At 41.5% G+C, this 72,089-nt stretch overlaps 2 protein-coding genes across 4 annotated transcripts; both read right to left on the reverse strand.

The window, feature by feature from the left end:
• Positions 1 to 890: 890 nt before the first annotated feature.
• RAB8A (RAB8A, member RAS oncogene family) lies at positions 891 to 20,311 on the reverse strand. Its single transcript, XM_050934027.1, has 8 exons — positions 20,151 to 20,311; positions 18,784 to 18,844; positions 15,532 to 15,592; positions 8,731 to 8,808; positions 6,986 to 7,075; positions 4,593 to 4,658; positions 3,811 to 3,861; positions 891 to 2,540 (listed from the first exon to the last, which is right to left on the reverse strand). Exons 1-8 carry the CDS (start codon positions 20,299 to 20,301, stop codon positions 2,448 to 2,450), a joined length of 651 nt encoding a protein of 216 aa, XP_050789984.1. The 5' UTR covers positions 20,302 to 20,311; the 3' UTR covers positions 891 to 2,447.
• Positions 20,312 to 23,693: 3,382 nt separating this feature from the next.
• Positions 23,694 to 58,780, reverse strand: TPM4 (tropomyosin 4). 3 transcript variants are annotated; one of them, XR_007771385.1, is made up of 10 exons: positions 56,831 to 58,780; positions 47,036 to 47,161; positions 41,933 to 42,066; positions 38,597 to 38,714; positions 37,529 to 37,599; positions 36,654 to 36,729; positions 34,575 to 34,637; positions 34,414 to 34,483; positions 24,198 to 24,514; positions 23,696 to 23,905 (listed from the first exon to the last, which is right to left on the reverse strand). XR_007771385.1 is itself a non-coding variant. In XM_050934023.1 (9 exons), the coding sequence occupies exons 1-9, from the start codon at positions 56,942 to 56,944 to the stop codon at positions 24,483 to 24,485; spliced, it is 804 nt and encodes a 267-aa protein (XP_050789980.1). In that variant the 5' UTR covers positions 56,945 to 58,780; the 3' UTR covers positions 23,694 to 24,482. The 3 variants fall into 3 exon arrangements, 2 of the variants coding, with proteins under 2 accessions (XP_050789980.1, XP_050789979.1); XM_050934023.1 differs by having other exon boundaries at positions 23,694 to 24,514; XM_050934022.1 differs by lacking the exons at positions 23,696 to 23,905; positions 24,198 to 24,514 and adding an exon at positions 30,681 to 30,763.
• Between the last annotated feature and the right edge of the window lie 13,309 nt (positions 58,781 to 72,089).

Raw genomic sequence — 72,089 nt, forward strand, 5'->3', positions numbered from 1 at the left:
AGATCTAGAAAAATGAAAAGTGAAGATCACAACTCCATCCTTCAACCTCTGTTTGGAAGTAAATACTCCTTTCCTCCCTCCCAAATCAAGCCTGCTAACTCTGTAGCATGGAATGCCATGTAATTGTAGGCCGCATAGTGTATCAAACTGCCCACTATTTTACAGTCACGAACCAAAGGATAACATGGACTGCAACACCCAGCTACCACAGGGTATAAGGATGGAGGTTGAACATTCCTCATTCGCTGCTTTAAAACGGAAACTAAACATTTTAACATATTTAAAAGTGTGTTAGAGAATCTTGTTGGTCAACACTGTTCCACCATCTCACCCTTAAACCACCCCAACTGCTCATGACTACCTAGAACGTTTTAAAAATGCTTCTTTATCCTACCATTGCATGTCCATCCTAAACCTCTGTATTATCTGTACGCAAAAATACAAAGGATCCTTTTAGTTTGCGTAGGTAGCCATGATGAACTGAATTACTTTACTCTAGAGAAGTCTATCATTCAGCATGCTTGTCAAGTCTTCATACTATAAAATCCTTACTTGATTCTTGTTGGAAAATGCATATTACATGCAGATGGCTTAATGAACAAAATTAGCTCAGTTTCACAATTCAACACTGGACAAAAGCATAGAAAAAAGCTATTTAAAAAAGTAACATGGTAAGTGTGCAAGAGAGTAAAGCTTTAGTTTCCGTTTAGTATTCAGTTTGAGCCAAGAGACTGAGCTCATATTTGCCTGCAGGAGAATTAGTTACTAAAGTACTTTATAATAATGTATTTGACCTTTAACTCTAGTGACAGTAGTGAAAGCTACGGCAAGAAAAGAGGTTGGAACATATTCACGCAGACTTCAAGGAAACAGAGGTAGGGAGTAAAAACTCAATTTTAAAATGAGCTTTAATTTATTTTTCCCTTAAGTGCAGTTGTCAATGTAAACAAAACATGTTAACAATTCCAGTGAGTTGCAGGACATTGCTGATACGTTCATTCTCTTCAAATATGCTCTTGTACCATTATGCCAGTTACCAGACAGAAAGAGCAGCTTCTAAATAGCTTACACTTGTTGGCTTCTTTTCCAATCTAGTTAACTAAAATCAGTTTTACAACCATTAACCTGAAAACTGCATAAAAAGAGCTTAAAATTGCTTGGCTGTTAAGTTTTATATATTGGAATGTGTTGTGCCTTTGTGTATAAAGTGTACATACACAGAAGTATATTTTCTTTAAAGGTCACTACAATTTTCCTGTACCTCATCATTTGCACTGCCATACATAGTTAAAAGAGTTCACTGCCACTTTAAATCTTAAGCAATCATGGCATGGGAGCAAGAGGAATCTCAGCCAAAAAAAAGAAAGCCAGTTTTCAGAAAGTGTCAATATATGGAGTGTGCATTTTCATACAGGAGCAATGCAATACATTTTTGTTTTCACAAGTTAGAAATAACCACTAAGTCATGAAAGGTTTGTTTGAAGTCATTCTCAACAATGAAATAAAAAAACGTATGTGGCCCATCATAGTGTTATTCAGTTACGTCATTACTTTTGAATAAGGTGGTCTATATAATTTGAACCATGGCCTATAACGATAGATAACAGATTAGAAACACAGATCATTTGCACAAGAGTATAGAATAAAATTATCTCCGACACAATTTAAAAGATGCCTTGATAATTGACAAATATATTATGGATGGTCCTCCCTAACGTGGAAAATAAAAAGTTTCTTCCTCCAAAACTTCTCATATCATGGATTTATTATATTTACAGCACACTTTGATTCTCTAAAAAAATAGATATTTTCTTTCTGATGAGGCATTGTGTTTCATTTCATTTTTACTGGTTGGTTGTCTAGAACGGTGGAACTGAACTAGCGACGTGCAGACAAAAAAGTGATTTTTTCCTGTGCTAGCCAAAAGGATAGATATGCAGAAAGCTTCTACCCACCATTTGAAAGCTATAAGTAACTGTTTAAAATAAGTGCATTTTGTTGTTTTGAAGTGATTGTGCTCTATGTATCTATAGACATTTAGATGCGTGTATCATCTACACATACCATTAGTTTATTAATGTTGGCATTTCAGTGTAAAGTCATTTAAACTTAATTTTTCTACTTTAGACACATTAGATATAAACCCCCACCCAGAGAGTGAAGCTTGTCAGTAAAGGTGCTATTGGAGGTAACTTTTGATCTGTATCCCTTCTTCAGACAATGCATATGCCAAGCAGAAGGTGTGACAGAAAAATATTTAAAAAATTTCATCTCCAAAATTGAAGAGTCAGACAGTTATTAAAATAAACAATTTCTTAATCTTATTCTGATGGCCACAGTGTGACACAACATATTGAAAGTGTTAAATCCACACACAGAGGAAATCTCACTCAGAACAGGCACAGTCCAGTTTGATTGAGCAGATGCTCAGGTTAAGGCAGTGTCCCTCACAGAAGGACACATCGGAAAAAGCTGCTTTTCTTTTGCTGGTCTGGTGTGATTTTGACTCCCTGGTTGCTGTCTTGTGGGCTATTGCCTTCCTAAAGATGCAAAGAATTTAAAAGATTATTTATTTATATTTAACTAGCGTGACTGCAAGTTTACTTTACATTTGAGCTGGATTCAAAATGCTCTATAGCAGGTCAAAAAACAAAAACACCCAGCACTTCCCTCAAAATCAAAAAATGAATTCTGCTAAACCAGGCTCAGCCAAACATGGACTGTGCATATTCTTTATGCACCTACTGGATTCAAATGCCTATTGAGGTGAAAGCATCCACAACTTTTATATTGGTCTCGTTAAGATATCTGAGTCATCAGCAAGACCCAGATACAACGGTTACATCTGCACCCACTTCTATGTCACATGGTGGTTGTTATAAAAAACCCAAACCTATATAGGAATTTGCTTCAGTAAAAGTCAAACAGTGCTTCTTTGTTAAGCTTGTTTAATAAATAGGACCAAAATTCATGCAGTCTCATCTGCTGCCTGAAGGAAATTTTTAGAAATGCACCAGGTAAAACATGATTTGGTGATAAAAATCCCAGAAACTAGTCCCATAACTAGAACTGGTTACATGATAATATTTTGGAGAACACTGGGTCCAGTATAGAACAACCTGATCGGCCTCCACCCATTTCTAATTTCTATGATTCAATCAGAATGTAAGGATTTGTCTACACTTACTAGGGGATCAACATGTGGCAATCGATGCATCGGCGGTTGATTTAGTGGGTTGAGTGGAGACCTGCTATATCGACTGCAGATCACTCTCCTGTCGACTCCTGTACTCCACCTGAGAAGCACAAGGTGAGTCGACAGGAGAGCGTCTTCCGTCGACATAGCATAGTGTGGACGCCACGGTAAGTAGATCTATGTATGTCAACTTCAGCTACATTATTTACGTAGCTGAAGTTGCATAACTTAGATCGATCTCCCCCCATAGTGTAAACAAGGCCGCAGAGTGAGGAATTTCATTGATGAATTTCTTTGCTATAGCTCCCGCCACAATTTCAGTAAAGCAATATAGGATTTATTAGCAACTTTAGAGCATCTCTATTTAAAAACCTCTCTCAGTTATGACTTTATGTTATAGGAATTAGCCATCTGTTTGTATTCAAAAAGCACCCAGAGATTTGATTGGAGGACTGACAGAAAATGTCTGCCACCCCAATGTGCCTAAGTGGAATAGGCCACAAAAAACAAATATTCTAGTCAATTTAATACTGTAGTGGGATTAAAAAAAAACCAAAAACAAAAAACAACAATAATACACTACAAGCGGCTTGGACTCAGTAACAGTTACTCACCAATTTCTTGTCCATTTTTGCTTTGATATCTCTCGCAAGGGTGAAAAAGGCCTAAAGAAAAGAGCATATTTAAAACTTGTGTTTTATTAGCTACCTTTACATGTGGAAGTTTGTTTAATAAAAGCTGCTTTCGTAACTCCAAAACCAAGAAGTACTCGGGCATGTCAACCTTTCAGTCAGGAATATTTTTGTGACCTACCATTTGGAAACCTTTAACAGTTTAAAAACGAACTCTTAATTTCAGAGAGAAAGTCTCTCTCTCCAGGACCACCGATATTGATCCACAGAACTTTGGTTTGATGTGCAAGAGTCACTGAAAGTTACTATAAACTGACTTAGTGCAGATTACGACATGAAAGAATATACCAGCTCAAGTCAATCCATCAGTAGCTGAAGAATCTGCAGCAGGATGCCAGAGATACCCAATCGTGGCACTTTTGGAGGGCAGTGAGAGATTTCACACACATTCACACTGGCCCAGCACAGAGGGGTTCATACCAAAACCACTCATCAGGATGGACAGAAGAAATGTTCTTAATAAGCTGAGAATCATAGTAAATACAGATAAAATTGTACAAAATTATTTTAACTTAATTTACATAGTGGAACGTGCTCTTTGCAAAATACTTCCATGAGACCCTCTAAGTTAGCTAAAAACCCATTGCCAATAACTGATAGGATTTAACAGCATGTAGTTAAAATAGATAGATGCTCCTATTGCTTTTATGTACAAATCTAAATAAAATAGCCTGCACTAGGAGAAAAAACATTTCAATACTCACATTCTCTATGTTAATATTCGCTTTTGCACTGGTCTCCATGAATTTAATTCCAAAACCAATAGCTAGCTGGAAAAAAAAATTCTTATATTAGATATAAGCCCTGAATATGAATTCATTCTCACTGTGCAGGACCTGCCATGGTACTGAACAGAGAACTTTGCAAAGTGGCAGTATTAAATTGAAATTCAGATACTACAGAATCTTTTAAAAGTAAAAAAAAAAAAAAAAAAAAAAATTTATATATATATATATATATATATTTATTTCTCTTTACCCAAATTGTTTTTTTTAGTATCCTAGTTATATTACACTGATCTAACTTGCAGTCTTGTTTAAAAAGAAAGTTAAAAGCATTGTATTTAAAGGTAGAAATATGCATATTTTTTCAAAGCACTCATGAGAATCCCGACAAGATACCTACACAAAGACGACAGGTGAGATTTGATATTTTTGCATAAGAAACACAAATTAGAACAAAAAAACCAGCAAAGATAGGTGATGATGAGAATAAAGTTTCTTACACATTATAAAACTAAGTGCCTGCAAGCTGTTCTGCTCTGGTGGCTCCCTGTACCTTTATGGACCTCTACTGCCATTTATGAGGAATTAGCAGGATTGTCTCTTCCAGCTTTAGGTTTCAATGTGCCCCATTCCACTTGCCTTCAGGGAAAAGCAGGACTTCCAGAGTATGTAAATTTTCCTCCTTTTGTTCAAAAAGTTTGTCATTACACAGCTAAAAACTTTTGTCCCAATGGTTGGGGAATAAGACTTCATTATATAGGATTATCTCCTCCCTCTCATATATTTGAAAATATGGAAGGGTGGAGGGGAATTTCAAAAAGGAAGAGAATTTGTGTTATGTTCTTACAGTATAATTTAAAAATACATTAAGTGGGTCAAAAAGGTGTCTAGAAAACACCTTTTCTAGACAAAAAGGTGTCTAGAAAACATGAAAAGGTGTCTAGAAAACAAGCATTTTCGTATTTAAAAGTCTAATTAAAAATAAATGAATTTAAGCAATAAGACTTTTAGGATACAAAGCCTAATGTGCCACACTGGGAACATTTTAGAGAAAGGATGACAACTCTTGCTTTTGAGGAAAAAAATGACTAATTTTCAATCTACATGCAATGCTGCACACGTTGACAGAATTATTCTATGTTCACATTTACTACCTGTACTCCTAAATGAAACACACACCAGCTGATAAGTTTCCTGAAGCATTCCAGAATTGTTAAAATTTTAACTCTTGCAATAAAGATCAATGATACACAATACAATGCTGTTCTCACTGTGAGAATTTGGGGGATATGTCTATATCAAATTAATGAATTCAGTTTTCTGAATGTCATTTAGCATTGTAAACAGTGGATTAGAGTATCCATTTCATAGCAGAGGCAGGACAGGGAGTGGACAAACTGTCTGAAAACCTGTGACAGAGCAATCAAAGGCCTTCAACATTGAACGACTCTTGCCCACTGGAATGGGTTTTCTACTAAGAGGGCAAGTGACTTTGGACCCTGGAATTTCCCCAGAGGAAACACATGGGCAACAAGAGGGACTTAGAGTATGTGTAGACAGTAATTGCTGGGTGTAACTGCAGCTTGAGCAGACATGGAACCAAGCTAGCTAGCTTGGGTCCTCGAACAGTCAAGCTGTGGCAGCACAAGCTTCAGAGCAGGCTAAGATTTCAGGTGGGTTTCTATAATCTGCACTCATGTTTGTATAGCCACAGCATTTCGGTTTTGAGATCTGAGCTAGTGAGATTGAAGTTAGTTCAGGTATGTCTTTCTGAACTGCAATCACACCCAGTGATTGTAACGGAGACATACCCCAAGCCTGTTTTAAAAGGGGTCCTTCTAAACAGGTGACTCCATTACACTGCCAGTTACAAGATGACTAGGCCAAGAAGGCTGGACATGCTGCCTGGTTTAAGGACTAATACCAAACCCAAAACTCACAGGGGCAGTGAGGTCAGACTAGGGGGATTGCATTCAGAAGTTTGTTGTTTTCCATAGATCTGTAACTCATGTGTAAGTGCTTGTGATTAAGAAACTCCTGTGCTAAATCTATGTTCCTTGCTTTACTGCCATTTTCTCTCTGAAGGACTCAAGAAACCAGAGCTCCCACAGGGAGGTGAACTCTGGGAGGAATATATATAAAAAACTGGGGGCTGAGGAAGTCTGTAGCACCAGTTCCAGCATCTAAGGTGGCCCGACTGTGGCTCTCACTGCCCAAGAAGGATGTCAGACACTAGGTCTCCAACTGAGACTGTGCCTGAGAGAGCCAGAGCTCAGAACTGGTCATTGTCCATGCCAAAGAGGTTTAGAAGAACATGGGATTCAATCACAACAGACTAGTGTCTATCCACAGAGCAGAATTGGGGCACTCACCTTCTCCCCTTGCTCTCTAGAAACTTGTCTTTTATCATTCACATCACATTTGTTTCCAAGAATCATCTTTTCGACATCTGGGGATGCGTGCTAAGATGAAAATGGGCACAAAGAAAAAATTATTTGCAGAACATTTGTTGGCTTTGTGTTCAAGACGTTTCCTTTTAATACGTATTCTCTCTTACAAGAGACCATTATACTCTGCACTGAGTTCTGACAGCATGCCAGGAACATACAACTTACCTCATATTGTTCACTTCACTTGATCCCCCAAAAGCTACAGACTTATAGTGTAACTAAGACAGTGAATTCACAATAATTACAGGAAAAGTTAGTTTCTCATACCATAAAATCCACTGCTGCCATTTCTGAACTGCAATGTTTATTAATATGTGCACTCCCTCTCCACACACACACGTAAAGAACTGGTACGATGCATTTGATGAACAGCAAAAATGTCACTGCACGTCAGATGCCCAGAGTGCCACTTATACCTATCCTCTCCCCTTCCAAAAAAAGGAAATTGGCTTTTTAATTAGAAGCAGGTAAGATACATAACTTTCAGTTCACCGTTAGTCTTAGAGAAAGTTATCCAGACTATTGCTTCACACTCATCTGAAGTAATTATGGTGCTTTCTATATCTTGTCTTGTGTACCTATATGACAGGGTGTATCAACCCCACACTGGCAATGCAGGGGTTAACAAATAGCTTTTGGCCCAAGAGGCCATGCCACCTCACCCTTTCTAGGCATGCTCCCAGTGAAGGAAAAAAATAAAGGAAGCTGTTCAGCTGACTAGGAAACTTTTATTTTTTTATGACAATGGGAGTCAAGTGAAGACAGGTTTAATGGTAATTGTAGGACAAAGTAATGTGATAACTGAGCTGTACAAGTTATACAACATTTTTTACTTCATATCATGAAATACACACATTTAAGTCTCTATCACAATCACTTCTCTCTATCCTTCTGTGTTTTTTCTAGGTCCATAAAGTTGAGAGACCAGGGCTTTGGAGCGGAGCCCAGAGCTGGAGAGCAGAGCAGCTCTGGAGCAGTGGAGCTGCAGGTTTTTGCCTGGAGCTGAGATAGGGCCGGAGCACAGCTCCAAAGCCCTGTCAGAGACCTAGGATTTTGTTATTTTACATAGCTTTGGGTGATCCTAGAGAAAAGCTTCATAACCGCACATTGTAAGATTAACAAATAATTTCTGAATTCTGACTAAGTACTGAGTTAACTCTAGCAGTACTCAATAAATGCAAAATGCTACCAACAAGATGAACTAGGTCTTGTGCTGAAAGCATTGACAACTTCGATGCTGAACATTTTCCAGGAATTTACAGCTCCAGCTAGGACAATACCTCATGCCTGCAATATACTGGTGCCACTCAATGCCCAGAAAGTGCTCTGTTTAGAAATAATTAGAATGCTGTCAGGGTAGAATGAGTCAACTGCTGGATTTCTTAATTGCAGGAAAGACTCCAGTTCATGTAGTCTGCTCTTATATGCGGGCTTATTGAATTACTACTGACTAATAAATTCCAGAAGATATCATCAATTTGGAGCTTCAGATGAACACCCTCTCTCCAAATCACTCCACAATAAATAAATAAAAATATTTTAACATACACAACTTAGTGACAAATTTCACAGCTCTGAACCATTTTGATTTTAACTACTTTTCTAAAGTTTACATAGTGACAGTATATTTAATATGAAAGATTTCTGTAAATAAAATGGGAAGTTACCTCTTCAATATTCCTGACCCAATTCCGAATGTTTTCAAAAGATTTCTCATTGGTTATGTCATATACCAACATGATGCCCTGAAGATTAAAAAAACCCAAACAAAAACAAAAAAAAGACATGGCAACTTAATTTCAACTAACAATTGTTTCTGTAAAGATTACAGACATGTCCAAGACAGAAAGAAAAATAAATTCTGAAAGGCTAGAATTAAAAAAAATATATATATACACCAACAAGCCCCTGCCTCCCCCCTACCCAAAACAAACAAACGGACACACTGTGACAAAGTTCCTCCTCTGCCTTGGTGGGTCCTGCGCTTATTGTCAGATTTGCTCACCTCAGTGATCTTCCCCACAGTCTGGGTCAACTCCTCCTGTGTCTGATCAGGAGTTGGGAGGTTTGGGGGGAACCTGGGCCCACCCTCTACTCCGGGTTCCAGCCCAGGGCCCTGTGGATTTCAGCTATCTATAGTGCCTCCTGTAACAGCTGCATGACAGCTACAACTCCCTGGGCTACTTCCCCATGGCCTCCTCCAAACACCTTCTTTATCCTCACCACAGGACCTTCCTCCTGGTGTCTGATAGCGCTTGTACTCCTTAGTCCTCCAGCAGCACAGCCTCTGACTGTCAGCTCCTTGCGCCTCTTGCTCCCAGCTCCTCACACGCGCTTCCTCTCCTCTGGCTCCCCCTCGCCTGACTGGAGTGAGCTCCTTTTTAAACCCAGGTGCCCTGATTAGCCTGCCTTGATTGGCTGCAGGTGATCTAATCAGTCTGTCTGCCTTAATTGGTTCTAGCAGGTTCCCGATTACTGTGAAAGCTGGCTGACCCTCCTTAATAGATTACAAGCAGCCAGTAGGCAGGAGGGGTGAGTACTGCTCATGGACACAGTAGCCTGAACTTTTTCACTATCTCTTTTCCTCTGCCTCAAAGCAGGAAGATTCTGCTCCAAACCAGTCAGTACTACCCAGATAAGGGGAACATGAGATTTTACACTTACCAATCAAGTATTAACACGCAAGGGTCTTTGTCTGAATGTGTATAAAAGGTTTGTGAAATTTGTGTAAGACAGAGTCTTTTGTACCAAGGTACAGGCTCTCCTTTTTCTGCAGAATAAGGCATTTTTCCTTATCCCTGTCAGGCTGTTAATTGGCTCTCAGCTAGGCAGACCCAATATTTCGGTAACAGTTTCTGGCGACTCAGATGGGACTCTCCTAGCTCGGACATTGGACTCCGGACGGCTGCGGCGAACTAGGAGCGGCGCCATTGGGTGCTTAACCCCTCTTCCTCACTTCTCCGCAGCCCCTGGGGTTCGTGATCCGATAAAGTGAGCCCTAATAGGATAAGGAAATACTATCTGCTTCTGGTTAGAGGCGGGCCTGTTATCTGGTTCTGTTCTGTTTAACCGGTTACTGTTGTTTTTCTGCTCTGTATATATTTGGGCGTTAGGAGTGCGGGTGGAACAGAACCTCTCGTTCGTAATTCCTTGGAGTGGAAGCCATGCGTGCGAGGAAGCTCTGAGGTTGAAATGAGATCCTTCTGTCCTGTCCTCTGTAGCGGTCAGTGTAATAGAAGTAGAAAAACCTGGATTAGACTGTAATTCCCTCTGTTCTCTGTGTAATTCTCTTTTCTGTTTGAGTGTCAGCAGACAGATTGGTGGGTCTCTGGGTAAACCCTCTAAAGGGGTTTGGATTATATGTTAAGTAAATGGCCTTTACCTGGTGTTCAGAAAGGAATGTCAAGAGGAAATTGAATAGTTAAACGCCAATGGACTATGCGTTTTTGCCCAGGAGGCAAGCCTCAAGAGGGAGGACTCGGGTAGTCTTGTGAGTAAGAATGTTTAAGGGAAGAGACCAGGAAGGGTGGGGGCTAGTTGAGAAGCCCATCCTCCTAGCTAAACTGGTAATGGAACAAGTTGGTGCCCATGGAAGGGGCGGTTCAGTGAGAAAAGCAGGATCGGGCCTAGGCGGGCAGGCAACAGACAGAGAGATTTGAAAACAGATTGGAAATTCTGAGGGTATAGTGGAAGGAAGGAGTAAGTAAGTGTAAGCACGGGGATTTCAAATACTCAGGACAATATCTTGAAATGGTGATTTGAGTTGATAAAAGTGGCTGTTGGGAGACAAGCAAGTAATTTAAGGAAGAGTGAGAAGTTAACTCTGTAGTTGCTGGAGGGAACAGCAGTTGAACTTTGTAAAATGCTAAAGAGGGAAGTTCTTGCTGTCTTTGAAATGTTTGTAAATAAATTCAAGCAAAGAAATTATTAGATTGCAATCATTTGGCTATGAACAATTTAGCTGAATTAGCTAAAGAAATATATACAGTGCTATGTAATTTAAATTTTATTAGGCTCTAAGGGGCACTATAAGTAGTGATGTTTTCTTTCAGTGTTTGAAAGCAGGAGTTAAAAGTAAAAAGCAATCAAAATTCTGGTAAAGTTAATTGTGTCCCTTTTAAGGTAAGAATCTTTAAGCTGTGGATAGCTTTGGATCCAAAAGCGAGCCAGAAAGCATCTGTATTAATACGAATTATCTAACTGATAAGGTAGAAGCCACTGAAACCTGGGCTGCCTATGAAACTAATACAAGAAAATATGGGGTAATTCCTCTGTTTTGCCTGAAATCAACAAGAAAATATGGGGTAATTCCTCTGTTTTGCCTGAAATCAACAAGGGTATTTGTATATTTAAGTAATGATTGACTGCCCAGAAGGGGCAGACCTCTGTTTTTTGTCTTTCAGATAATCAGAGAAAACTGATGCCAGCTGAACAGCATTCAACATATCATGCATTTACTGGCACAATAGAAATTATGTTTTGTGTTCTATGTTCTGTCTGGTGGTGTGTGTCTCGTGGCTGGAATTGTTGTGTTTAGTGTTTTCATGGGATGGTCTGGTTTGAAATCAGGCAGAGGGGTTGGATTGGAATGCAGATACTTGTTTTATTCAATTTGGAATATAAAGTGTTTGGATAAATCAGGAAAATGTGATATACTAAAGTCTAACACATTTGCTTAAGTAAAAAAAAAACTTCATTGGCCAAATCTTTTAATTAAAAATTGTTATTAAAATTTGCATACCAACAGTTTTTGGGAGCAAGGACATGAAAGGTTAACCCACTCCCCATATTGTACATGGGATCCTTCTGGCTACCTCAGATTTCTAGCCAGAGGGCTGGGGATGGTGGGAAGCTATTGGACTAAAGGTTGTACTGAATGAACTCCTCAAAGTGGGTGTGCTTGTCCTGGCTTGTTGCTCCAAAGCTCTGTAATAAAGTAATTTTAGTGGAAGGGTATATGTGGCATACATTAAATAATAAGACTAATGTACTGTATAATGGCAATGTTTATGTGTTCGTTGTTGGGAAAAGGTGTATGAGTGAAGAGTGAAAGTTTCCTTTGTAGGTTAAAAGAAGCCAAAAAGGGAGAAGGAAAAAAGAACAGAATGAGTTAACTGGAAAGAAAAAAAATAATAGCTCGCAGACTGAAGATAAGACACTGGCTCCATTCAAGGACACTGCTCACAGCTAAGATTGGCTAATAACCAAGAAAAGGGGGGGAGAGGGCTTGAATGTGCCCAAGCAGCTATGAGATCTGCAAAACACTGCCAGGCACTAATGAAATGTGTTAGGTTTCTTTTCTCACAGGTAAAGAAGCGCTACCCAAAGACCCTAGCAGCCCTGCCACTCCTTGGAATCAGGAGACTGGATCAATGTAAAGGTCCCCCAACGAAAGACTGCTCTGGCTGCACGCTGGAAAGTCCTGCTAACTACCAACACCATTGTGAAGTGCCAAAGACTGACTGCTTGGACCCATGATTCTCACTGCAAAAAGATCCCTCCACATTGGGAGAATTCTCCTACTGATGATTAGCCTATTTCTCCTTCTAGCTCCACTGTGCCTTCTGGACAGCAGGGAAAAAGTACAAGGTGAAGTGCTAGTAACCTCTCCCTTGTCCATTGACAGATCTACTGTGCCTTTAAATTTTTCTAGAAGAATCAAAACCATTGCAGGGTAATGTGCTGGTAACCTCTTCCCTGTAGGATGCTGAACCACGACTGTTTCGGGGAAGAAGAAGAAACACTCACTCCACTAAAATTGCGAAGTCCAGGGATTCCTGACTAGAAAGGACATTAAAACCTGACCCTGGTGAAGAAACAAAGAATTATACACTGGTAGAAAAAAAACTGTGGGACCCATGCTTGGGATTGTGATATTAATTGGATTTTGGGGTTTGTTCTACAGGCTGTGCCCTGTGTTCTGGATAAATCCTTCAGCATGTATTGCTCTCCCTAATTGTATTTAAAATGACAGGTACCACAGGCACCTTGTTGCCCCTGTCATCTCCCCTGTTACTCTGTAATACACCCCCTCCTAGGCTATTAATGTCAATGCCTCTTGAAAGTACCTGAGATTAGTTAAAGGTATACAACCAACAGATGTAATATAGTACTACACCAAAAAGATATGTATTAGGATATCAATGGACTGTGATTAATACAACGCTAGGGGCTGCCATTAGATTAGCACAACAGAGGGCCTGAGTTATTTCCTCTGGAAGAAGAGGGACCTGACCGGATCCCTATGGGATGGGGCCAATAGCACAGCAGCCATTTGGAATATTATTAAAAGCCAAGAACATGATAAGAAATCGGGCCAACTAGAAAATGCAACTAGCCTTATTTCTGGAGCTCAGCTAACCCAAGTACAGGCTAGAGTTGGTGAGTTACATGTTATTTCCACCCTTAGTTCTATGACCCAGAAGTTACTAACAAAGATGGTATTGAATATCACTGAGGCTGGGAAGGCATTGCAGTGGAATCTAGTATGTTTAGAAATTCAGGATTTCCTGAATGACCAGTTGATGGCCATTCGGAGTGATCTTGAGCACCAGACTTGGCCCACTGCCCTTACAGACACATCAGGAGTACCATCTGATCTGTGGTCATGGAGACATATTTGGACACTTTCTGAGTGGAAGTGTGGACATTCACAGTGCTCCTTCCAAGCATTTGGACCAGTTAAGGGGGTGTGCGCTTCCACATACCGAATCCTGACGGGTCCACGGAGAGGATGCATGTGGGACTGGATTATTCACCAAGACATCTGGGAAATTAGACCACCTGGTATACCTAACTGATTTATAGTCAGTGCCCCAATCCCTTAGTTGTCAGACAAACAGGATTCCATTCTTTTGTCCATGCAATCATTCCTGAGTTGGGGGTAGCTGAACTAGAGAGAGCAGTTGTAAACAGTTCTGCAGGGCTTAAGAAAGCAGCTAATGCATTAATAGACGCTTTTCAAAAGTTACAAAAAGAGACTGATGAAGTAGCAAAAGTGGCTTTGCAAAATAGACATGTGCTAGATGCTATAAATGCTGATATAGAGGGGGCTTGTGCTTGCATCGGGAAAAAATGCTGTTTTTATATTAATCATTCTGGCTTAATTGAACAGGATTTATAGGCTATTAAGAACGCTGCTGTTATTTTTCATGCTGTATCTCTTGATCAGACCTTTAATTTTAAGGACCTTCTCCCAGACCTTGGGTCATGGTTTACTGGCCATTTCCGTACAATTGTTAAATGGATTATTTTCTGTCTGTTCTTCCCATGTATTGTTTGAATAGTAATACAATGCGCAAGATGTCTGTATAATGCTGTAACCAAAGGTTCTGCTGTCCGTAAGACAACTCAGTACCTGTCTCTTCAGCTTGATTGTAAATTACGTAACGGGCCTGGCAATCTGGGCTTGCCAGGCCTGAAGGGGGGGATTGTGAAAGCGGGCTGACCCCCCTTAATAGATCACAAGCGGTCAGTAGGTGGGAGGGGTGAGAACTGCTCATGGACACAGTAGCCTGAACTTTTTCACTACCTCTTTTCCTCCGCCTCAAAGCAGGAAGATCCTGCTCCAAACCAGTCAGTACTACTCAGATAAGGGGAACATGAGATTTTACACTTACCAATCAAGTATTAACACGCAAGGGTCTTTGTCTGAATGTGTATAAAAGGTTTGTGAAATTTGTGTAAGACAGAGTCTTTTGTACCAAGGTACAGTCTCTCCTTTTTCTGCAGAATAAAGCATTTTTCCTTATCCCTGTCAGGCTGTTAATTGGCTCTCAGCTAGGCAGACCCGATATTTTGGTAACATTATTCTAGTGCAGCCCTTGCTCTGGTCACTCAGGGAACAGAAAACTACTCACCCAGTGACCAGTATATTTGCCCTCTACCAGACTCCTGTACCCCACTGGCCTGGGTCTGTCACAACACACACACTTGCATAGAGAAGCAACTGCTGAAAGGAAACAAAAAACCAAACATCTTTCTATTACATAGCTTGGGTTAAATTTATTACATATCATTAGAGTACAAGAATCTTTGAGATGTACTGCAACCTATGTCCTAGCAAGCCACACTTTATCTGCCACCAACATGCACATGCAGGTCACACTGGAATAGGGTGACCACATGTCCCGATTTTATAGGGACAGTCCTGATTTTGAGGTCTTTTTCTTATATAGGCTCCTATTACTCCCCACCCCCGTCCCAATTTTTCACACTTGCTGTCTGGTCACCCTACACCGGAAGTGTGACTTTGTGGGACTCCCACAACAGTGGTTGCTGTTGCAGCATAATTTGGACATAGAGATGGGAGCACTGGTCTTATCAAATACTTCACCAAGCGGAGTTCAAGTTCTGAAGCTCATTACAGTTATAAATGCTTATGCTTCATAGTAAAACTTGAATGGTTTCACTTTCTGCAAATTATAAATAGATTTAAAAGAAAAAAAATTCAGCTACATCATGCCTACCATCGCTCCTCTGTAATATGCCGTTGTGATTGTTCTAAACCGTTCCTGCCCAGCTGTGTCCCTAAAATAATTAAGCAAATCCAATTAGCACATGCAAACCACTTGAACACATTCTGAAATTAAGGTCACTAGAGAGAAAGTAAACTTTACAGGGACATTCTTTAAACACACCAAATCTACAGCTTTATCTTCACAGATTCCAAGCCCAGCAGGAACCATTATGATCTAGTCTGACCTCCTGAATAACACAGGCCAGGAAACTTTCACAAAATAATTCCTTGAGCACATCTTTTGGAAAAATATCCAATCTTGATTTAAAAATTATCAGTGATGGAGACTCCACTACAATCCTTGGTAAATTGTTCCAATGGTTAATTAATTAATGTATAGCTTATTTCCAGTCTGATTTTGTCTAGTTTCAGCTTCCAGCCACTGGATTGTGTTATATCTTTCTCTGCAATATTGAAGAGCCAATTATTAAACATTTTTTCCCCCATGTAGATACTTTTAGACTGTAATCAAGTCACTCCTTAACCTTCTTTTTGTTAAGCTAAATAGACCGATCACTAAAAAGGCAAGTTTTCTAATCTTTTAATCACTCTCATGGCTGGTCTCTGAACTCTCAATTTATTAACATCCTTCTTGAATTGTTGGCACCAGAACTGAACACAGTATTCCAGCAGCAGTTGCACCAGTGCCAAAGACAGAGATAAAATAACCTCTCTACTCCTACTTGAGATTCCTGGATTAATTAAATGATCTTGGATTGGAGAAAGGTCTCAAGTGGGGTTCCACAAGGATCTCTTCGGGGTCTGATGCTGTTTAACATCTTTATTAATGATCTTAATGTAGGGACAGAGAGCATACTGATCAAGTTTGTGGATGACACAAAGCTAGGGGGAGTTGGCAATACTTTGGAGGATAGAGCAAAAATTTAGAGGGATCTTAATAAACTGGGGAACTGGGTTATAGACAATAAAATGAAATTAAAAAAACAAATGCAAGGTGCTACACTTCGGGAAGAAAAAAACCACACAAATATAGAATGGGGGGAAACTGGCTTGACTGCAGCACGGCTGCGAAGGATCTGGGAGTTGTGATGGATTACAACCTCAATGTGAGTCAGCAATGTGACGCTACTGCAGAAAGAGCAAATACAATTTTAGGTTGCAGTAACAGAGGCATAGCATACAAGTCACAGGAGGTGATAGTACAGCTCTACATGGTATTGGTTAGGTTTCACCTTGAGTACTGTGTCCAATTTTGGTCATCAATGTATAGAAAGGAGGTAGAGAAACTGGAAAGCATCCAGAGGCAAGCAACAAAGTTGATTAAAGGGATGAAATGCAGGCCATATGAGCAAAGACTGAATGACCTGGGTATGTTTAGTTTGGAAGAGATTAAGGTGGGGGATCTGATAGCTGTCTTCAGATACCTGAAAGGCTGTCATAAAAGGATGGAAAAATTGTTCTCTTTTATCACAGAGGCCAGGACAAGAGGCAATGGGTTCAAATCCTAGCATAGCACAGTGGTCCCCAATGTGGTGCCCGCACGTGCCATGGCACCCGCCTATTGACAAGGGAGCGTTTCCGCCGGACAACCTGCCGCTAAAGAGTGCAGCCGTCGGACAACCAGCTGCCGAAATGCCACCGAGAGGCAGCAACGCCAAGAAGCATCACTGTCAAAATGCCACTGCTTCTTGGCAGCATTTCAGCGGCGATGCTTCTCGATGACGCTGGTTCTTGGCGGCTGGTCATCCACACTCTTCTGGGAACATGAATATGCTATTGCAACAGAAAGGTTGGGGACCACTGGCATAACAGATTTAGATTAAATTGCACGAAAAACTTCCTAACTGTAAGAACAATAAGACAATGGAACAAACTGCTTCAGGAGGTTGTGGAAGCTTCTTCACGGGAGGTTTTCCAAAGGAGGCTGGATAGCCTTCTGTCTTGGATGATTTAGACCCAACAAATCATGCATCTTGGCAGGGGGTTGGACTAGATGACCCTTGCGGTCCCTTCTGATCTCTATGATTCCTCTGCATATCCATCCTAAGATCGCATTAGCTCTTTTGGCCACAGCATCACACAAGCTCCTAGTGTTCAGATGATTATTCACCAAAACCCCCGAAACTTTTTCAGAGTCAGTGCTTCCCTGGATAGAGTCTGGCCTATATTTTTTGTTCCTAGATGTACATATTTACATGTAGCCATATTAAAATGCCTGGTAAACTGAATGCAAGCAAATAATATGCATCTCTGAATTATTATTTATCACTCCCCCACTTTTTGTGTTACCTAAAATCTTTCAGTGTTTATGTTTTTCTTTGGGTCACTAATAAAAAATGTTAAATAGCATAGGGCCAAGAACTGATCCATAAGAACAGCCATGCTGGGTCAGATCAATGGTCCATCTAACCCCGTATCCTGTCCTGACAGTGGCCAATGCCAGGTGCTTCCGAGAGAATGAACAGAACAGGTAATCATCAAGTGATCCATCCTCTGTTGCCCATTCCCAGCTTCTGGCAAACAGAAGCTGGGGACACTTCAGCGCATGGTTTTGCATCCCTGCCCATTCTGGCTAACAGCCACTGATGCACTTATCCTCTATGAACTTATCTATTTCTTTTTTGAACCCTGTTAATCCTGGTCTTCACAACATTCTCTGGCAAACAGTTCCACAGATTGACTGTGTAGTGTGAAGAAATACTTCCTTTTGTTTGTTTTAAACCTGCTGCCATTAATTTCATTTGCTGACCCCTAGTTCTAAAGTGTTATCCATGCAAGACTCCACTGTTTCCAGTGGAAACACATACTCGCTCAATGATTTACCCATTTACAATTACATTTTCAAAACCTATCACTTAGCTAGTTTTTAAATCCATTTAATGGATGCCATGTTAAATTTCATATTGTTCTAGTTTGATTTTTTTTTTTTAAATCAAAATCTCATGTGGTATTAAATCAAAACAGCTTTACAGATGTCTATTGAATCAACTTTATTACCTTCATCTACCAAACTTGTAATCTCATAGAAAAAAACATATCAACTTAGTTTGACAGGATCTCTTTTCCATAAACCCCATCTTCAATAAACTCTGCTACTATAATCTCCCCAAGAGCAGAATTAGGGCAAAAATCCTATTCATAATATCACCACTCAGTATGCAAATTGTGAAGCAAAGAGAGATACTTGGCATGAGCTAAACATTTCATCTTAATTCATATAGCTTTAAAAAAAAATGCTTACCATATCTGCAGTTTAATTCTCTTGCCATCTAGCTCTATGGTTCTAATCTTAAAGTCAATACCTGGGGAAAAAACTTACATTAATTAAGATTTCCAGTAAAGACCAAGTTAACACTTTTTCCCCTTTAACTTTCCAAAACAAAGGCACCCATTCCATTTAGTTAATAGATTAGGTGCAAAGTGAATTCTGAATGTCCATAAAAAGAACAAGAGTACTTGTGGCACCTTAGAGACTAACAAATTTATTTGAACATAAGCTTTCGTGGGCTACAGCCCACTTCATCGGACACATAGAATGGAACATATAGCGAGGAGATATATATATACATACAGTTCTTAACAACATTTAGCTCATTCTGAACAAAGACATTCACAAGGCGTCTGTTGAAATCAGACCTGTTGTAAACCAGCAGGGAAACTGTAACATTGTTACACCAAATAAATAAAAACCCTTTAAGTACAGTCACATCCAAAGCCTAACCTACTGTAGCTACAGCTGAACCAGAATGTACAGTTCAATATAACTTCAGAAAAGCTGTATCAAGGTCAACAGAACATTATGGCACACAGGGTTGCTTGAAGTTTTGTCTAATTACAATCTATTAGACTTCTCTTTTCTCAATTCTAATAGACTATTGGAGAGAATTTGTTTTAGCAGTGGCATAGTCTTTTCTTACTAAGGCAACATGTCAAAAACTGGCATCTATAATAATAAAAATTAACACTTTAAAATAGTCTTATTTTAGTATGACTAAAAATAAGTCAGATTTCAGGGCAACACTGTTTGTTAATTCCATATGTAATTCTACAGATGTAACATTATTCCCCACCCCCCATTTACTAGTGTATGAAACCTCAACTGCTATGCAAAAAGAAAATACAAGTACAAAAGTACACTACCTAGTTAAGTACCTGTCTGCACACAAACTGGAACTGAAATAACTAAGGCATAGTCTACGTTAGAATAAATTTACTGGTACACCTATACCAGCAAACCCTCCTACTGCAGACACAGCTTATATTGGTGTAGTTTATACCAGGCCTCCAACCAAAATAAGCTATATTGGAAAAAGCACTTTTACCCTGGTATATATTGGCCTACATTAGGGATTTTTGGTAGTGTAAATGTTGCAAACAAACCGCATGTCCTTAACCAACACCAGCAAAAGTGCGTAGTGTAGTGTAGACCGGGTTGGAGTTGGCAGATAGGCTGCTCTCACCAGACCCGAACACCAGCGCCCCTGCCCCCCTTATCCCGCAGCCACACGGGCCGCCCTGCCCCTAGCAACACCCCCGCCCCCCGCGTCTCGCTCGCTCGCCAGCTGCCGTCCCCGAAGGGCCCGGCACGGCCGAGGGGGCAGCGCTCACCGATGGTGGAGATGAAGGTGGCATTGAACGCATCCTCGGAGAAGCGGAAGAGCGCACAGGTCTTGCCCACGCCCGAGTCCCCGATCAGCAGCAGCTTGAAGAGATAATCGTAGGTCTTCGCCATGTTCCACTGGGCTGGGCCCCGCCCCATCAGGAAGCATCCGCCTCTCGCGCAGCCTCACAGGATGAGACAACTGCCCCTCACACCCGATTCATGCTCTTATTGGCTAGCTGAGGTTTGCGTCACCTCACATCCTGCCCTGCCAGCTCCCGAGCAGGAAGAGCACAAAGCCAAAGCCCCATTGGTAGGGCGCCTTGCCGAGTGTGTAATCTGCTCCCTGATTGGTTGGCTGCTGCGCTGCGCTGCGCGTTGCCGTTCCCGGGGTCCTTCGCTGGCGGTATCGGTAGTAGGGCGAGGCGCTGGCCAGAGCTAGAGTAGCTCGGGGAACTTCATATGGTGTTGGGCCCCATGTAACCCTCCTCCCCGGGGCCGGGTGAGCTGAGCCCAGGTTTTTACAACCCAGCGCTCCCCGTGAGGAGAGCGGCGGCCCCGGTAGGAGTTTCGCAGCGAAACGGGTTTAATCGAGTCTCGTTGGTCACGTTGAAAGAAACGCACGACTGCGGTTAACCGATTCCTGAGTCCTTGCGCTGTTGGCGCCCGCGCGTCTCGGGGACAGGCAGGGCCACGGGCTGTGTCTAGAAAATTGGCTTTTCACACTGGCAGCCGCTGCCAAGCCTTCAGGATGAGGGATCATAGAATACCAGGGTTGGAAGGGGCCTCAGGAGGTATCTAGTGCAGCCCCCTGCTCAAAGCAGGACCAATCCCAACTCGATGAGATCGCAGACTGAAAATGGCCTGACATTACTGCCACGGGAGGCAAGTTTGTAGAAATTTTGGTGGTGCCCAGAACCTGCCCCCCAACTCCGCCTCCACCTGCCTAAGGCTCTGGGCAGGATTTCAGGGGGCAGATCTGGGGTGCAGGTCCTGGGCAGGGAATTAGGGTGCAGGAGGGGTGCAGGCTCTGGGAGGGAGTTTGGGTGCTGGGTGCAGGCTCTGGGCTAGGGCAGGGGGTGGGTGTGCAGGAGGGGGTGAGGGGTGCAGGCTTTGGGACGGAGTTTGGGTGCAGGCTCGGCTGGGGAGGTGTAGGAAGGGGGAGGTGGTGCACGCTGGGGCAGAGGATCAGGCTGCAGAGGAATGAGGGTTGGGGCTGAGGATGAGGGGTTCATGATGTGGGGGGCTCAGAGCTGGGGCAGAGGCTCAGGGTGCAGGGGGATGAGGGCTCTGGCTGGGGTAGAGGATTAGGGTGCAGGGGGATGAGGGCTCTGGCTGGGGCAGAGGATTAGGATGCAGGGGGATGAGGGCTCTGGCTGGGGCAGAGGATTAGGGTGCAGGGGGATGAGGGCTCTAGCTGGGGCAGAGGATTAGGGTTGGGGCTGAGGATGAGGGTTTGGGGCATTGGAGAGGCTCAGGGCTAGGGCAGAAGAGCAGGGTAAGGGCAGCCTGCGTTTTTATTAGCGGATGGCAGGTGCTAGGACCCTGGGGCAGCAGACAGCAGTTCTGCCGGGAGGCGATCTGTGAGCAGGCAGGGACGTGGCGGAGGGGGGACGCAGGGGGAGGGGTGGAAGGCAGAGGCCGGGACCTGCTCCAGGCAGGGACGTGGCGGGGCGGTGGGGGGAGACCTGCGGGGGCCGGGGCCCGATCCAGGCAGGGCCAGGGGAGAGACCCAGCTCCAAATATTCCTGGAGCCTGGGCACCTTGAGCCCATATAACTCGCCACCTATGATTACTGCTAAAGCTTTAGTTTTCTGTTTCTATGTGCAGCAAGTCCTTTTCATTCTCGCTTTTGCTGGGAAAGTAATAGAGATTTTGTTCTTTAAAATGCGTTGTCTTGGCATCTTACTGATTCTAAGGTTATGTTTATACTGGGAGGTTTTTGTAAATTATGTTTATGTGCACTAATATTGCAGAATAACTGTTCCAAAAGAATCGTGTTCACGTAGCCAGCTGTCACCTATTTCCCTCCAAATGAGTACAGCCTTACTGACTTTTTCAGATTAAGTGCTCAGTATTCTAGACAAGTATCCTACGGTGCTTTGTTAGGTTCTGTGCAGTGTGAGACTTTTCTCATGGGTCATGGTGGGAATGTGGGATATCTGTAGGAAGCCATTGGAGTTCTGGGAATTTGGCTCAAACTTGCAAATTCCCATAATTCATCTCCTGGTTTATCTCATGATTCATCTGGCTTTTGTGAGCCTGTTCCATTTTCAAACTGGGCTAGGGATCTGTGCTGCATGCTGTAGGCCTGACAGTCACAGAGGCTGTTGTGCATGTGTTTGAGATCACACTGCTGGATGTCTTTTGCTTTGTAGGCAAGCCACCATACTGCTGAGCCAGTTTGGGTGAAGGAAGAAGAAACTGAGTAGCTACTTGTGAATGAACTCTTCCTGGAGCAGCTCAGTGCAGTGCCATTTCTGATCTGTAAAGACTAATAGTGTGACTGGTGGGAAGGGATAGTGATGCAGGCCTGGGGTGACAAGCATCTGCAAAAGAAGTTCAGGCCATCTGCCTAGAGATCTGCACAGCAACAGGAAAGCTTCTCTCCCCATGGAGAAGCGTGGTTATTGCCATCTGGAAGCTCACCAACTCTGATTGCTCCTCATCAGTAGCTAAGCAATTTGGTGTTGGTAGGTCAGGTCGACTGTTGGCCTGTTGTCATGCAGGCATGTGCTTCTGTGAAGAAGGTATTGAAGCACTGAGTAATAATATTTGGCCATGTGCAGTTTATCAGTTTGCACACTTAAGGTGCCTGAATTGTATTGGGGCTGTTGATGGGATCTATGTGTCTATTCCCTAACCTCTCCACAAGGCCTCTGTGTTTATAAATAGAAAGGGCTATTTCTCCAGGGTATTCCAAGATCTCATTGATCATAGTGGTTGGTTCACCAGTATTAATGTGGTGTGATCTGGAAAGGTCCCTGGTGCTAGAATCTTTAGAAACTCACGCCTCTTTTCCTTTATGAAAAATTGAACTTTTGCTTCCAAGACCACTATGGATAATGATGGTTTTGTGATTTTTTCCCCCTCTCATTCTGAGAAACCCAGCTTACCTGGTTTATAAAGGCTTTTATTAGGCACCAGGGCAGGAGAAAGAACCTGTTAAACTATACCTGAGTACCTGCAGAATGACAGTGGAGTATATGTTTGGAAGGCTGAAATAAAGTTGCTGCTGTCTAATAATTAAGATGGAGGCTGCAGAGCAATATCTGCTTCATGTAATAACTGCATACTGTATTTTTCAGAAAGAAAGGAGATAGCTTCAGTGATGTGGGGGGAGTCAGAGGTGCAAAGACTGTCAAAGCAAAGCAAACAGCCAGAGAGGCTTTCCCTCGTCAAACTGCAGCCAGTCGCCAGGGCCACAGGGTTAAGGGTGCTTTGTGCTTCTAAACTGAAGGTAGGAACTGAAATATTTTAATCATACTATGCGGCCAGGGTTCATTGTTTTGAGAGTGTGGATTTGGTCTTTTGTAGTTGCATCATGTGACAGTTTGCTAAAAGTTGATTTTGTGTTTGAGATTTGAAAAATTTTATTAAACTTTGAGCTTTTGTCAAGCAAAACTTTAACAAACATGAAATAATGAAAAAAAATAAATTTAATAAATCTGTCCCAATTTGTAACCCTGGTAACAAACAATAATACAGTGCAAATTAAGCTCAATAAAATATGTTGAGTTTTGAAAAAATGCTCATTTTTAAACTCTGCAGATACGTGGACAGCCTGCGTGTAAGTGCAGAGTAAACATGATTGTACAGGATTTCTGGGTGCTCTTTCCCTTCATATGTGGAATGGTGAGAGCAGAAGCCATTGTTTATAGTTGTGGGGATGAAGGTGGGTTCCCAAAATTCAGTATTTTCACTCTTCTGGGATGTGGTGTGTGGAGGAAAGTGCTGATGGAATTCTGGGACGTGCAGGTGCTGCTCTCAGGAAGCAGTTTTGTCCACAGGCTGCAGGATATGTCTGGGATGTGACTGTAGTGTTGGGTAGGAACATGGCACTCTAAGGGTCTCCAGCAAAACTGCTTTGTCATCAGTTCAAGGAGCTGGTTTTGCAATCCTAGAGGTTTCCTAGAGTTTGCCTCATCATTTCAATGGTCTTCTAGTGATTTCTCTGGCCTCCTTCTCTGCAATGAAAACTCCTCTCCTGTCCTCTGTCTTCTTGGTCTTGTTCTGGACTCTGGCTGCAGCTCACCCCACATTTCCTGCTTTATATTTCTTTTCTTGCCCTGGAGATTGGTCACGTGATCCACAGTAGATAATAGTCCAGTCTGTTAGAGTCACATGGCTTCAGGTGCAAGAGCTAGGGGAACTGAAAACAGAACAAGTAGTTATTGTACTAATTCCAGTTTTCATGTCACCAATGATAAAATGTTGCTTTTTCCTCTGTTTTAGAATGCCATTTCCGTAGTCTTTTGCCAGTCTGGAGTGACTCTGAAGATGGTAAGATGTTTTTCGTTTGCCTTCAGTTCAGCTTTATTGCATCTCCAACATGCACCAAATGCACTGCAAAATGAAGAGTTCTGCAGTAGTTGTTCAGAACTTACAGGGTCAACATAGCTGCAAGGCTGACTTGCCTTATCTCTGTTCTGTCCCACTTTGGGGAAATGTATCTCATAAAATGCTAAGACAGCTGAAATCTCAGGGCATTGCACAAATGGTAAAACAGTGTCTTTTTTTTTGTTTTTATTGCCTTATTTTTACTGCATCTACTGTTTCAGTGAACATGGTTACATTATAGTGTTCCTTTATTTAAATTCTGCTTGACTAGGAGGAGGTCCAGGGCATAGTGACTGAGGAATCTGGAATGGGAAAGGAGACCATCTTGGTATAGGGAAGGGGGGCAGCCCAATGGGCTATTAATATATATGGGCAGCAAACAGTCATGGAACTAAGCTTCCCCAGTGCAGATGCTGTTTAAAACTCCGGGGGATATTTCCAAGCTAGCAGGCCCAGAGAGGCTCCTAGATCACATCTGCCCACAATGGCAGCATCTAGCAGGCATCCACAACAAAAAATTATTCAACCCTTCTATACAGTTAGTTAATATAGCACCAGATTTACTCGCAGAAGTCCCTTCCCCAGGTCTATCAGACTGGACGTCCACCTGGCTTTCAGGAGCTGCATGTTCATTTGACTCTGCCTCAGACTTTTGTGTGAGGAAGAGATCTTGGCTTTCAGAGGAGCTTCCTTCCTTCTCCTACTTGGAGTCCTGATCAACATTGGACAGTGCCAAAAGGGATGACAGTGCAGACACATGACAAATGAGATTTGGTGGTGGCCTCACAGCAAAAATCTGATCAAGATGCAATAACAGTAGAAAATGCACAGGTAAACAGACAGATCAGGCCTGGCATCATGCAGTACAGTATGAGATAACAGTGGGATGACTGCCAAGTCAATGTGAAATAGATGCATCCACACAAATCTTATTTTTCACTAACTCATTCCTTAGTTAACTTAATCCACCTTCAAAATGGATTATCCTCTTAGTAAAAAACTGGACATTTAAATAGAAGAATTGTATCATGTGGACAATAGGCATTTTAACTAAAAAACCATAAGTTAGTGTGACACATCCTTCCTCCTCCTAAACACTAAATTACATGCCTTAATTTTGATAAATGGCCTGGTAGAGACAAGTCAGCTAAAGGTGTGAAGTCACTGCACATAATGTACATTTAATCCCTGTGGATGCTTTCATTCAGGACTAAAGCGGTCTACATTTCCTGTAACTTAGTCCTCCTAAGGTTACATTGCTCTTGAATTAAAACATCTACCTGGAGACGGAGGTAAACATACTAAGTTACACACAATGACTGCATGGCCTTACTTGATTCACCTTTCCTGATTGTCCCCCATGCAGACCACTCCTTAGAGGTATTGTTAGCACTAGATGTAGAACTGACAAAAATCGCAACTACTTCCATTGACATATATTTCCCAATATCACTCATGGGATTGGTACTAGTGGGAGAGCCATCACACGCATTGATGGATTTGATTGCACCAATTACAAAAGGACAGCAAAAGAAAAATGGAGTATGGATCACACATATATAATGCTAGAGATTCCCTTTCTAATTTATTATTTATTTATAAAACAGTTCCTTCAGAGTTCTGATTGGGTTCTAAAGGTTCCAAACCAGGCTGTTACAACTAGACACTGAGAAGCAGAGGGCCTAATTTTCAGAAGTGCACTAGTCATAGAATTGGAGGACTGGAAGGGACCTCAAGAGGTCTTCTAGTCCAGTCCCCTGCACTCAAGGCAGGACTAAGTATTATCTAGACCATCCCTGACAGGTGGTTGTCTAGCCTACTCTTAAAAATCTCCAATGACAGAGATTCTACAGCCTCCTTAGGGAATTTATTCCAGTGCTTAACTACTGTGACAGTTAAGAAGCTTTTCTAATGTCCGACCTAAACCGTCTTTGCTGCAATTTAAGCCCGTTGCTTCTTGTCTTATTTTCAGAGGTTAATGAGAACAATTTTCCTCCCTCTTCATTGTAACAGCCTTTTATATACATGTGTTCCCACTCAGTCTTCTCTTCTGCAGACTGAAAACATTGGTTTTGTTTAGTTCCCTCATGGGTCATGTTTTCTAGAATTTTAATAATTTTTGTTCTTCTCTGGACTTTCTCCAGTTTGTCCACATGTTTCCTGAAATGTGGTCCCCAGAATGGGACACAGTATTTCAGTTGATGCCTAATCAGTGCAGAGTAGAGCAGAAGAATTACTTCTTGTGTCTTGCTTACAACACACCTGCTAATACATGTTTGCTTTTTTGTGTGTGTGTGCAACAGTGTTACACTGTTGACTGGATTTAGCTTGTGTTCCACTATGACCCCTATATCTCTTTTCACAGTATTCTTTCCTAGGCCGTCGTTTCCCATTTGGTATGTGTGCAACTGAATGTTGCTTCCTAAATGGAATACTTTGCATTTGTCCTTATTGTATTTCATCCTATTTACTTCAGACCATTTCTCCAGTTTGTCCAGATCATTTTTAATTTAATCCTGTTCTCCAAAGCACTTGCCACCCGTCCTAGCTTGATATTGTCTGAAAACTTTATGCCGTTATCTAAATCATTGTACTCTATGCTATTATCTAAATCATTGATGAAAATATTAAACAGAACCAGATCCAGAATTGATCCCTGAGGGCCCCCATTTAATATGCCCTTCCAGCTTGACTGTGAACCACTGATAACTACTCTCTGGGAATGGTTTTCCAATCAATTATGCACCCACCTTATAGTAGCTCCGTCTAGGTTGTACTTCCCTAGTTTGTTTATGAGAAAGTCATGCAAGACAGTATCAGAAGCATTACTAAATTCAAGATATACCACATAACAAGACTACCCTGTCCTTGGCCTTCCTCTTGCTTTTAATATATTTGTAGAATGTTTTCGTCTCTAGCTAATTTAATCTCATTTTGTGCCTTGGCCTTTCTAATTTTTTCTCTACATACTTGTTTGTTTATATTCATCCTTTGTAATTTGACCTAATTTCCACTTTTTGTAGGACTCTTTTTTGTTTCAGATTATTGAAGATCTCTTGGTTAAGCCAGGGTGTGTGTGTGTGTCGTTATACTTCCTATCTTTTCTATGCATTGAAATAGTTTGCTCTTGTGCCCTTAAGAATGTCTCTTGGAAAAAATGCCAACTCTCTTGAAATATTTTTTCTCTTAGCCTTGCTTCCCATAGGATCTTACCTACCAACTCCCTGAGTTTGCTAAAGTCTGCCTTTTTGAAATCCATTATCTTTATTGTGCTGATTTCCCTCCTACCATTTCTTAGAATCTTGAACTCTTATCATTTCATGATCACTTTCACCGAAGCTGCCTTCCTCTTTTATATTCTTAACTAGTTCCTTCCTATTTTGCAAAATAAAATCTAGAGCAGCCTCTCCCCTAGTAGTTTTTTCCACCTTCCAAAATAAAAAATTGTCTCCAGTGCATTCCAGGAACTTGTTGGATAATCTTTGCCCTGCTGTGTTCTTTTCCCAGCAGATGTCTGGATAGTTGAAGTCCCCCATAACCACCAAGACCTGTGCTTTGGATGATTTTGTTAGTTGTTTTTTAAAAAAAAGCCTCATCCATCTCTTGTTCCTGATTAGATGGTCTGTAGTAGACCCCTATCATGACATCACCCTTGTTTTTTTACCTCTTTTATCATCGCCTAGAAACTTTCCACAAGTCTCTCCTATTCCATCTCAATGTCAGTCCAAGGTATATATTTGATATATCTACAACTTCTGTTGCTTTTAGTTTGAAGTATGGGTTAGAAATAAGAATGGCCATACTGGGTTAGCTCAATAGTTCACTTAGCCCTGCATCCTTTCTCTGATGATGGCCACTGCCAAATGCTTCAGAGGGAGCGAACAGACCAGGGCAATTGTTGAATGATCCATCCCTGGTCATCCAATCCCAGCTTCTGCCAATCAGGTTGACTGACTGCCAGAAGCTGGGACTGGATGACCAGGGATGGTCTGCAGCTCAAGTTAGGGCCAGGTTGCTCATTTCAATGTGTGAAATTTAAGCATCTACAAAGTGTGAGGGGGTTGAGTTATATTTGCATCAGGAACTCTAAGGCTTTCCTGACTATTGTGCCTTTCAAAACTCAACTACAATATTGCATTACTTTTTTTTTTATTCATGATCGTTTCCTAATATATTATTTGAATAATTCTTTCTTCCTCTATTTGTTGACATCAGGCATAAAGACTTCATGCAGGAAAACAGAGTAGAATTTATAATTATTTTTCAACTATAGCACAAAATACCTTAATAGTTCAAATATGCTAGTTGTCTTACAGAAAAGCACTGTTGTTTATTTTTAGCTTCAAATCTAAAATGGGAACTATGCATTTGGCCAAACCAACAGAGTCCGATTCAAGGTCATACATATATGCTGAATGTTTGTTTCTTTTCTTGAAACAGAAATCCAAGATATGCACATTTAAAGTCTTAACAAGGGTGTTCTCATACGCTGAATTTTTAGAGTTACTAGATTTAATTTGGCACAGTTCCTTACTCAAGATAAAACCCTTCTCAATTTCAATTTCTCAATTTAATCCCTTTTTAGTATGCTAAATAGTTCTTCATCCCATTTTCACACTCCATCCCCTGTTTTTACACTCACACACTCTGTAGACTTATCTCCATCTTCTACTATGGCCATTGTTGTCATTCAGATTCAGAGCTCTAACTATGCATAGTTCAACTTCTTTATAGTTTACTTTTCAACCTCCTGGCCATTCTAGGTATCTTTTCTGAGCTTCCTTGCTGAGGTCCCTCACATTTGTCAATTAAATGAAGTGTTCAGAACTAAACAAAATATTCCAGGTGTTATATGCAGAAGGATTGTTACCTATCTCCCATGGTGTCATTTGCACACAGCTGAAAACTGAAGAGTATTTGGATTTTTCTGATTAGAGGCATTAGCTTGCTGTTAACAGATATTTCTTTAAATTCCTTTGGATTACTTCTCCCTTTTCACTGGTGTCTGAAACTCCTATGAATGCAATGAATAAGATCAGACCTAACAGATCCATGTAGTTTTACACAGGACACTGTTATTTATAATAGTTATTTAGGGATCCTCCAGACAGTTTACAATCCACATAACATTGTCCTTAATCAACATGCAAGTATCAATAGAAATATCTATAAATGACTGGACACTATTAAATGAATATCAGACAATAGGTGTTATATTCAGATTGTAAGTAAGCTTTTGATTTAATGTCTCTCAAAGTTGTAATCAGATTCAAATTTGCTTGGACAGGAACAAATTAGCTAAAATCATTCTGTTCAAGGAGTAGTTGATTGATTTAAGATACTAGTTATGACAGCATTCATCAGTTCACATGTTGTGAGTGGGTTTTATTTTGATGCAGCACACAAAGGGGCATCAACAGCATAGCAAGTGTATCTCTGGATCTGTTTTTGCTGCCTCAAGTTGGGTCTTTGCACAGTTCCTGTTTGCACGTTCATTATAGTCACTGCTGTCCAGGAAATAAGTAACCACTGAAGTAATATGAGTGCTACAGGTGGGATTTATATTAATTTTTTATTTTGTCCTGCATGCCACTTTATTTGAACTTTCTTCCAGTTTTGTTATGTGACCCGTCACTTACATTTTAACTAACAACTGGATAGGTTTTGGTTTTTAAAGAAGCAACCTGAGTACAATGAAACTAATTCTCCTGAAAGTATCCTAGTGAGAATTACAGGGCTCTGCTAAAATCTGACCAGACATGTTATGAAAGAACCAATTAAAAGAAGGACATTAGTTATGTCATTAATCATGAAAAAGAAAAAAAAGCAGAGAATGTACAGGTATCAAGGTAGCTTGGTTTTATTTAATTCAGTTTTTACAGAAAAAGACTGAAAGACTAGTACTAGGAATTACTCAGAGACTAGTATTAAAGGCAGAATCTTAGTGCACCAAGGCAAAGCCAAAAGAGGAAATGCATTTACAAAGAGGTCATATCATTGAGAGCGTGGTCAAGCTCCTCACTGATAGCTTTGTACTTCAGCTTCTGAGCATACAGCTCATCTACAGGTCCAAGGGCCCAAGGCAAGATGTTCAACAAGAAATGTAGTAACAGTCCACAGCAAGAGATGCATGGTAGAGAATATGGAGAACAGTTGGAATGCAGCAAGTGAGGATAAACGGTGGAAAATAAAAATGAGAAGAAAACATTAAAATATAAGGCAGAAGCTATACACATGTAATAACTGCCAAAATGTCAGGAGTTTCAATTTCTTATTAAAAAAAAAAAAAATTTCAGTAGAGTTTTAGAAAAGATTTAGAAGTCAGATCTTCCTACTGGTCACAACTGAGTCAGATAACAAACCTTAAAATAAATTCTATTCCTATAAATAAAATGGCCCCTTGATTAGGTACAGTTGGTATACAGGGATGCAAATAGTTGGCAAAAAGTAGCTTTTAGTTTTCATCACTTCTTTTTTGAAGGAGAAGGGGTGAGTAGAACTTTGGCAACTAAATGTCATGTCATCATTCCCCATTTTCTGGACAGCTCAACTGTTTTTTTTGGTGCTGCTTCTAACCTGCATGACTTTAGCTTTAATTTTTGCCCATTGCCAGATGTGACATATATTAAGCGTATCAGAGCCGATGAACAACGGTGAAGTAATCAGGAAATTTGAGCAATCTGCCTTTCAGACAGGGTTATCTGTTACGTTCTCTCCTGCCTTCAGGGGACTTTTAAATGTAAATATAGAATTAAACTGAGAACTTTGGTTCTCATTCTGTTCTCACTTATGAAATTGTCTTTATCATCCACACAGAATTACCAAGCAAGGATTTTATTTCTTCACTGGGAGTTTTGTAATTAGTTCGACTGACTAATGGTAGGAAAATGTGTTGTTCAAATGAACTGATAGAAATGGGCAATCAGATATATTGATGAAGACGCACCAGGTAATCACCAAAGCTACTGACTAGCTATAGATAGGCAAGTACTATGAGTAAATGATTATTAGTTAAATTACCCTGTTCAGAAATGAGATTCCATACATATACGTATTTTCACTAAGGCTGTCGATTAATCGCAGTTAAGTCACATGATTAACTCAAAAATGAATTGCAGTTAATCACAGTTTAAATCGCACTGTTAAACAATAGAATACCAGTTGAAATTTGTTAAATATTTTTGAATGTATTTTTCTACATTTTCAAATATATTGATTTCAATTACAACACAGAATACAAAGTGTATAGTTCTCACGTTATATACTTTTTATTACAAATATTTGCACTGTAAAAATGATAAACAAAAGAAATAGTACTTTTCAATTCACCTCATACAAGTACTATAGTGCAATCTCTTTATCATGAAATTTAAATTATAAATGTAGATTTTTTTTTTATGTAACTCAAAACAATGTAAAACTTTAGAACCTACAAGTCCACTCATTCCTACTTCTCGTTCAGCCCAATTGCGAAGATAGATAAGGTTGTTTACATTTACAGTAGATAATGCTGCCCGCTTCTTATTTATAATGTCACCTGAAAGTGAGAACAGACATTCACATGGCACTTCTGTAGCCAGGATTGCAAGGTATTTACATGCCAGATCTGCTAAACATTCGTATGCCCCTTCATGCTTTGGCCAACATTCAGAGGACTTGCTTCCATGCTGATGAAACTTGTTAAAAAAATAATGCATTAATTAAATTTGTTACAGTTCTCCCCAAAGGAGTTCAGTATGTCTCCTGCTCTGTTTTACCCACATTCTGCCATATATTTCATATTCTAGCAGTCTCAGATGATGACTCAGCATGTTGTTCATTTTAAGAACACTTTCACTGCAAATTTGACAAAACACAAAGAAGGTACCAGTGTGAGATTTCTAAAGATAGCTACAACACTCAACCCAAGATTTAAGAATCTGAAGTGCCTTCCAAAATCTAATCGGGATGGGGTGTTGAGCATGCTTTCAGAAGTCTTAAAAGAGCAACACTCTGATGCAGAAACTACAGAACCCGAACCACCAAAAAAGAAAATCAACCTTCTGCTGCTGGCATCTGACTCAGATGATGAAAATGAACGTGCGTTGATCTGCACTGCTTTGGATTATTATCAAGCAGAAGCCATTATCAGTATGGATGCATGTCCTCTGGAATGGTGGTTGAAGATGAAGGGACACGTGAATCTTTAGCGCATCTGGCACGTAAATATCTTGTGATGCTGGCTACAACAGTGCCATGAGAATGCATGTTCTCACTTTCAGGTGACATTGTAAACAAGAAGTGGGCAATATTATCTCCTGCAAATGTAAACAAACTTGTTTGTCTGAGCGATTGGCTAAACAAGAAGTAGGACTGAGTGGACTTGTATGTGCTAAAGTTTTACATTGTTTTATCTTTGAATGCAGTTATTTTTGTACATAATTCTACATTTGTAAGTTCAACTTTCATTATAAGAAGATTGCACTACAGTACTTGTATTAAGTGAATTGAAAAATACTATTTTTGATTTTTACAGTGTGAATTTTTTATAATAAAAAAATATAAAATGAGCACTGTTCACTTTATATTCTGTGTTGTAATTGAAATCCATATATTTGAAAATGTGGAAAACATCAATAATATTTATATAAATAGTATTCTATTATTGTTTAACAGCGTGTTTAATCGTGATTATTTTTAATCGCTTGACCGCACTAATTTTCACCTATAGTCATGGTTTCTGCTGCTTACATTGCTTTGCTATTACTTGTTGCATGTGATCTCTGGGAAGGAGTGGTGGCTATTCCATTCAGAAGAGATGCTAGCACAGCTTCTGGGATTGATACCCTGTCCTTTTTATTGGAATACAATCTCAATCATCCTGAAGTTTTGGATCTAGTTTTCTTTTGGACCCAACCATCTGTCTGCAGACTAGTGTGTGGCCCGCACACCTCCAGATTAACTATCACTATTTATCTGTAGAGAGCTAAGTTTTGAAGAATGTAGGTCCATCAATGACTAATAGCCAGGATGGTGTCCCTAGCCTCTGGGGTGCGTAGCATTGGCCACTGTCGGAAAACAGGATTGTGGGAAAGATGGACCTTTGGTCTGACACAGTATGGCCGTTCTTATGCTCTTATGTTCTTCAAGCAATTTACAGGAACAAAGCACATTAATGAACAATGTGTCTACATGTATGAATCTCATATGCATAGCTTTCAGTTTATAAGGGACAACTTATTTGGAACTCTTCCGAGAAAACTGATTTAGTCTAATGATAGTCCAACTGACTGGCTTAATCAGGACAAAATGAACATAAATTCAGCTACATAGAGGCAAGGGACACATTCACCCGATGCCAAGGGATTAAATGGTGTTTAATAACACTCTATTATATATTCTATACTTAAGTTCAGTAGAGCATTCTGTCCTATTAAGAATTCAGATATATTTTAAGTGTTAATTTCTTAATCAAGAGAATAGGCCATCCACAGATTCAGAGGATTCTATAGTACTACCAAATAGATGAATTTTTAGGGGAAAATACTGAGGGGGAAAAAAGTAAATATTATAGCATAACTGTGTTTAATGGTCTAGTTACAGGTAATTATAGTAATATAAAGATTTTCCCCATAATCTACAGAGAATACATAGTGCTAGAATTTATTGTTTCTCAGTTTGAAATTGATGGGACTTGTAAAAACAGTGTAAATTTCAAAAGTAATTTCATACCTTCCAGATCATCAATAGTCTTTTCCAGTTTAGCAACTGTTCTTTCTGCAAACTCAGCACGTGTTTCAGCCTGGAAAAAGATTATGCAGAAAAAAATCTTAGATACTGGATGAGAAACAATCTCTGCTGAAATGCAAATTCATTGGGATGGATTGTCTCACCTCCTTGAGTTTGTCAGAGAGAAGCTTGATTTCTTCTTCATATTTATCCTCTTTTTCAGAGTACTGTGAAAACAGGGTGAACAATCTATTAAGAAATTGGTAGGAAAACTAAACATCAGACAGTTTAACTTTTTTGTTAGGCTACTGTTAAGGAGCCATTGACTAATAACAGGTGGTAGCCTCCTGTTGTTCTAAAATGCTTTTCCTTAACTATCATCTCATTTCCCAGATGCAACCATGTTGCTGTATTTTCTGAGGTTTCTTGTTTGCCCACTGTCTGAATAAAATTCTGAATGCCTTGTCTTTTGCTTAGGGGATATATTCTTTGCCTTGGACTATGGCTCCACTTACATATAATAAAAAGTGGAGAGTGTGTGTGTGTGCGCGCACACACACACACACACACACACACTCCTCAAGAAACTCATGTCCTTGAAGTAATTCAAACTATCTCATCCCCCTGGAACAGGCTATTCTTCACTGACTGACTTATTTTCAAACCCCTCATCAAAAGTCAGTTATTTGGACTAAAATTCTATCTTTAGTCTCTACTCAGTGTCTGCGCCCATTCTGGTACCCAGATACTTGAATTAAATTGTCAGACGACACAAGAAGCATATGTAAAGTTGGTTACCATCCCCCAGTTTTGTTGTTCTTGTAAAACAGCCTACCAGCTGTATTGCCTTTGCTTTTCCTCTATACTTCATCCACCATGGCTCATCATTTGACAAGTTATGTCTGAACTACTCTTGTGAGCTCCTCAGGGCAGGGATCATGTGAATTTCTGTACAGTTACATGTATACCTATCCAGCTATATATAATACAACTTCTAAAAGGTTCAGTAATGAGTGAGATATATTCCTAGCCCATTAATCTTCTCTGCTAGAAGAACTTTGTAAGTGATGCCAGCAAACAGATTCAAAAGTAAAAAGTGTGGGTAATTTGGAGTTAAGACAGTATTAGCACAACAATGCCCTGTACTCCATGTGACTTCCCTGAAAGTGTTTCATTCCCCAAAACTCAAGTATTGGATAACCCAGAAATACAAAGTTCACTCCAAAACCCTCTTACTAGGGTGTTAACTATTAATAAATACACCCATACACCAAAATACATCAGCCTCCCTCCCCAAAAGTCCCCGCTCCCAACTACAAATAGTAGAAAAATGGGCAATGCACAGGAGAAATTGGAGAGGGTCCAGAGAAGAGCAACAAGAATGATTAAAGGTCTTGAGAACATGACCTATGAAGGAAGGCTGAAACAATTGGGTTTGTTTAGTTTGGAAAAGAGAAGACTGAGAGGGGACATGATAGCAGTTTTCAGGTATCTAAAAGGGTGTCATCAGGAGGAGGGAGAAAACTTGTTCACCTTAGCCTCCAATGATAGAACAAGAAGCAATGGGCTTAAACTGCAGCAAGGGAGATTTAGGTTGGACATTCCTAACTGTCAGGGTAGTTAAACACTGGAATAGATTGCCTAGGGAAGTTGTGGAATCTCCATCTCTGGAGATATTTAAGAGTAGGTTAGATAAATGTCTATTAGGGATGGTCTAGACAGTATTTGGTCCTGCCATGAGGGCAGGGGACTGGACTCGATGACCTCTCGAGGTCTCTTCCAGTCCTTGAGTCTATGAGTAAGATTACACTTCCCATACAATACCGTGCTTCATTCCCTCTTCAGTTGCTTGACCCCTGCTCCCCCAGCCATACAACTTTGTGAAATCATTCAGTATCAGTTAACATAGCCTCACAGTATTACGTAAATTGGTATGTCTTGTAACATACCATGGGTCTAATATGTTGATAGCACAAGGGACTAATTCCACACAATTGGATCTCCAGTCAGATTGTCCTAGGACCCCTACCAGAGACAAATGTATTGGTTTTCTACAGAAGACTTTTTGGCATCAAATTCACCTTACACACCAATTCCTCCAATAATTCCTCAGTTAATACAAAAAGCATGACATGTTTTCAGATTCCTCTATTTTTTGTGATTGCTGTAAACTTGTATCACCAACTCTTCATTCTCCTTGCCGAACCTTAAACATTCTGTGTTCTTAATCAGGAAGAACCAACCTTCTCAGACTGAGCCTCCAGGGACTTTAGGTTGTTAGTGACATTTTTTAGTTCTTCTTCAAGGTCGCTGCATTTTCTACACAAAGACAAAGGTGATCAGATAAGTTCTTCATATATTATGCTGTTTGGTTTTCAAATGGGCTAAATGAGTAAAATGTGAGCCAACTTGTTAGATACACATGGCATTTACAGTTTCCCAAAATATACTATGCAGACTGTATTTAATAGATTTTTGTAGCAAAATATAGCTTTTTAGGAATTCAGGCAGAACAAATAAGCCTTTCGTGAATCTTAGAGCTCCATGCTGTCCTCTGTGAACAGGTATCTTCTGTTAATTGTACCAGGAATTTAATTAGAACATAAGAATGGCAATACTGGGTCAGCTCAATGGTCTGTCTAGCCCAAGTGTGGGTAAACTTTTGACTCAGGCGCCACATCTGGGTGGGGAAATTGTATGCAGGGCCATGAATGTAGGGCTAGGGCAGGGGGTTGAGGTGTGGGAGGGAGTGTAGGCTGTGGGAGGGGGTGCAGTGTGCAGGAAGGGGCTCAGGGCAAGGGGTTGGCATGCATGAGGCATGCGGGGTGCAATGGGGGCTCAGGGCAGGGGGAGGGATAGCTCAGTGGTTTGAGCATTGGCCTGCTAAACCCAGGGTTGTGAGTTCAATCCTTCAGGGGGCCACTTCGGGATCTGGGGCAAAAATCAGCACTTGGTCCTGCTAGTGAAGGCAGGGGGCTGGACTCAATGACCTTTCAAGGGCCCTTCCAGTTCTAGGAGATAGGTATATCTCCATTAAAAAAAAAAAAAGTCTTTCCATCTCTAGTCTGATATTTCAAAATGATTTATATATGTGCAGAACCATTGAACAGCCACTCACAGTTCTGACACCTCAGCACGTTCCTCGGCTCTCTCTAGTTCACCCTCCAAAATGACCAGTTTACGCGCAACCTGCAGAGAGAGGAGAATTATTTTTTCCCTATTTGTTTTCCACAAAGGTCCACGTCTCTGCAGGTTTCTTCTCAGATAAAGGCTAGAAGCAAGACCCAGTCTGGAGATATGCAACATATAGACAACACATTACAGAGATTTGGCCCATGCTCTCTTGACACCCTATAATCAGCTGCTAGGGAGAGTGAGCTCAATGCAGGATCCCTTCCCCAGAAGCAGAGAGACTTTCAGTGTTCCTAGCATTAGGCAGCATAAGATGTAACAAGCTCATTTCATGTTAATTCTAAGGCTGTTAGGAACTGCATCTGTGTGGCCTTGCTGTGCACAAAAATATATTCCAAACTTGAACTACTACTTTACGTATACTTGAACGTATACAAATACACCTCTACCCTGATAGAACGCGACCCAATATAACACAAATTTGGATATAACGCAGTAAAGCAGTGGGGAGCCCCGGGCCCTTTAGAGCACCATCCAAGCCCCGCTGCTATACCGTATTATATCTGAATTCGTGTGGAGCCCCAGGCCCTTTAAATCACCGCCCAAGCCCGGCTGCCAGAGCCCTGGGGCTTCAGCAGCCAGGCTTGGGTGGTGATTTAAAGGGCCAGAGGCTCCGGCCGCTGTGGGGAGCCCCAGGTCCTTTAAATCCCCGCCCGTGTCCCGGTGCTGGAGCTCCGGTGATGATTTAAAGGGCCCGGGGCTCCCTGCAGCAGCTGGAGCACCGGGCCCTTTAAATCACTGCCGGGGAAACCAGTGCAGTCCAGCATGGCATACTGGCTCTTGCTGGTACACCAGACCGGACCGAACGCGATATAATGCGCTCTCACCTATAAGGCGGTGAGATTTTTTGGCTCCTGAGGACCACGTTATATCGGGGTAGAGGTGCAGTATTAAACCGACTATAAAACCGTTTGAAGTTCTTCCAGATACTTTCTTTATCACTTTCTCACCAAAGCAAACAGCACCTGCTACTTCCTTGCAGCACCATTTTTACCTCTTCATATTTGCGATCAGCCTCTTCAGCAATATGCTTAGCCTCTTTCAGCTGCATCTCCTGAATTTCCATTTTTTCTTCATCCTTCATTGCTCTGTTTTCAATAACCTTCATACCTCTGTAGAAGGAAACAAAGTGGATTGTTCAGAGAGATGGGGTTACTACAAGCCGGTCAGCACATTTAGCCTAACAGGCCTGTTGTGAACTTAATATTGAACTACTGTGACTTGAACCCAAACCAATCTATCATGTTCTTACTGGCTAACAAAGTTGCTGATAATACTAGTTGGAATGAATCTCTACTTATCAGATGGTCTGAACTTAACAGTGCTTGCAGCTATAGAATGATGCAGGATTCTTCCTTAGCTTATTGTGCTTCTTCCATTTAGCAAGATCCCAATATACTTTAAGTAGATTACATTTATTTGCTTGTATCATTAAAACATATTAGAGAGATACCAGCGGAACTTTTCTTTTTAAAATCTTACTCAAGTTTGTAGTCCTTAGAATAATTAGGTAAAGAGGAAATAGCTAAAAACAAAATAGCTAAATGCTTTACTCGGGACAAATATTAGTTCATTCAAGACAAACTATTGAGGCCAGGTTTTTGTTTAAATGCTGAGAAATTTTTTCTTAGAGCTCAAACCTGGAGCAGTTTGTAGACTATTAGAGTAAAATAATATCAAAGGCCAATGTAAAATTGGTTGGGTCCAACATTTCCCCTCCTAACTCATGGCAAGTAATAAAGTTTCTGGACTCTAGCCTGCAGAGCCAGGGTGCTGGAACTACAGGGACTGGGGTGTGTGGCAGCACCCCATAGCTTGAAGTGGTTTCCATCATATACAAGGCTTACAGTTTTGCTCAGTGGCTTTCAGCACCCCCATCATAAAAACTGTTCCAACGTCACTGCCACCATGGCTCATAAGCATATAGAATTCAGAGCACAGCTTTGGTTCTAGAAACTGGAATACCTTTACAGATAGCAGATCCAGCCAAAAACACCAGGTTGAAGAAAAGCCCTTCTTCTGAAATAAGTGTTCTGGTCTCAAACTCCCATACCCACTGCCTGAGATGCTTGGGTAAAGGATATATATCTGATCAGCGCACCCTCTGCCATAAATTTAATCAACAAGGCCCGTAGGCATTGGAAGTCTCTTCTGTGGTCTATTGATGGGGGAGGCCTTTAGCATCTTAGGATAGATGTGGAGTCACAACAGATTATAGGCCCAAATGGTGGAATGTCCACACTACATACATCTACTAGAAGGGAGTACATAACATCCTTTGACAATGGGATGCACAGCTATTTACTAGACAGCAGTATAATCTAGGATTTTATTTCTCTAGGAGGGAAATATGGGTTGGTAGTTAGAGCAAGGTGCAGAGTCAGGACTCTGATTAGATGCTATTTCACTTGAGTGGATAGGCAAAAATATGATACAAGTATTTTTACAAACTACATAGTCAAACACAGATTTGGCATATTAATTATAAAACGCATTGTGTCTAAGTGCATGAAAATGAAGTTCTGTTACCAAAGCTGCCAGCAGTGACTTGGTGCAACATCACAGATCTTCACTTACCTCTTCTGCAAAATAGGGTGGTTGATATGTATCTACTTCAAAAGGTATGTTTTTGAGGAGTTGCTCAATAATAAGACTGTAAATACATGGAATCATTGATCAATGGAAGAGGTGAGACTAGAATGTGTGGTCTCTTGACTCCCTGTCCAATGCCCTTCTCCTTAGATCAAGTATTTTAAGGGGGGAAAGCAGAGTTCCAAATAGGAGCCGGCTCAAATGCTGTGCATATTGTATGCATATGATACAGAAAGTTCAGCAAGGTCTGGGAGCCTGTGCAGCTGGAATGTTTGGAAAATTAAGAGCAAGTATATAACAAGTTATATTGTGTATATGCAAATTATGATTTTTCTATATTTGTAGTGCCAAATTTCAATATATTTCATGGAGACGACAAAACACCTCTCCAATCTCAGTACTACTCTGCTGCCAACTTTAAAGTTTTTACTTTAGAGAGACATGAGTGTTAAAACCATCAGAACTGATACTTAATATGATTTTGTTCTGACCTCATTCTTGGAAATGCTTGAGTCGTTTTTTCTCAGGCTACGTCTTCACTACCCGCCGTATCTAGACGTGATATATCGATCCCCGAATGCGCTTATATTGATTCCAGAACTCCACCAACTCGCACGGAGTTGCGGAGTCGACATGGGGAGCCGCGGACATCGATCCCGCGCCGTGAGGACGGTGAGTAATTTGATCTTAGATACTTCGACTTCAGCTACATTATTCACGTAGCTGAAGTTGTGTATCTGAGATCGATTTTCCCCCGTAGTGTAGACCAGCCCCCAGACTTTCAATCTGAGGCAAGGACCAACCTGGAAGCTTTCAGTCCAAATTCTAAGCAATTGTCCAAGTTATAGGCAACTGAAAACAAAGTTCTAATAGAAAGATTTATGTAATTAAGACATTGAATAAGTATATATTATAGGTGGAGCAGTAACAAGCAGTATTAAAACGGCTAAGGGCTCAGTTCAACTCCCACTGAAGTCAATCATTGACTTCAATGGAAGTTGAATCCAACTATAAAATAAATCGAGAGGCAAAGTTAAATAATGTTTGGGGCTAACAATTGAGAATTCTTCTATTTTAATTATCTGACTGTATGAACTGTGTGTTAAGAGCTGCATCAGAATTCTTTGCAGCCTTAGCTTGAGATTTCCATGAGGGTTAGTGATGCATTCAATGGTATGTATTCTCTTGAATTGCACTCAGCAACCTTAGTTGTAACTTCATGCAGTTTTATGATTAATTTTTATTATAGTATCATAGGAGTGTGCATAGTGCTCAAGAGGCAAATAAAGATACAGTTTTTCCCAGTGGAGATAACAGGCTTTGATAAAGCAAAATGGGACACAAATTACAATAGATCATGGTGGGAAAGAAATAGGTTAGACAGCTGGAGAGGAACAGGACAAGAAAAAATACAGCCCTTGGGAAGTTTAGCTTCCCCAAAAGAGCAGCTGGGATGTGTATTGATATACTGCAAGTTTTTTGTCATTTTTTGGATGAAAAGGGAAATGTCTAGACAATGGGAAAAGCTCATTAACAGTTACAGAGTCAGAGCAGTATCACTTTTATGATTGTGGCCCTTTATTCCTCACAATACTAGACGTAGCAACTAAAAGAGTGAGTGGGAAATGGAACTTAAGTGCACTGAGTCTTTAAAACCTTCAAAGACTGTTAAAGTAGCCTACTACTGGGATCTTCTGATTTAAGACACTTCTCTGCATCGTTCCTTTTGGATGCCTACCTCTCACTTTCATCTGCTGCCTTCTCTGCCTCCTCTAGTTTCTGCAGGGCTGTTGCCAGACGTTCTTGGGCACGATCCAGCTCCTCTTCCACCAGCTGAATACGCCTATTCAAAGCTGCCACTTCACCTTCTGCCTATGCAAAACAATCAAACAGCACTGGTTAAATAAAACCCAACTAGCTAGACACCAATAATTAAAAAATGATCACCTCTGATTACTTCATTTTCACTATTTATATGCATGGATCTCTAGGAAGAGATGCTTTCTAGTTTTTTAGCTATATAACTATAGGAATTTCAAAATATAGAGTGTTTTTATTAAAAATACACCCACACCTTCCCTTCCTCATCATACAGAATTAACCATTAAAAATCTGTTTAACAAGAAAAACATTTTCAGCTAATTGTACTGTGGAGATGGGAGGTTCTACATATAGAAATCTGGTTGAAACTTTTTTCTTAATCTTCTAACTCCCAGATGGCTCCGTCCAGAAATTCCACATTTGACTTATTTTGTCGGTCTTGTCAAAGATCCTAACCCTAGCGTTGGATGGCTTACTAATGGAATTTAGTTAAATCAGCTTCTGTGTACATTAGGATCTCCACTGTCTATAAATCTCCCATAGTTCATAAATGTGGTTGGCCAGGGGATGGTCTGGGAGCCACCAGGGGAAAATTACTCATCTGCGTGCATGCGGCACAGCAAGAAACTTTCAAAAAATAATTCCACTTTGTTTTCTACCACTTCTATATAGCCCTCTAAGACTGGGTGGAGAGGGGAGAAAACAGGAAATAGGGAGACAATCTGGGATCCATGGTGGAAACTATGGAGGCTGCTCTGATGAACTCTTGTTGTTAGGACTCTTATCATGTAGGCAATTCTTGACTTTTATTATTATTATCATTATTATTATTTTTTTAAATATGGAATTCCCATCACAGTGAAAAAATGTAGTAGGCATCTTGCAGTACTGAGTTATTTAAGATAGCCCAATCCTGCAAGAATTTTCAAAGGGACAGATCACTAATTCTGAGTCCTCACATCTCCCAGATACCTCTTGTGACTTGCCAGAATCTTTCAGAAGGATTCTCCAATGGCATAAAGTTTCACTGGTGAAATTCAAGGCAGATTAATGTGGTTTAGCTTTGATTAAATTGGGACGTGGAAAGTCAAATTTACAGTTTGTTTGGCCATTGAATCCAAAACTGACATTCTGAAATTCCACTTTGTCTATGAAGAACAGTGCAAATGTATTCTTTGAATGTGAAACAGTTTGAATTAGTGCTCTTTAATCCATCCTCTGTTTAGGTTTGGTGAAAAATACTGGACAGTATAGTGGTCTTGAGAGAAAAAGTTAACACAAAGTTTTGCTATAAAGTCAGACAATAAAATTTTTACCATAATCTAGAAGTGTTTTATCAAAAAGCATGTACACTTCCTGCTATATGGATAGGTTTTTCTAAATCACTTTTTTAATAATCTGGAAGGAAAATACTATATTTAATTAAATATGTATATGTCTTGTTGGTCTAGGACAGTAGTCCCCAAACTTCTTACCTTGCATCCCCCTTTACCTTATCTGTGCCTCTCCATAGGCTGGGAGTGAGGCCATGGCTCTGGGAGGGGAGGGGGACACAGATGGGGTAAGGTGGCCAAGGCTGGGGCTGGCAGCCAGGGCCCTGGGGACAGGGATGGCAGCTAGGGCCAGAAGTGAAGCTGGGTGGCACTCCCTCCCCATCCCCCTGTGGTCTAGGCTAGTGGTCCCCAACATTTTTGTCTGGCGGGCGCCAGACAAAGGACCGTGGCGGTGGTGGAGCATCCACCGAAATGCTGCCGAATTTCTGCGGCATTTCAGCAGTGACGCCTCTCAATAACGTCACTTGTCGTTGGTGCCGAAATGCGCTCCACCGCCGGTCAGGACGCGGGCGCATTTAGATGCCCCCACTGGTGTCATGGCACCCGTGGGCACCGCGTTGGGGACCCCGGTCTACGCGGTATATCAATATTGCCATCAGAGAGAAGCAGTTCTAGAATTTAAATCTCCAACTTCTCAGGATTGCAACTTGTCCCATACTGGAGACATCTCATTAATGTAGAGTGGTTTCAGAGAAAGATAAATTAAATATTACAGGATTGAGTATTTTAGTACCTAAAATCTTTCCTCACGCCAAATATGGATAGCCTGGGCCCAACAATAATTAAGGGGCTCTGAAGGTGAAAACAGGAGACGAGGGTTTACCTAGCAGACATGGTTTGAAATTGAGCAATAAAATATCAGGAAATACTTCCTAACAATTAGGTCTGTTTAAAGACTGTTGAATAGTCTGAGAATTAGTTAAAGCCCCATTACTGGAATAATTCGCAACTAGACTAAGCAAGGCACTGAAGAAATGTTGTAGACAGCAATCTCGCAATGCATACATCAAGAACAGATGATCAAATTAATCCCTCATATATGCAGTGAGTAACAGGAACCATATTATATTAAAACACAAAATGTTTGGAGAAAAGCAAATAATAACTATTGGCTGGTGGATTTTTGTATGACAGGCGCTAGGGTGACTCCTGTGTTCCTAGTGCAGTTTGTTCATTCGATTTTTCAGATTTCAAGTCAGTCAGCATTTCATTTGTTCTCTTCTTAAGTACTATTTATTGAATGTGCAGATTGCATACAAAAGCCACTGATATCTTAGAAAAGACATCTCTAGCAATCCAGCACTGGTAACCTCCTTCACCAGATGCTTTCATTTTAAGACGCAGCGTTAATGAAACAGGATTCCAACCTGTAACAAGCATCCCCCAAAGATAGGGTTGCCAACTATCTAATCACACAAACCCAAACACCCTTGTCCTGCTCCAAAGCCTCGCTCTTTCTCCAAGGCCTTGCCCCGTTCACTCCATCCCCCTCCCTCTGTTGCTTGCTGTCCCCCACCCTCACTCACTGTCACCAGGCTGGGGCAGGAGATTGGGGTGCAGGATCTTGTCTGGGGCTGAAGGTTTGGAGTGTGGGAGGGGGCTCCGGGCTGAGCCTGGGACAGAGAGTTGGAGTGCAGGAGGAGGCTGTGGAGTGCAAGCTGTGGGAGAGAGCTGTGTGAGAGGGGATGAGGGGGTGTGGACTCTGGGAGGAAGTTTGGGTGCAGGGCAGGCTCTGGGCAGGGGGTTGGGGTAGGGGTGTGAGGTGCAGGCTTCTGCCAGGAGGTGCTTACCTGCTTTCACCCAACTGCGCCGCCAAACTTTTAGCACCTAAAATCTCCCAGCTTGGCTTCAGTAGCCTCCGTGAGATAGAGCCCGATTCTGGGAGACTCCTGGCAAAACCGGGAGGGTTGGCAACCATACCTAAAAACGGATATGTAGCTACGAACAGGGGCTGCTAACAGGGAGTTTCGCAGGGAGTTTGGAAGGGGAGTGGGAAGGGGGCAAGGGTCCCTTGCTGTGTTTAAAACTATAAACTAAACTACATTCAAAACTTCTTAATTTAAACAAAACCCTTTCATTAACTAGGAGACCATGCAGGCAGAAGCCCAGCAGTAGAGTGGGGGCTATCCAGTTTATTGCGCTGAGTGCAGCATGTATGATTACCTGCCCTGTGGGCGGGTGCTGTATGTTTGCATTTGGTGCAAGGAGCTCCTGACCCTCAGAGACTGCATACGGGCTTTGGAGGCCAGGGTGGCGGAACTGGAGGAGCTAAGGGAGGCAGAGAGGTATGTTGATGAGGCTTTCTGGGACACTGTAGAATTGTCCCACTTCTGGTCAGATAGCCCCTGTGCTGTTGAGAAGGATGAAAGGCCCAGGGAAGCAGAGCAGTCAACAGGTGCAGAGGGAAACCTTCCCATAGTTGGGACCCTCCTTCCAGATGGTGTTAGGGTATCCTCTCGCACTGAGGTTACCTCTCCGGGGGAGGGAACTCCACTCACTAGGAAAAGGCAGGGGTTAGTAATGGGAAATTTGATCATTAGAAACATAGATAGCTGGGTTTGTGATGACCAGGAGAACTGTGTGGTCACCTGCCTGCCTGGTGCGAAGGTTGCGAATCTCTCGAGGCATCTGGATAGACTTACGTGTAGTGCTAGGGAGGAGCCAGTGGTCGTGGTACGTGTAGGTACTAATGACATAGGGCTGAGTAGGAGAGACATCCTGGAGGCCAAATTTAGGCTGCTAGGAAAGAGACTGAAATCCAGGACCTTTATGGTGGCATTCTCAGAAATGCTCCCAGTTCCACGCACAGGACCAGGTAGGCAGGCAGAGCTTCAGAGTCTCAATGCATGGAAGAGACAATAGTTCAGGAGAGGAGAGGTTTAGATTCATTAGGAATTGGGGAAACTTTTGAGATAGGGGAGCCTGTACAGGAAGGATGGGCTCCACCTAAACCAAAGTGGAACCAGACTGCTGGGATAAGAGGGAAGGTCCTTTCATGGATTGAGAACTGGTTAAAAGACAGGGGAAAAAGGGTAGGAATGGTAAATTCTCAGAATGGAGATGGATAACTAGTGGTGTTCCCCAAGGGTCAGTCCTAGGACCAATCCTATTCAACTTATTCCTAAATGATCTAGAGAAAGGGGTGAACAGTGAGGTGGCAAAGTTTGCAGATGATATTAAACTGCTCAAGATAGTTAAGACCAAAGCAGACTGTGAAGAACTTCAAAACGATCTCACAAAACTAAATGGCAACAAAATGGCAAATGAAATTTTAATATGGATAAATGTAAAATAATGCACACTGGAAAAAATAACCCCACCATGTTCCTTCTGCCAATAACAGGGAGAGGTAACTGTATAGGAAATGGCTCTAAAATATCTGATGGTCCCACATGGGAGCATCTCTTGGATATAAGTAAGCGGGTTTTAGGATACTCTTGTGCTGGTGAATCAGCAGGAAGCTTCCTAATGCAGCAACAGATGTAACCCTAGACAACCAATATCATTTTTTTGTGGCAGTGGGGAGTTACATACCTCAACCATGACATAATTGTCTCTGCCTTTTTCCTGTGGGCAAACTACTGCAATAAATTAACACTAAATCAAATATACAACCGATATACTGTGTGTTCTAAAATATACCATTTCTAGTTAGTTACACATCTGCATTCTGTGCAGGTACATACATCTGTTGCCTTCTTATCAGTCTGTTCCAGTTTTTCCTGAGCATCTTTGAGAGCTTCTGAGTATTTATCCAGTTCATCTTCAGTTCCTTTTAACTTCTTCTGCAGTGCCACCAGCTCATCCTCTACCTTGTGAGAAAGAAAAATAAGTTGTGAACATTCCGACACATTGGTTGCTCTGCTTATAGATAAGGATAGCCAAAGACTTCTCCCTACTATTTGTTTTAAATTATGTTAAGATGTTTTTAAAGTGATGCTATGGAGAGATATCTAATTGTGGATTTTTCAAAGTTGCTGTGTAAATTCAGTTGTTTAGATGCCAAGTAGCCTGCACAGTTTTACACCATGCTAATAAATCTAACATGGCAGCTGAGCAGGCTGTTTGGCATTCACATAATGAACATAAGAATGGCCCTGCTGGGTCAAACCAAAGGTCCATCTAGCCCAGTATCCTGTCTTCTGACAGTGGCCAGTGCCAGGTGCCCCAGAGGGAATGAACAGAACAGGTAATCATCAAGTGAACCATCCCCTGTCGCTCATTCCCAGCTTCTGGCAAACAAAGGCTAGGAACACCATTCCTGCCCATCCTGGCTAATAGCCATTGATGGACCTATCCTCCATGAATTCCTCTATTTCTTTTTTGAACCCTATTATGGTCTTGACTTTCACAACATCCTCTGGCAAGGAGTTCCACAGGTTGCCTGTGTGTTGTATGAAGAAACACTTCCTTTTATTTGTTTTAAACCTGCTGCCTATTCTGAAACTTTGCTATATCCATGTTTCTAAACTGATTTAGCAAACCTCACCTATGAGGAAAATTTTTTAAAATATTAGAAAAGACTGAGTGGGGACCTGATAACAGTCTTCAAATATGTTAAGGGCTGTTATAAAGAGGATGGTAATCTGCTGTTCTCTATGTCTGCTAAAAGAAGTAATGGGCTTAATCTGCAGGAAGGGAGATTTAGGTTAGATAGGAAAAACTTTCTAACTATAAGGATAGTTAAGCACTGGAATAGGCTTCCAAGGAAGGTTGAGGAATCCCTGTCATTAGAGGCTTTTAAGAAAAGGTAGACAAACACCTGTCACGGATGGTCTAGGTATACTTGGTCCTGCTTCAGCATAGAGGGCTGAACTATCCGACTTCTTGAGGTCCTTGCCAGTGCTACATTTCTATGATTCTATAACTCAGCTGTTGTAAGTAGGCATAACTCCACTTACTTCAATTTAGCTGTGACAAAGTACACAAGTTGAGAATCCGACCCCATACATCCATAGATAGAGTAACTGTCTATGTTGCCCTGGTCTGAAATAAAAAATTATGCTAGCATAGTGTGCTCCTCCTCAGAGAAGGCAGGGACAAGCTTGTCCCCATCACTGGCATTCTACCTACAGTACTGTCATTGAATCCTGATAATAAAGAAAATGTCATGTATATAGGAAAAATGCATTATACCCAGTATCCCTGAGTTCAGGGAGACTCTTAATGAAACATAAATTTGAAACGATATGAAAAATAAATTTGGTGTATGTCTTTTACTCTTTGGACTGTATTGCCCTTTGTTTATAGGCTGTAGCCCACTTGGTCCATACGTAAATACAACACTGGATCTATTGTCTCCTTAACCTATGCATGAGGATAGAGAATGACTCACAGAAGTACAGGTATTAAGTAGAGTAGAGTTTAGAGTCCCTTACTTTGTTTTACCTAGTCTCCCTTAGCAAGCACTGCTACACTTCACTTGGTAAATTGAGGCATTGCTTGAAATATGTTGAATATGATCAGTGCAAATGTGTTATCTGAAATACAGAGGTACCATCCACTCACTGAGATAGTTATTTTCTTAGATTTGATAGTCATAATATTATTTCCCTAAAGATTCAGAGCTTTAAACCATATATGGTTCTCCAATGGAAGGAGGGACATATGGGTCATCCAAGGTATGTTCCATTTTATCTCATTATCACTCGACCATACCATATAAATCCATAATGTATTCTAAAAAGGTGCTATTTATATCCTGCTGGGAGACTGCCAGATGACAAATTGCCCCCTGTTCCCTGGAGAATTTCTATTATCATGAGACTTCTTGCTGATAACATAACTGGTGTGCCTGCAGACTGTCTGATCTGTGATTGAACTCATAATACCACCTTTGTTCTGTTCTATCCTGGGAATAGTTAATTCATTGGGAAGAATGATGGCTTAACTCATTCCTTGAATACATTAAGTTTATTAAAACAGTTAATTTAAACCACCTTTATGTGTGTGTTACTTTTTAGTGCAGTTCTTTTACGTTGTTGTTTGTGCCCTGGAGGATATCTTTATGATTTTGATTAGCATGTTGTGTATGTACATTGTTATACATTTCTGTACTTGTGCTCAGAGTAGCCTGATGCTGTGGAAAAAAGGGCTAATGTGATAGTAGGCTATATTAATGGGAATATTGAGCAGGAGTAAGGTTATATTACCTCTGTATATGGCATCGGTGAGACTACAACTGGAATACTGTCTCCACACTTTTTAAACAGAAAGTTGCAAAATTTGGGAGTTTTCAGAGAACAGCATCAACAATGATTTGTGGTCTGGAAAATGAACCTTACAATGAGAGACTAAGGGCTCTCTTTGTTAGCATTTTTTAACCTTTTTATTGCCAATTGACTCATCATAGTTAATGCCTTTATAAAGACTAGTCTGGACAGTTCACAAATGTTTGTGGTTTATACTAAGTTGAGCCCTAAAGAAGTGCAAGATATTTAGTTTATCAAAGAAAATGTTAACCAATGATTAATCATGGTCTATAAGTACCTACGTAAGGAGGAGATATTTGCTGCTAGAGGGCTTCTTAAAATAGCAGAAAAAAATATAGCACGATCCAGCGGCTGTAAATTGAAGTCAGCAAAGTTCAAGCTAGAAATGAGATACAAATTTTTATCAGTGAAAGTAATTAACAATTGAAACAGATGAGGGGTGTGGTGAACTCTCCATCACAGGTAATCTTTAAATCAAAACTGGATACTTTTTTAAATGCTACACTAGCTGACTTCAATTTATTGGGTTAGATGCAGGATGACAACATGAAATACTAGAGTCTTGAGGTTTTTATGAGGTCAGACTAGGTGATCATAATACTCCCTTAGTGCCATTATACTCTGTTATAATCTAAATGCCCTTGGAAAATAATAAAAACTACAATTTTAAAAATTCCAAATCCAACAATTTGACCTAACACCCTAATAAAGGTGACAAAGCAAAGCAAATAAAAATTCCTTCCATGAACACCATAGTTACCACCCTTCTAAGTCATTGAATTTCTCTGATCCTCAGTTCCCAATACATTGAAGACAACTTAACTAGGCACTCAGATACTATAGTGATTGGGGAGCATGTAAGAATCCCCAAAAATCATAACCAAAAGATTATATGTGTATTATTGTGTATAAAGTAGGGTGGTCAAGCGAATAAAAAAATTATCACGATTAATCGCATGATTAAACAAATTAATTGCAATTAATCATGCTGTTAATAATATAATACTATTTATATAAATATTTTGATATTTTCCATATTTTCAAATATATTGGTTTCAGTTACAACATAGAATACGAAGTGAACAATTCTCACTTTATATTTTTTTTTATTATAAATATTTACGCTGTAAAAATAAAAGAAATTTTATTTTTCAGTTCACTTAATACAAGTACTGGAGTGCAATCTCTTTATCATGAAAGTTGAACTTACAAATGCAGAATTATGTACAAAAATAACTGCATTCAAAAATAAAACAATGTAAAACTTTAGAGCCTACAAGTCCACTCAGTCCTGTTTCTTGTTCAGCTAATCATTCAGCCAAACAAGTTTGTTTCATTTGGAAGAGATAATGCTGCCCACTTCTTGTTTACAATGTCACCTAAAAGTGAGAACAGACGTTCTCATGGCACTGTTGTAGCCAGTGTTGCAAGACATTAACATGCCAGATGTGCTAAAAATTCATGTCTGTTCAACCCTCATTCCACAGGACATGCGTCTATGCTAGTGATGGGTTCTGCTCGATAACAGTCCAAAGCAGTGCAGACCAACGCATATTCATTTTCATCATCTGAGTCAGATGCCACCAGTAAAAGATTGATTGTCTTTTTTGGTGGTTCAGGTTCTTTAGTTTCTGCACTGGAGTGTGCTCTTTTAAGACTTCTGAAAGCATGCTCAACACCCCATCCCGATCAGATTTTGGAAGCCACTTCAGATTCTTAAATCTTGGGTCGAGTGCTGTAGCTATCTTTACAAAACTCACACTGGTACCTTCTTTGTGTTTTGTCAAATCTGGAGTGAAAGCGTTCTTAAAACAAACAACATGCTGGGTCATCATCTGAGACTGCTAGAACATGAAATATATGGCAGAATGCGGGAAAAACAGAGAGCAGGAGACATACAGATCTCCCCCAAGGAGTTCAGTAACAAATTTAATTAACACATTTTTGTAACGAGCGTCATCAGCATGGAAGCATGTTCTCTGGAATGGTGGCCGAAGCATGAAGGGGCATATGAATGTTTAGCAGATTTAGCATGTAAATACCTTGCAATGCCAACTGCAAAATTGCCATGTGAACCTCTGTTCTCACTTTCAGGTGACGTAAATAAGAAGCAGATAGCATTATCTCCTGTAAATGTAAACAAACCTTGTTTATCTTAGCGATTGGCTGAACAAGAAGTTGGACTGAGTGGACTTGTAGTTTCTAAACTTTTACACTGTTTTGTTTTTTGAGTGCAGTTATGTAAAAAAAAACAAACTACATTTGTAAGTTGCGCTTTCGTGATAGAGATTGCACTATGATACTTGTATGAGGTGAATTGAAAAATACTATTTTGTTTATCATTTTACAGTGCAGATATTTGTAATAAAAATAATATAAAATGAGTACTGTACAGTTTATATTCTGTATTGTAATTGAAATCAATATATTTGAAAATGTAGAAAATCATCCAAAAAATTTAATAAATTTCAATTGATATTCTATTATTTAACAGCGCAATTAAAACGGGAAGTGATCACGATTAATTTTTTAAATTATGATTAATTTTTTTCAGTTAAACACATGAGTTAACTGCGATTAATTGACAACCATAGTATAAAGATTTTTTTCCTTTGGAGGTTTCTTCCATTCAGCTGTTTTGTTTCCTCCCCTTCAGATCTTCTGTGCACAAAGGCCCATAATGTATCTTTTTTTTCTAGCAGAAGGGGACACTGGACAATGTTCCATCAGAAGCTTGTTATTATTTTTCCCTGAGTACACTTGATAAGTCACTTTAGAGTGACACAATGGTAATTTCGTCTTTGTGCTGTGCATGCTGGGCATACATTTAGCTGTCTTAGACTAGACCAATGTAATTCAAAAGTAACTACAGAAGTAGAGGTAGTTATTCTGGATTAATACTGGTGTAATTGAGAAGAGAATTTTTGCTATCTCAAGCCATGCTGTCAGACTCTGCTGACATCAGAGTGGGGGCTTAGATCTGAGTCCTGTTCTCATATTTTCCACATTATGCCACTATTGGGCAGGCTTTTTTTTTTTTTAATATTTCTTAGCTTCTTTTTCATTTTCAGCTACAAAAAACTTTCCATTATAAAACTGGTTTTGTTGCTTATCACTTTGCCAAATTTTAACTGTTTGGGATGAAATTTTGCATGCCATGTGTCTGCTGCAGGTTGAATTTTTTGGGAACATTCAGCCAAAACAGTTCAGCTGCTTCCAAAAATGAGAATATGGAAAAATACATCATTTTGCCCCTGTTAAAAATGCTGACAAACCTTTTATTTGAGCAGCTCTAGTGCCCCATGCTTTGGAACAAGAACTTGAAATTTGGTAGGGTAGGTGACTTTTATGTCAGGGATGTATCTTTTGCGGGCACATTGAAAATCTACCCAAATTTGATGAGATTATGTCTTTGAAAAAAATCACAGTACGCACATGCTCAGAGTCTGATTTTAGCAGCTAAAAAGCTCCAAAGATTCCATCATCATTGAGCATGCTCAAGCCTCTCACAGCTCCTACTGCTGATCAGACTGCATGTGCATCATCCCCACAGAGAAACTGAGGGAATTTCATCGCCTCAGCATTCTTATGTGTGAGCAGATCTGTGCATTGTGTTGGAATGGAGCATGTGTAGTCTGGCTACTACGGGAAAGCACCATAGAAAAGCTCGTGAGGATGTTAATGATTTTGTATTCACTGCAGGAATTGGGTATACTTAATGATGAAGATAAAAGAAAATAGTGAATAACTATTCATTCACTAAGCACCATACATCTTGTGCACTGAATGAAGTAGGATTGTGTGGAAAAAAATAGTACATGATGCAGTCTAATTACTTGATCATAATGTGCATGCATAAGGGTTGTTATACAGTGTTTAGAATGTTTTGAGTATTCCTGTTATATCACTAATACTATAAATAAGGAATAATTGGAATTTTTTTTCACCACTTTAAAAGCAGAGATCATAGTGGATTCTTTATATTTTTAAATTCTGTTCCCACCAGGTCTCTACATGCACGATTGGTTTTAGGTTGATGGAGCATCGATTGAGATGGTAAAAATTATTTTTAAAGCAAATAATGTAAACTTAAATATAACTTCAATTAAAAATCAGTTAATTTTTTTCACTTGGATGTAGCTTTTCCCTTTTCCTTTAGCTCTGCTATTTTGTAAAACTATCGAGCCAAGAAAGTCTTCAGAAATGTGGAAGCTTCAGTATCCACTATCTGTTTTTTTAAAACTAAATCCCTCCTTTAAGCAATCTTGTATAGACAACTGGGATTGCGCAGCCTTCTTTGTCATTTTCAGATATAGGGTGCCTTTCCTCTCCTCCATCAAAAATTGTTCAAAAACACTGATTTTGTGAAGCATTTCAGCTACAATTATTCAACATTCTGTGTTTATTCAGAATTGCATTCTTTTATGCCCGGTCTTTGGGTGAAACTGGTGGGCCTTAAGTAGTACTGACCCTCTAAACTTGTCTTATGTAGAAATTATAGTCTGGAATATAAAAAGGAATAACATAAAAAAGCATCTTTTAAAAAGTGGAAGTCAGATTCTAGTGAGGTAAGTAGAAAGGAGCATAAACAGTGCCAAATTAAGTGTAAAAATGTAATAAGAAAAGCCAAAAAGGAGTTTGAAGAACAGCTAGCCAAAAATTCAGAAGGTAATAACAAAATGTTTTTTAAGTACATCAGAAGCAGGAAGCCTGCTAAACAACCAGTGGGGCCCCTGGACGATCAAGATACAAAAGGAGCACTTAAAGACGATAAAGTCATTACGGAGAAACTAAATGAATTCTTTGCTTCAGTCTTCACGGCTGAGGATGTTAGGGAGATTCCCAAACCTGAGCCGTCCTTTATAGGTGACAAATCTGAGGAATTGTCACAGATTGAAGTGTCGCTAGAAGAGGTTTTGGAATTAATTAACAGTAACAAGTCACTGGGACCAGATGGCATTCATCCAAGAGTTCTAAAAGAACTCAATGTGAAATTGCAGAACTATTAACTATGGTTTGTAACCTGTTCTTTAAATCAGCTTCTGTACCCAGTGACTGGAAGATAGCTAATGTAATGCCAATATTTAAAAAGGGCTCTAGAGGTGATCCCGGCAATTACAGACCAGTATGTCTAACGTCAGTACCGGGCAAATTAGTTGAAACAATAGTAAAGAATAAAATTGTCAGACACATAGAAGAATATAAATTGTTGAGCAAAAGTCAGCATGGTTTCTGTAAAGGGAAATCATGTCTTACTAATCTATTAGAGTTCTTTGAAGGGGTCAAAATTGAGGTGGCAAAGTTTACAGATGATACTAAACTACTTAAGATAGTTAAGACCAAAGCAGACTGTGAAGAACTTCAAAAAGATCTCACAAAACTAAGTGATTGGGCAACAAAATGGCAAATGAAGTTTAATGTGGATAAATGTAAAGTAATGCACATTGGAAAAAATAACCCCAACTATACATACAATATGATGCGGGCTAATTTAGCTACAACTAATCAAGAAAGATCTTGGAGTCATCGTGGATAGTTCTCTGAAGATGTCCACGCAGTGTACAGCGGCAGTCAAAAGCAAACAGGATGTTAGGAATCATTAAAAAAGATTAAATAAGATGGAGACTATCTTATTGCCCTTATATAAATCTCATCTCAAAAAAGATATACGGGCATTAGAAAAGGTTCCTTCCGAGAAGGGCAACTAAAATGATTAGGGGTTTGGAACAGGTCCCATATGAGGAGAGATTAAAGAGTCTAGGACTTTTCAGCTTTGAAAAGAGGAGACTAAGGGGAGATATGATAGAGGTATATAAAATCATGAGTGGTGTGGAGAAAGTGAATAAAGAAAAGTTATTTACTTGTTCCCATAATATAAGAACTAGGGGCCACCAAATGAAATTAATAGGCAGCAGGTTTAAAACCAATAAAAGCAAGTTCTTCTTCACACAGTGCATAGTCAATCTGTGGAACTCCTTGCCTGAGGAGGTTGTGAAGGCTCGGACTATAACAGGATTTAAAAGAGAACTGGATAAATTCATGGAGGTTAAGTTCATTAATGGTAAGGAATGGTGTCCCTAGCCTCTGTTTGTCAGAGGGTGGAGGTGGATGGCAGGAGAGAGATCACTTGATCATTATCTGTTAGGTTCACTCCCTCTGGTGCACCTGGCATTAGCCACTGTTGGTAGACAGGATACTGGGCTGGATGGATCTTTGGTCTGACCCAGTATAGCCATTCTTATGTTCAGAAGCTCTTCAGGAAGTGCTGTATTCGACCTTAATCTGAAGGTCAATATAAAATCCCTGTTAGTACTGGTACGGTGCCTGCACTCCAACACTACTCATTGGTGCATCAGGCTACAAATAAACATATTATACTCCTCTTCCAATCACATTTAGCAATGACTGCATGTTTGTGGAAAATATTTTAATGTGTCTAAACCTCTTAGTCTTTGCTATAATGTTTTGTGCTGTGATGATCTCTTTTTTTGTTTTGAGATATTTAATCACTAGAGAGGAGTGATTTGTAAGAAAAGACACCCAAGTAACTCAAAATGTTTGAGTTAGATCTAAATCCTACTGCATTAGACAGTGGTGGTTTGATCTGTGTACTCTGCCAATTTAAAAATCCCAAATACAGCATTAGCAATGCATTCCTGGACTTCTACATAAGATCAGTTCACACAAATAACTTAGTCCATTACCTCAATTTCAGGATTCAATATTTCTGATTATTCCCAATAATAGAAATCCTACCATACTATCCGGAGTACGTGGTCACTGTCAGTTGGTTCTCAAATGAGGGACATTTCTCACACTGAGGTGATCTGCATTAATTTTGCCTCAAGGTTAGCTTTAATTCATGGTCAGGCATTGCCTAGGAAAAATCTTACAGCTCTACCACTGTGTGTCATCCTTGTTTAAGATATAAAGCTCTAGTCTCTTCAAGGAAATTAAATGAGGAACCATGTAGGATTCAAAAAAAGAACTCTCTGAAGTACACTGAGTAGTCTAGGAATGGTGCTGACTTCACTGAGTCCCAAATCAAAATGGATGAGCAAATAGGAAAAGTTAACAGATTGTTCCATCTGCATGCATGAAATATATTACCAAAATGCAAAATACTTCAACGGAGGGTGTGCAGAAAAATAGGAGACCTAACAATATTATTCTGTTTTCTCACCATCACAAAAATATGCTACTTACATTTTAATGTTGTTACAATTTTCTCTACAGTGTAGATATACAACTGTTTTTATTCCTACTCACCTGTTTGCACTTGTCCTCAGCTGCTTTTTTATCTGCTTCAGCCTGTTCAGCTCTATCAATTGCATTCTCCTTATCTAGCTTCAGCATCTGCATCTTTTTCTTGATGGCTTCCATTTTTGCTGGAGGATGGGGTTGTGTCTCTCACACACAAGAGAAGAAAAGCTTTGCAAGAACAAACTTGTAGTAAACAGTCTTAAAAATAGGTAGAGAAAGTAGTAGAGCACTGCTCTAGGTGTGCAGCGCAATGAACCCTTGAATGGTTGTAGTTAGCTTTAAAGTCTCAAAGACACTTACTCAATATTTTGGATGCAGCCCAAATCCCTGGTGCACCCCCCCCCCACCCGACCTTTCACGTGAAGCCTTTCTAAGGAACAAGCTGGAAGCGATTCACTAGGGGAATCTTAAGTGCTCAGTCATCTCCTTATTTGGGTGTCTGTTTTCTTAAAGGAAAAAAATGTTTCCATTTTTAACCTTCTGACATATGCAAAAGTGTTGACATATGAACACATATGCTTGAAACAAAGCTCATTAGCAGCTCTCGTTTGTAGAACACTTAAACAGTCCACAGGGTTATGGAAAATGGTCTGGCTTCCCATACATAGCAGGCAAGCAGAATAACATCTGGAGGAAGTGGAAGGATCCTTATAGATTTAGAAACTGAAAAATGTTCATGCGCAGAAAACTTGAGACAATGACTGCACATACAAGAGAAACTAGTAAAAACATGTATCTTATGGGAAACAGACATCCTATGTTTGATATGTTGTGAAATGCATAACAAAATTATAGGTATAAAAATCATAAACCCTTAGAGACTCAAATTTTGCTTTCAGTTAGCCTGGTACAATTCCTATAAATAATCTTTCAATAGACGTTTCATATATGTAACAGAAGGCAGATTTGGTACCCAAGATGGGGAGGATGTTCAAAGGCTTTCATTTTGCACCTACCTGCCATTTTGGTCTTTGAAAATTCTCCCCCTAAATGTTTGGGGGAATAATATATATTTTCTAATTCATTTGGGAGATAATGCTATAAAGTTGAAATGTCACAAGTATTTTGTCAATTAATCTGATTCCATTCATAAACTATTATCTTTTAATATGTTTGAGGGAAAGTTTGTTTTAGTTTTTACATTTTAGGTATATTAATAAAGTGTGGTTTACAGAGATGCTTTTGGCCCAATGGCAACATCTAATGTTCAGGAGACAAAAGCATGTTTGGGTCCATTTTTGTCATACAGGAGGGGTTCTTAAACTCTCCCACAGGTAGGGACTACATCTAAATAAATTATCTCATGCTCTTTGTTTTCATGACCATCTGGACTATCACAGAAATGAAAGGCTGGAACGGACATTGAGAGGCCATCAAGTCGAACCCCCAGTTTGCACTGAGGTTGGCCCAAGTAAACCAGAACGTTCTTGGCAGGTGTTTGTCCAACCTGTTCATAAAAACCTCCACTGAAGGGGATTCCACAACCTCCTTTGGAAGCTTGTTACAGAGCTTAACTACCCTCATAGTTAGAAAGTTTTCCCTAATATCTAACCTAAATCTCTCTTCCTGCAGATTAAACCCATTACTACTTGTCCCACTTTTAGTGGACATAGAGCGCAGCAGATCGCCATCCACTTGATAACGCTTCAAATATGTTAAGGGCTGTTATCAGGTCCCACCTCAGTCGTCTCTTCTCAAAACTAAAAATACCTAGTTTAACCTTTTATCATTTTTAATGCTCTCCTCTGGACTCTTTCCAATTTGTACACATATTTCTTAAAGTGCAGTACCTAGAATTGAAAACAGTGCTCCAGCTGAGGTCTCCCAGGCTAAGTAGATCGGGACAATTACCTCCTGTGCCTTACATACAACATTCACACTAATATAACCTGGAATATTAGCCTTTTTAGCCACTACATCACATTGATTCATATTTAATTTGAGATCCATTATGACCCCCAGAGCTTTTTCAGAGGTACTGCTGCCTAACCAGTTATTCCTCATTTTGAGGCTGTACATTTGATTTTTCCTAAGTGAAGTATTTTGCACTTGTTTTTATTAAATTTCATCTTGTTGAATTCAGCACAATTCTCTTATTCATCAAGGTTGTTTTGAATTTGAAGCCTGTCCACCAAAGTGCTTGTAACCCCTTCCAGCCTGGGTTTATTTGCAAATTTTATCAGAATACTCTCCTCTTAATTATCCAAGTAATTGATGAAAATATTGAATATGGCCCCTGCTATTCAAAAAAAAAATTATTAAAGTATTTAATGGGTCTTTAATGTTACGTGGCAGTCAGAACCAAGGAGCCAGTGTTATGTGACCAGCCAACATGCTGCAGATCACAAGTAAACCCTTTGTGAGACAGTTTGGGAATCCTTGTTAAACCATTTGAGTCACACAAGTTTGTCCCCACTATAGTGAGCTCATGTACTAAAAAAAAGTAGATTTTATTTTCTTTTAATTTAGACGTTTCACTAAAGGAATTCTAGTTTTGTTAAACAGAATTAAATTGTAATTTGGTAGAGAAATAATCCTCACTGAATAGACACTTCATTGCTCTGGAGAAAAATGGATTCTAGTTTGACTGAGTCATGAGCTTAGAAAATCACACACTGTATATACATAACATTTTAAAATAATAGTAATATGTTAAACAGTGATCCACCAGTGCTCCAGGGTATGGTAAGCTGTGGGTAAGGATTGTGTGACAGATTTACCTGAGTAAAGCACATACTAGGATGAACGCAGTGAGTGAGACATATTGTAATAACATACATTTGCATAATAATAAAATACATTTATCTGAATTGTAAGCTTAACTGCTGAAAAGTGGATAAAGGTTCACAAATTGTTAAAATGATCTGTTATATAAAACTGTTTTAGAAAAGATGTGGAGCAAAGGAGACAAAGACAAAGATATAAATAAAAATAGAGTGACCAGGTGTCCTGTTTTGGGGGAGTTTTTCTTATATAGGCGCCTATTGCCTCTAATGCCCTGCCCAATTTTTTACAGTTGCTATCTGGTCACCCTAAATAAAAAGGGTTTACTGATATCAGTCAAAGACTATGTGTTATGAATGGTGAACAAGAGGAGCAGAAAGTCAGAAATCAGGTAACCAAAAATGGATGTGTTAGGAATTAGGCCTAATTGGCGGACAAAATAATGGGAGGGTGGGCTGCTTAGTTTATTGCTCCCTTTTGCGGTCCTTAAAAAGAGATTTAGTGAAAACACAGTGGAGTGCTTTTTGCCATCACCGCAGCTGTAGTGGAAGGATTGTTATCATGATACCAGACCATGGTACTACAGTGGGGAGCTTGATCATTATCGCTGCACCAGGGAAGACCCCAATCTGATACATCTGAGGTCCTCCTTTATCTTCCCTTCCCTTGTGCATTCCTTTCTGCCTCCTCTCATCTTCCTTCTGTCCTCTCACTCAGCTTTTCACTGGATCCTGAAATCAGCTGTATTGCATAGCACCAGTACAATGAGATGAGATGGTCCATGCAGCTCTGCTCACCCTGAGAAGGACAAATGAAGGAGAGAGACCTCACCATACCAACTAGATAATGTCCCTGTCTGGGGAGAAGAGCCAGCGTCCAGAGCAATAGCTTTCATGGCTGACCTCCAAGACCAAAGCATATGTCCCATGACTGACCAGCAACCCTGTACCCTAAGCTGTATTTTCCCCATCTTTATTATCCTAGTTCTTCTCTCTCCTGTGTCTGTTTTGTCTAATGCAGGAAAGTGACTATCATTCTAAATTCAGAATTGAATAATAGAACACCAAGGGCCATTTGACTGAATAAGAGATGTTAACCAATATTCATGTCTCTAGAAAAGACTTTGATAGGTTTTTATTGGTTCTTTATCTCATTTTGCTTCTTTCCTTTTGTGTGTTTCAAGTAATACATTTCTAAGTTTTGTTCTGAGTTTTATAGTATATTTGTCATGGTGTTAAGGAGTCTGAGGTCTCTATATAGCAAATCCTGGAGCTTTTTAGCGTTGTTTAATGTTGCACGGAAGCTGGGTTTTTTAAACCCTTTAGCCCATATATTACAACTAAATTAATAAGATCTACCTCATTCACTACACAGTAACTAAGGTACAGTAAGGGGTAAAACAAAGTAAGCAGTATGTCCTAGTGAGGTGTAAATATATTAATTGGGGGAGCATTTAGATAAATCTGATAGAAAAATGAGCTGCTATTACTATCAAACTCCAAAATAGTTCTTGAAAAGTTCCTGAGACCTTTCACTTCTTCTTATCACTAAATGTAGAACAGGTTGCATAACTTGTTGCAAATAATGATTGTTGTACATTTTTGACATCTCTGCAGTGACTACATTATATTTTTTTGTTAAAATTAAAAGAAAATTCTCCATTCTATGCACATTTGATTACATTCTTCCCCCGTACCAGATGCTGTCCTGCTATTATACAGCTCTAATAATTTTAAGAGATGGTGACTAATGGATGACATGAAACAGACATAGAGAAGCAGCATGGGAAGCAGAGTCAGCACTTCTCTCAGATTGGAAATTGGATCTATCTCACAGGAAAAGGCAATATCCTGATCCAAAGCCTTGTACAGTAAAAACTGGCCCAATGCAGTACTAACATCAAGGGAATTATGTCAGATAAAACTGGATCCCAAAGCAGCGAACTTAAAATATAACCATAGGAGCTGGAAGCTACCACATGGAAACTCTTAACTAACTTATATTGAATTGGAGAGTACAACAAGAACAGTATGGATTGCGGAAGTGTGTTTATTGCTCTGTAGAATCTCTCAATGTTTAAATTATTTTTTATATTTTCATCTCTTAATGCTATGGACAAGATAAACATGAAAAATATATATGAGCAAAGTTATGATAATAAATTATGCAAAATTATTTAGAGTCTGAAGTATTTTTGAAGCTAGTGAAATACTTTGACCCAGTCTGAAATTGTTCATAGATTATATATTTCTTAGGGCAGTTGATTAATCACAGTTAACTCATACGGTTAACTCAAAAATTAATCACAATTAAAAACATTAATTGTGATTAATCGCAGTTTTAATTGCCAACTACCAACTGAAATTTATTAAATATTTTGGATGTTTTCTACATTTTCATATATATCTTGTATTCCTTGTTGCAGTTGAAATCCGTGTATATTTTGATTACAAATATTTTCATTATAAAAATGATAAAGAGAAGAAATAGTATTTTTCAATTCACCTCATACAAGTACTGTAGTGCAATCTTTGTCCTGAAAGTGCAATTTATAAATGTAGATTTTTTTGTTACGTAATTGCACTCAAAAACAAAACTAAGTCCACTCATCCTACTTCTTGTTCAGCCAATCACTCAGGCAAACAAGTTTTGTTTACATTTACAGACGATAATGCTGCCCTCTTCTTCTTTACAGTGTCACCAGAAAGTGAGAACAGACATTTGTATGTCACTTTAGTAGCCAGCATTGCAAGCTATTTACGTGCCAGATATGCTAAATATTCGTATGCTCCTTCATGCTTTGGCCACCATTCCAGAGGACATGCTTTCATTTTGATGACACCCATTAAAAAAAAATGCATTAATTAAATTTGTGACCGAACTCCTTGGGGGAAAATTGTAGATCGCCTGCTCTGTTTTACCCGCATTCTGCCATATATTTCATGTTAGGGCAGTTTCAGATGATGACCCTGCATATGTTGTTCATTTTAAGAACGCAGATTTGACAAAACACAAAGAAGGTACTAATGTGAGATATGTAAAGATAGCTGCAGCACTCAACCCAAGATTTAAGAATCTGAAGTGCCTTTCAAAATCTGAGAGGAACAAAGTAGGAAGTATGCTTTCAGATGTCTTAGACGAGCAACACTCCAATGCAGAAACTACAGAACCCGAACCATCGAAAAAGAAAATCAATCTTCTGCTGGTGGCATCTGACTCATGATGATGAAAATGAACATGCGTCAGTCTGCACCGCTTTGGATGGTTTTCGAGCAGAACACGTCATCAGCATGGACACACGTCCCCTGAAATGGTAGTTTTAGCATGCGCATCTGGCATGTAAATATTTTGCAAACCCTGGCTACAACAATGCCATGGGAACGCGTGTTCTCACTTTCAGGTGACGTTGTCATAAACAGATAGTTAAGGGTTAATAAAACAGGAGTACTTCATGTCTCTTTTGCCTGTAAAGGGTTAACAAGTTCAGTGAGCCTGGCTATCACCTGACCAGAGGACCAATCAGGAGACAGGATACTTTCAAATCTTGAGGGAGGGAAGTTTTTGTGTGTGCTGTTAGTTTTTGGTGGTGGTTCTCTCTGGGTTCTGAGAGTGATCAGATGTGCAACCAGGTTTCTTTCCAATCTCTCTAATACAGTCTTTTATGTGTCCAGAATAGTAAGTACTAGGTAGATAAAGCAAGTTAGGCTTATGTTTGTTTTCCTTTATTTGCAAATGTGTATTTGGCTGGAAGGAGTTCAAATTTGTATTTTGCTGAAAGGATTTTAATTTGTACTTGTATACTTAGGCTGGGAGGGTATTCCCAGTGTCTATAGCTGAAAGACCCTGTAACATATTCCATCTTAAATTTTACAATGATAATTTTTACTGTTTTTTCTTTTTTTAATTAAAAGCTTTTCTTGTTTAAGAACCTGATAGTTTTTTTTCATTCTGGTGAGACCCCAGGGGACTGGGTCTGGATCCACCAGGGAATTGGTAGGGAGAAAGGAGGGAAGGGGGAGAGAGAGGTTAATTTTCTCTGTGTTAGAATTACTTTCTCTCTCAGGGAGAGTCTGGGACGGGGAGAGAGAAGGAGGGGGGAAGGTGGATTTTCCTCTCTGTTTTAAGATTCAAGGAGTTTGAATCACAGTGATCTTCCAGGGTAACCCAGGGAGGGGAAGCCTGGGAGAGGCAACAGTGAGGGTAAGGGTTTACTTTCCTTGTGTTAAGATCCTATAATAATATCTTATTTCAGTATTAAAAAGTGGCAGTTTGGGGACAATTGGGATAAGTTTTGGGGTTGGGACGCATATTTTTAGTGTAGCTTATTAGGAGGCTGCCACTGAGTGAGGGTGTGGTCACCCTGAACTGGAAGCCTGTAGTTTGATGTAGTGAAGGCGCGCTGGGCGCTTTGAATAAACTAAAGAAGAGACATTACATAAAATTACAGAAAACCGGTGTTGTGCCAAAACAATGTTTCCTGGTGGTTCTGGGGCTAAACCTCTGGTTTGTTACCTGGCTGTGTTGGGGGTGTTAGTGCCCACGGCTTAGGCACGCTACGTGAGGGTGGCTCTGGGTGACTGACCGCAGAACGGAAGAGCGTGAGGGAGCGCTTGAGGTGCGCGGCAGAGTCTGGATTGGAAGGCAGCGTGGGGCCGGTTAGTGCCCGCTGGGGAGAGTGAGACATGCTGCTCTGTTACGGGGCTGAGGGGTGCTGACAGTCTGGCCACTTGAGAAGACTAGAGCTGCGGTGCTGGCCTGCCCGGCGTTTTCTGAAAGCTGATCTCCCATTGGGTCCTCACTAAGTGATGTTTTCTCACAGCTAATCTCCCATTGGGCTGTGCCCGGGTGACGCTTTCTGAAAGCAAAGCTGGGCACAGCCGTCAGGCCCTTGTGCAGTCAGCGGTCAGCGCAGGCCTGCGAGAAGCAGATTGAGGCCAAGTGGTGTCGATTCCAGCTGCCGGGGCGGAGGAACGGAGACCCCCAGCAGCGGGCGCTGCCGTCCGCACTGGCGAAGCCGCAGAGCTCAGGGAGTTCACTGGTTGCACCTGCTTGGGTGCTAGTGTTTCCTGGCAGCCAATGGGCTGTCGCTAGGAGATGTTTTATGACTGAGCTGGCAGCCAATGAGCTGTCAGTGTCACTAGGTGATGGTTTCTGACCGAGCTGGCAGCCAATGGGCTGTCACTGCCTGGGGGTGGAAATTGCTGCTGTAGGCACCTGTGGCTCAGAAACTTCTCCAAGCCCCGGGACCGTTTGCAGTTGCTGAAGGGAGGTGGGAAATCTCCAGGCTGGAGTGAAGGATCCAGTGGGCAGCGAACCCGCCACAGGCCCATGGGCACAGCCACTGCTGTGGGGAGTTGGACCAAACTCCCTGCTTTGCGCTGGGTGCTGCCAGTGAACACGTGCAATGATTGTAGCTTCAGAATCCGCTCCCGTGCGTGTGAGCGAAGTCCCTGTAGCTGGGAGGCCAGTAGGAAGCAGGATTCCTGGGGTTTTCCACTGTGTGGGAGTTGGGAACTGGGCTCCGGGTTGGAGCGGTGTTGGGCTTAGGTTCGGAACTCGCAGTTAGGATTGGGAGGAGGATTGGGCACAGTTTGGGTTAAGGGGTTTAGGGTTGGGGACCAGGTTATAGGGTGAGCAATTTTTAGTTCAATATGGGTTCCGGAAGAGGAGTGTGTTAAAACTTTGTGTTGGGGTTAGATTTTGGTGGGAGGATTTGGCCAACAGCAGCAGCATAGAAGTGTCCCAAAGACGTGGAGCGGAAGGACCCCCAGCCGCCGAATGCTCAGAGGAGGAGCGCTGCCACCTAGGGCAGCAAAAACCATGGCGCCACTCCTGACTATGGTGTAACAGTGCCATGGTGCTAGAGAGAATATGATGAGACATTTCCCACTCCTGAGACATCAGGGTCCCCACCTGTTTGCGTCACTAGCTGCCTGGCTCAGCTGGGCCCTGGGCTGCAGCTCCAGCTGGATGTGGGTGGGGACAGGTGGGGTTTCTTAGCCTCAGTCTCTGTGCTTAGTAAGCTGCTTTGGGTACAGGATTTGAGGAGGTTCGAGGGACCCCGCCCCCTGGCCAGAGCTTTGCTGTTCAAGAAAGATGAGACCTGTGGCAGGCTGTGGAGCAAGTGGTTCAGCAGCTGGGAGACTGCATGCTTGTACATCCCTGAGCAGCAGGGTGTGCATTGCATGTAGCACCAGTGTAGCACTGTGAGGGCAGTTTCTGCTGGCTGGATGGTGCAGGAAACGTCCAGAGATGACACGGCCAGCAGCCATGAGCTGAAGCTACCAACTTAGCAGTCTGTGACATTACCATCCATCCCTTCAGCCCTGTCCAACCCTTCAGCCATCCATGCATCCCCCTGTATGCCATATACATTGCTCCATCCATCCACATGCCTTATACACTCATCTCCATGTGCATCCCTCTGTCTCTCTGATTGGCCATGCAGTCCTCAGCACAATAAGACCTGGACCTTGAATAAGGCTTTTGGGTGCTGCAGTAATGGAGCTGGACGTGATAGTATGGGTGTGGGCAGCTCTAGTACCAGCCCCACTTCTTCTAAGCCCCAAATCTCTAGAAAGATGGTGTGTGTGTGGAAAGACCAGCCCCCTCCCCCTGAGCCTGACAGGCAGGTCACAGCCTTCTCAGTACAGCACTGTCACTGTTGCTCCATGAAGGAAATGCTCTGTGCATTACCCCACGTGGCCACTCAGTGTCACTGTTGTTCCATGTGGGAAATGCTCTGTGCCTTAGCCCTAATGGCCAAACAGTGTCACTGTTGCTCCTTAAAGAAATACTCTCTACATTATGCTGCATGACTACCCAGTGTCACTGTTGTTTCATGAAGGAAATCCTCTGTGCCTTACCCTGTGTTGCCACCCAGTGTCACTGTTGCTTCATGAGAGAAATACTATGTGCATTACCCCAAGTGACCACCGAGTGTTACTGTTGCTCCATGAAGGAAATTCTCTGTGCGTTACCCCGCATGGTCACCCACTGTCACTCTTCCTGCATGCAGGAAATACTTTGTGCATTGCCTCTCTTGGCCACACAGTGTCACTGTTGCTTCATGAAGGAAAAGCTCTCTGCAGTACCTCTCGTGACCACAGAGTGTCACTGTTGCTCCATGAGGGAAATGCTCTGTTCATTATCTGGCGGGGCGACCCAGTGTCATTCTTGCGCTATGAGGGATATGCTCTGTGCACTACTGCGCATGGCCACCAAGTGTCACTGTTGCTACATGAAGGAAATGCTCTGTACATTACCTGGCGTGGCCACCCAGTGTCACTATTGCTGCATGAAGGAAATGCTCTATGCATTACCCTAAGTGACCACCCAGTGTCACTGTTTCTCCATGAGGGAAATGCTCTCTGCATTACCCCGTGTGGCCACACAGTGTCACTCTTCATCCATGAAGGAAATGTTCTGTACATTACTCCAAGTGGCCACACAGTGCAACCATTACTCTATGTGGGATATGGTCTGTGCATTACCCTGCGTTAACATCCAGTGTCACTCTTGCTTCATGAGAGAACTGCTCTGTGCCTTATCCCAAGTGGCCACACAGTGTCACTATTACTCCATGAGGGAAATGCTCTGTTAATTAGGTCTAATGGCCACACAGTGTCACTGTTGCTCCTTAAAGAAATCCTCTGTGCATCACACTGCATGGCCACACAGTGTCACTGCTGATCCATGAAGGAAATCCTCTATGCATTACCCTGCGTTGCCATCCAGTGTCACTGTTGTTTCATGAGGGAAATGCTCTGTGCATTACCCCTTGTAGCGACACAGTGTCACTGTTGCACCATGAAGAAAATGATCTGTGCATTACCCCGTGTGGCCACAGAGTGTCAGTGTTGCTTCATGAAGGAAATCCTCTACGCATTACCCGTATGGACACCTAGTGTCACTATTACTCCAGGAGGGAAATGCTCTGTGCATTTCCCCACATGGCCACCTAGTCTCACTGTTGCTTCATGAGGGAAATGCTCTCTGCATTACCGTGCATGGCCACCAAGTGTCACTATTGCTCCATGAATAAAATTCTTTGTACGATACCCCACGTGGCCACCCAGTGTCACTGTTGCTACATGAAGGAAATCCTCTGTGCATTACCTGGTGTGGCCACACAGTGTCACTGTTGATCCATGAAGGATAAGCTCTGTGCATTTCCACACATGGCCACAGAGTGTCATTGTTGCTTCATGAAGGAAATCTTCTGTGCATTACCCCATGTTGCCACCCAGTGTCACTATTACTCCATGAGGGAAATGCTCTGTGTATTACCCCCTGTGGCCACACCGTGTCACAGTTGCTCCTTAAAGAAATACTCTCTGCATTATACTGCATAGCCACAAGGTATCACTGTTTCTCCATGAAGAGAATGCTCTGTGCATTATGCTGCATGGGCACCAAGTGTCACTGTTGATCCATGTAGGAAATTTTCTATGCATTACCCCACGTGGCCACCCAGTATCACTGTTGCTTCATTAGGGAACTGCTCTGTGCATTACCCTATGTGGCCACACAGTGTCACTATTGCTCCATGAAGGAAAGGCTCTCTGCATTACTGCGCATGGCCACCGAGTGTCACTGTTGCTCCATGAAGGTAATTATTTGTGCGTTACCCTGCGTGGCCACCCAATGTCACTCTTGATCCATTAAGGAAATGCTCTGTACATTACCCCAAGTGGCCACACAGTGCCGCTATTACTCCATGTGGGAAATGCTCTGTGCATTAGACCTAATGGCCACACAGTGTCAGTGTTGATCCATGAAGGATAAGCTCTGTGCATGACACTGCATGGCCACAGAGTGTCACTGTTGCTTCATGAAGGAAATCTTCTGTGCATTTTCCCATGTTGCCACCCAGTGTCACTATTACTCCATGAGGGAAATGCTCTGTGCATTACCCTGCATGGCCACACAGTGTCACTGCTGATCCATGAAGGAAATCCTCTGTGCACCCTACATTATCACCCAGTGTCACTGTTGCTCCATAAGGGAAATGCTCTGTGCATTACCCCATGTGGCCACACAGTGTCACTGTTGTTCCATGAAGGATATTCTCTGTTCATTACCTCATGTTTCCACCCAGTGTCACTGTTGCGCCATGAAGGACATGCTCTGTGCATTACCCCATGTGGCCACACAGAGTCACTGTTGCTCCATGAGGAAATACCCTGTGTATTTCCCCGCATGGCCACACAGTGTTACTGTCCCCAACACATTCCAAGAGCTCATTGGACACTTTGTGTCTGTTTGAATTCCTTTTCTAACAGGTGTCTGGGTAGTTGAAGTCCCATGTCTTCCCCCCCGTCCCATTACTAATTGTGTTTTGAATATTTCTCTTATTTGCATGACAGAGTCGAGAACATCCATCTGCGAGGAAAGAGCCGGGGGGAATTGTGATGTGACGTGACTGTCCTGTTCTGACACGTCCCCTTCATGCCCTGACAGGCTGCAGTGTCATGTCCCATCCTCCCAGGCAAGAGAGATGGCTGCCGTGGGGCCAGCTCAGGTAGGGATTATCGGGCAGTTGCTGGTGGGCTCCTGTTGGTGGCAGAAAGGCAGTAAAGCCATAGGAGGTGGGTACTTCTGGGGGTGGTTAGGAGGTGAGAGGGGGCAGGAAATACCCAGGGTGGAGAAAGGGATGGGGAGAGGGCGTGACAAATGGGCTGGGATTAGTTTATGGTGAGGCCTAGATTCTAGCAACAGATCCATGGGATTTGTGGGTGGCAATTCCCTAATTTGTCAGTTGTCACGGTGTTCCCGGGTAATGCTCTGGAACTGCACCATACGAGGGCAGTCGGGACTCTGGGGGAGCCTCCTCTCTCTGAGCAGACTGTCACCAGGGCTTCAACCTTCCTGGGTCTGGCCTCGAGCATTCACAGCAGCCCCTTCCGCACGGTGGCTTCCCACCGCGAGTCTGCCCAGGTGGGGTCCTGGGGAAGCCAGAGGGCCCTGCTCCCCAACTCCGCAGTGAGACGTGACTCTCAGCCAGCCAGTAAAACAGAAGGTTTATTAGACGGCAAGAACATGGTCCAGACCAGAGCTTCTAGGTACACGAAACAGGAGCCCTAAGTCAGGTATATCATGGGAGGGTTAGGGAGCCCAGAACCCAGTTCTGGGCCTCCCTTCATTTCCCCAGCCAGCTTGAAACTGAAACTCCCTCCAGCCCCTGCTCTGGCCTTTGTCTATTTCCTGGGCCAGGAGGCCACCTGATCTCTTTGTTCTCCAGCACCTTCAGTTGGCACCTTGCAGGGGAGGAGGGGCCCAGGCCATCAGTTACCAGGAGACAGGGTGTTGGCCATTCTCTGTGCAGACACCATCACACTGGCCCTCTAGGGCTCTACAACAATCACACACCCTGGTCCCCCCACCAAGATACTTAAGAAAGGCATAGGGGAAACTGAGGTATTCACAAAATATTCAGAGACAACATTAAGAACATTCTCACTTTGGCACAGTGGGCCTGTTGGCAGCGGAAGGGCAGTAAAGACATAGGAGGTGGATGCTTCTGGGGGTAGTCAGGAGGTGGGTGGGGGCAGGAAATACCCAGGGTGGAGAAAGGGAGAAGAAGAGGGTGTGACAAACCAGCTGGGATTTGTTTATGGTGGTGCCTAGATTCTAGCAACAGACCCATGGGGTTTGTGGGTGGAAATTCCCTAATTTGTCAGCCCCCCCTGGACTGGGCTGGGGAAATGTACCAGCCTCCAATGCTGGAGTCTGAACCTACTAGCCAGAGGGCAACCGCCAGTGAGGCCCGGGGAAGACACCCCATCCCATCCCATCCCATCCAAGTGCTGGCACTGGGGAGGCTGTTGGGATATCTGCCAGAGGCTCTATCACCTGTATCAGCTTCTGGCAGGTAGATGAGTGTTGAATGTTCAGATCCCTCCCATCTCTCTCTGCTAGAAGGGGCGAGGGGCGCGCACTCTCTCTCTCTCTCTCCCCCCTCCCCCTGATGCCTCCTGGCTGTTCTGATGGGGAGGGAGTGTGATCTTGCCTGCCTGCCTCCCAGAGCTTCCATGTGATTGGCCCTCTCCCCTGTGACCAGTGGGGTTGTCACTGGGCAGCAGGTGCAGAGTGGGGGGCTCTTTCTCTTTCAGGGGCCGGTGACTTTCGAGGAGGTGGCTGTGTATTTCACCAGGGAAGAGTGGGCTCTGCTGGACCCCGCTCAGAGAGCCCTTTACAGACATGTCATGCAGGAGAACTACAAGAATGTGACCTCGCTGGGTAAGGATTCCCATCCCCTCAGTTCTTAGAAGGGGAAATGAAGAGTTAAGGTTCACAATACACCCTCGGCGTTGCCCTGTTTCAGCGACACCCCAAGAGGCCAGTGAGTTGCAGACCAGCGCTCTGCCCTCCCCGCTACAGAACACTTTGGGAGCAGAGCACAGGCGCAGGACAGTGCAAATGCTGACACCATCTCTTTGCGAAGGCAAAACTTGGGGTTAGGTCCAATGTAGGGAACAGAAGCTCCCTCCCCCCGGCCTGCGCTCAGATCCTGAGCCTATTGCACACAATCCATCTTGGACTTTCATAATGTCACCACCCCTTTACCCTTCCAATGAGGATTCCTTCTGAGTCCTTGCCTTCACTTACCCCTCACTGAGCCCCAGGGACCCCAGGCATGTATGGCACCAGCCTGCTGACAAACCTTGTGGCAAGAACACACCCTTGTGCGCCTTTATTGATGCTGCCTGCACCACTCCACACTGAAATGAGGAATACCTGTTCCTTCCAGTTTCACGTACACCTCTCTCGGTGTCACAGTTCTGCCAAGCTAGTCCCTCCACTGTTCATGTAAAGCTACAGCTGGCACAGTGCACGCTGATGGAGTGCCTGCAAATAAATACTGGTGTTCACATCTGAGGGACACAACGCACAATGGCATGTGCTAAGTCCTTCCTTCTGTCAATCAAGACATTTTAAGGCCAAGGGAGACTATTTGGTCATCTAGTCTGACCTCCTGTGTAATACGGGCCAAGAGAGGTTGTGGGATCCTGGTCACTGGAGGTTTTGAAGAAGAGGTTAAACCGATGGTCTGTGTATACTTGGTCCTGCCTCACGGCTGGAGGATGGACTAACTGACACCTTGAGGTCCTTTTACCCCATGTGTTTCTGTTATTTTATGATTCATGCTCCTAGCCCTTCACTTTGACCTTGTCTCCCTCTGGAGAATGGGGGCTTTATTTAGTAGGTTTTTTAATGAAAAATAAGCATGGGTCAGCTTCCCTCTCAATGTGCTTTGTTACTGACTGGGTGTGAAGGAGTGAATTCCTCTCCTGGGATGGAGGTGTAATTCCTGTTGAAGTAGCATAGACCTGTCTCCATTTACATGGAAACACGATCGAGAACTGTCCGCGTATGAATGCAGCACACTGGACAATGCAAAGCCTCTCTCATGTGGCTGTAAATACCTACTGGCTGCAGCACCCCAGAAGAGACGGTGTTTATAAGGAGTCTGAAATCATTGAGACTCGCTGAGGTGCCATCATGACACACAAGGGTGCTGCCTCCGAAATGCCCTGTC

Source organism: Gopherus flavomarginatus, chromosome 24, assembly GCF_025201925.1.
Source record: "Gopherus flavomarginatus isolate rGopFla2 chromosome 24, rGopFla2.mat.asm, whole genome shotgun sequence".
Classification (NCBI taxonomy): domain Eukaryota; kingdom Metazoa; phylum Chordata; order Testudines; family Testudinidae; genus Gopherus; species Gopherus flavomarginatus.

What these genes read in the sequence shown, in the direction of transcription:
- RAB8A (XM_050934027.1), bottom strand. Translation starts at nt 20,301, where the DNA reads ATGGGGCGGGGCCCAGCCCAGTGGAACATGGCGAAGACCTACGATTAT. An exon ending in AGAATTAAACTGCAGATATG is followed by an intron (nt 15,593 to 18,783) that starts GTAAGCATTTTT and finishes TAATTATTTTAG; the next exon opens with GGACACAGCTGGGCAGGAAC. An exon ending in GGGTCAGGAATATTGAAGAG is followed by an intron (nt 7,076 to 8,730) that starts GTAACTTCCCAT and finishes TTTTCATCTTAG; the next exon opens with CACGCATCCCCAGATGTCGA.
- TPM4 (XM_050934022.1), bottom strand. Translation starts at nt 56,944, where the DNA reads ATGGAAGCCATCAAGAAAAAGATGCAGATGCTGAAGCTAGATAAGGAG. An exon ending in CGTGCTGAGGTGTCAGAACT is followed by an intron (nt 36,730 to 37,528) that starts GTGAGTGGCTGT and finishes GTCTTTGTGTAG; the next exon opens with AAAATGCAGCGACCTTGAAG. An exon ending in TGGAGGCTCAGTCTGAGAAG is followed by an intron (nt 34,638 to 36,653) that starts GTTGGTTCTTCC and finishes CTGTTTTCACAG; the next exon opens with TACTCTGAAAAAGAGGATAA.